General features: G+C 42.9%; 1 protein-coding gene across 1 annotated transcript; it reads right to left on the minus strand.

Moving 5' to 3' along the window:
- Positions 1-26,578: 26,578 nt before the first annotated feature.
- Positions 26,579-57,088, minus strand: LOC124616621 (putative ankyrin repeat protein RF_0381). Its single transcript, XM_047144945.1, has 2 exons — positions 56,535-57,088; positions 26,579-27,533 (listed from the first exon to the last, which is right to left on the minus strand). The coding sequence occupies exons 1-2, from the start codon at positions 57,086-57,088 to the stop codon at positions 26,579-26,581; spliced, it is 1,509 nt and encodes a 502-aa protein (XP_047000901.1).
- Between the last annotated feature and the right edge of the window lie 15,001 nt (positions 57,089-72,089).

The raw sequence follows: 72,089 nt of genomic DNA on the forward strand, positions 1-72,089 counted from the left end.
TAGTGTAGCAATTTTAATGGCTGTTAACACCTAGACTCTCCGTGCACGTAGCAGACGTAGAACAAAGGGTACTGGAGGTGTTTCTTTTTCTTTGTTTAAGGGACATGGATGTTGTGAAAATGTAACTAGTTGGTGGTTGTACTGTGGATTATCATCAGTAGATGAAAAAAAAAAGCAGAGAAGCGATTCTTGGTGTTGTAGCGCTCATGGACATTTATCTACGTACGGAATGCAACGAAATAATCAGCAAAGCTTTTTCTATCGCATGAAACAAAAGTTCTCCATTTATCTAGCACTTTTATTAATTATTTTAAAGAAAAGTGCCTTAAATTCGTGGTGAATGTTGGGAACGATAGATAGTCCCGAAACTTGGAAATCTTTCAGCCAATGAGAAAGCTCATATTGATGTCACACGTTGCTGGAAACATAAATGAAAGAAAACCATTCACTCTGGGTTTCACAATTTACCTTATAGATTAGGAATCACGTTCTCACATTGGAAGTAGACCACTGCGTCTATCATGAAACGGAGAACCTGTGAGAAGTGCAATTATACAATGAGTCTGGTATCTACAAAGAATATAGTTATGGCTGCAATGGAGGTAATAAGAATATCGGAACAGAACAAATAGTAAACAATAATTTTCGACAGACAGTGAGGTATGGTATAAGGGGCACATTATTTCATGTGACTTATTTTGGAAACGCTTGCTGTCGATTGGAATGAACCTAGAGAGGAGTACATTGAAATTTGTTTTAGACATAATGAAATGGTTGGCGGGAATTGCGTAATAGGAAAACTCGAATCTATATTTGGTAAAGTGAGATTGGTAAAGAGGGAATGGGTACTCTAGTAAGTGCCGCGCGGGATTAGCCGAGCGGTCTTAGGCGCTGCAGTCGTGTACTGTGCGGCTGGTCCCGGCGGAGGCTCGAGTCCTCCCTCGCGCATGGGTGTGTGTTTGTCCTTAGGATAATTTAGGTTAAGTAGTGTGTTAGCTTAGGGACTGATGACCTTAGCAGTTAAGCCCCATAAGATTTCACACACATTTGAACTCTAGTAAGTGAAAAAGATACTGTCTACACTTTCCGTGTTGCGGCATATTTGAGCAAAGCAATAGTGATAGAATCAGCAATAGAATCATGGGATGATTTCAGAGCGTGATCGTTTCAATTCATATAGGTACTAGGATCCAATAACCTTACCATACATCACATATAACGTTTAAGTAAAGGAACACTGGAGCAACTACAAATGCAATATAAGAAAAAGAGGCCAGCTATTAGAACGTACCTCTGTGTATTGTATTGTATTGTATGTTAACCGGGGACCTAGAAACGACGGAGAGGCTCCATCCCGGCCGCAGCTACAGTGGTCCGCAACCCCACGACGACTACCGCAGTCCACTTCACCCCTCCGCCGCCCCACACCGAACCCACGGTTACTGTGCGGTTCGGCCCCCGGTGGACCCCCCAGGGAACGTCTCACACCATACGAATGTAACCTCTATGTTTGCGTGGTACAGTAATGGTGGTGTACGCGTACGTGGAGAACTTGTTTGCACAGCAATCGCCGACTTGTGTAACTGAGGCGGAATAAGGGGAACCAGCCCGCATTCGCCGAGGCAGATGGAAAACCGCCTAAAAACCATCCACAGACTGGCCGGTTCACCGGACCTCGACACAAATCCGCCGGGCGGATTCGTGCCGGGGACCGGCGCTCCTTCCCGCCCAGAAAGCCGTGCTTCAGACCGCACGGCCAACCGGGCGGGCTTACCTCTGTGACACGAATGCAAGTGAAAATTGTCGACAAGACTTTTTGAATGTGTATGAAGCAAACTAGAGACTACCAAATACTTAATGATGCAGTTCGTTAACGGTACACCAGCAAATGTAATCATGAGTTGTCATCGTACAGACGAGCTGCACAATTCACTAAGTACACAAAAAGGTTCATTTCGTCTTTACTTTGTTGTATTCACTTCTATTCAAATAAATGTCAAACAGCTCTTTGCACTGCCTCGTTCCTTGTAATGATCTTTCAATTGCAGGCCACGTTCCTCAGTGGTGTTTGTACGTGCTTCAGTTTTTGTATCCTTGAAATAAAACCTGTGATTTACGGATAGGTGTTTGAAGCCTTCAGGTTTTAGGCGTTCATAATAACTGAAACATTTGGACATGTGGTTGTCCCAGGTAAAATATTTTCTTTAATTATTTCCAAAAATACCTATTTAGATTTCTCTTGAAAAACAACAACAAGCACTTACTAGCGCCTCTTTCGATAGCTACGAATACCCATCGCCCCATCGCGTTATTCCTTTCTCTAGACTTTTGCCAAACAGACAGTCACCAGTTTTCACAGTTACATCTTTTCCACCAAGTTTTCCATTTCTTTCTGAACACGCGGCAATACAGTTTGTCCTATAGTATTCTTTACAATCAACAACACAAGGAGTGGCAAGTTGTAGCTCGTAATAAATGCACTTGCTGCTACATTTATACAAACAAAAATATAAGAGACAGTCAAATGAAAACCGATCACCCGCACAATGAGACCATGAAATGGTTCCATTTCAAGTAACCCCCACAAGCATTAGGATATTCGTATCACTGGGAGACGAGACTTTGTCCTGCAAAACGCAGTCGCCCACTGAAAGATCCACAACCGTAGCCATTCTTGCACTTCATCATCCGACTGAAACCGACGTCCGTGCTTGTCGTTCTTGAGGTAGCCACGATCAAACATCCGGTCTAATCGGATGGGGTTGCAGTGTTCCCCAACCAAATCGCTGACCCGTAGTCTTCGTCAGGTTGGCAGCGTGGGGGCGGGCGATGTCGTGCAGACAGGACGCTTCCGTCCGACGCATTTAGACTTCATGGCGCGCCGCAGTTTCTGCAAAGTGTCTTCATAGGGCTCCGCATTGACTGTGGTCCCAAGTCGAGGAAATCGACGAACAGTCGAAAAGAACATCAACATCACCTTCCTGAAACTTGAGTGAACAGCTTTGGATTTCTTTGGCGGGAGAGATGGATGCTTCCACTGTTGGCTTTGCCGGTTGTCCCCGGGCTGTCGGAATGCTATTGGTCGGAATCTTCCTGTTACACGATAACGCCGTCCCCCACACAGCCAATCGGACGAAGGCTACGCTTCAGTGATTTGGTTGGGAAACACCAAAACGTCCTCTGTACAGATCGGATCTTTCACCGTGTAATTTTCACATCTTTGGCGAACTAAAGAAAGACACGCTTGGCCGTCGGTTTCAGTCGGACGAGGAAGTGCAAGAATGAGTGCGGTTGTGGATCCGTAAGCGGCCGACCGCGTTTTGCAGCACAGGAGCTGATTGTCTCGTCTCCCAGTGAGATGAATGTCTTAACGCGTGTGATGATTACTTTTGCATGGAGTCATTGGTCCAGTTGTTGCAGATGCTGGGTTTCCATTTGACTGTCCCTCGTATGTCAGTAGCAAAATGGTACTTGTCGGTAGTTTGGTATCTTGCATAAATTGTTTCTCGTGCCCATTGGCCCATTTTACCCAACACTTCCGTATGGATCCGTCACTCAAACCCTTCTTCGGTACAAGCTTCATTTCTGACTGGCACACCACACACCTTCTCTCTTTCGCGAAGAATCCACACGCCGTACAGCAGTCTAGAAACTGCTTATCGTCTTTCACACTATACATAAACTCCAGATCAACGCGCTGGTTCGTTTTTTAAAAGAAGTATTTGAAAAGATGCAAAACCTATCCACTTCTCGAAATAAGCCAAAGACAATGCAACTGGCATCACAAAAAGAAACCAAACATCAAATGTTTAATGATGACAGCTCCAACTAATCACAAACCATAGTCCGCCCCCGGTAGCTGAGTGGCAGCTAGCTGTTGTGTAGGGGTAGCGTATACGGTTCGTAATTACGCGTGAGGAGAAGGTCCAGGGTTCGATTCCCAGCCTTTCTTAACCGGCACGGTAGCTCAGCGTGTTCGGTCAGAGGGCTGCTTGACCTCTGTAATAAAAAAAAACTGAGTAAAGGAATCAACGATCAACTTGAACGGATGTCCTGTGGCGTCCTCCTTGACCAAACGCAACGAACTATATCGAACAAAATGAAAAAAAGAAAAGAAAAAAAGAGAAAAATGTGGTCAGCGCGACAGAATGTCAATCCTAAGGGCCCGGGTTAGGTTCCTGGCTGGGTCGGAGATTTTTCGCCGCTCAGGGACTGGGTGTTGTGTTGTCCTATTCATTTCATCCCCATCAACGCGCAAATCGCCGAAGTGGCGTCAAATCGAAAGACTTGCTCCCGGCGAACGGTCAACCCGACGGGAGGCCCCAATCACACGACATCACAAACCATATAAAGACTATGTTACACTCCTGGAAATGGAAAAAAGAACACATTGACACCGGTGTGTGAGACCCACCATACTTGCTCCGGACACTGCGAGAGGGCTGTACAAGCAATGATCACACGCACGGCACAGCGGACACACCAGGAACCGCGGTGTTGGCCGTCGAATGGCGCTAGCTGCGCGGCATTTGTGCACCGCCACCGTCAGTGTCAGCCAGTTTGCCGTGGCATACGGAGCTCCATCGCAGTCTTTAACACTGGTAGCATGCCGCGACAGCGTGGACGTGAACCGTATGTGCAGTTGACGGACTTTGAGCGAGGGCGTATAGTGGGCATGCGGGAGGCCGGGTGGACGTACCGCCGAATTGCTCAACACGTGGGGCGTGAGGTCTCCACAGTACATCGATGTTGTCGCCAGTGGTCGGCGGAAGGTGCACGTGCCCGTCGACCTGGGACCGGACCGCAGCGACGCACGGATGCACGCCAAGACCGTAGGATCCTACGCAGTGCCCTAGGGGACCGCACCGCCACTTCCCAGCAAATTAGGGACACTTTTGCTCCTGGGGTATCGGCGAGGACCATTCGCAACCGTCTCCATGAAGCTGGGCTACGGTCCCGCACACCGTTAGGCCGTCTTCCGCTCACGCCCCAACATCGTGCAGCCCGCCTCCAGTGGTGTCGCGACAGGCGTGAATGAAGGGACGAATGGAGACGTGTCGTCTTCAGCGATGAGAGTCGCTTCTGCCTTGGTGCCAGTGATGGTCGTATGCGTGTTTGGCGCCGTGCAGGTGAGCGCCACAATCAGGACTGCATACGACCGAGGCACACAGGGCCAACACCCGGCATCATGGTGTGGGGAGCGATCTCCTACACTGGCCGTACACCACTGGTGATCGTCGAGGGGACACTGAATAGTGCACGGTACATCCAAACCGTCATCGATCCCATCGTTCTACCATTCCTAGACCGGCAAGGGAACTTGCTGTTCCAACAGGACAATGCACGTCCGCATGTATCCCGTGCCACCCAACGTGCTCTAGAAGGTGTAAGTCAACTACCCTGGCCAGCAAGATCTCCGGATCTGTCCCCCATTGAGCATGTTTGGGACTGGATGAAGCGTCGTCTCACGCGGTCTGCACGTCCAGCACGAACGCTGGTCCAACTGAGGCGCCAGGTGGAAATGGCATGGCAAGCCGTTCCACAGGACTACATCCAGCATCTCTACGATCGTCTCCATGGGAGAATAGCAGCCTGCATTGCTGCGAAAGGGGGATATACACTGTACTAGTGCCGACATTGTGCATGCTCTGTTGCTTGTGTCTATGTGCCTGTGGTTCTGTCAGTGTGATCATGTGATGTATCTGACGCCAGGAATGTGTCAATAAAGTTTCCCCTTCCTGGGACAATGAATTCACGGTGTTCTTATTTCAATTTCCAGGAGTGTATACATCGATAACACACTACTGCAAGACACAGGGTACTTTTGCAGACCGAAATTACAGGGCGAAAGCAACAGAAGTCCAACACCTCATTATATACACGTAGGAATTCTATACTGTGGTATAGACATGACAGACTAGCTATATAATTCGATATTTAAGGACAATCACGGCTAACATGTTTCAAATGACATAATTATTGCTCAGCATCTGACAGCTGAAATTTCGCCTTCCAACCTAGCCTAGACAAACTAAGGTACAGAAGAGTCAGCCACCACAGACAGGTTTTTCGCTATCATATTCGTTGGCTTCGTCGAATCACAACCAGACTGTTGCATTACAACCTGACCTTGACCTCGGGCTACGCTAAAGATCAGTCTTTCACGTGCGGTCTACCGACAGCGTTTTACTTTTTATCCGTCGCAGAAATATGGCGAAGGCTATTTAATTTTTCCTTCTGGACTTCCGTTTCAAGATGGCGTATTTAATAGACCTTTTCCACGACCCTGTTTTTAACTGGCGTATCTTCCGTCGATTGGGATTGACGTGCAGTTGTTTTTAACTCTTCTCTCTCTTCGTGTTTTGCGGTGGGTGGGTGCGTATGACACTAATTGTTTTTGCGCCCTAAAACAAAACAAACAAAACAAAACAAAACAGTCCTTCATCACGGACAGGTTTTTTACAGTCACACGTATGTTAACAATCTCATGATATTTTACCGGTCAGTGGGGTAACCATAGGGTCGTAAATCTGCATTTACATCTATACTTTACAAATCACTTTGAACTGCTTTGCAAAGGGCACTTTCCATTGCACCAATTGTTAGGGCTTCTTTCAGTTCCACTCACGTTCTGATAGTCCAAAGAGTGATTTTGAAATCCCTCTGTGGGCTGTGATCAATCTCTTCCTCACTGTTCCTATGGAAGCAATATGTAGAGAGTTGTAGCACATTCCTAGATATTTCTAGATCAGAACTGACTGCGTCTATTTGTCGCGATATTTTTGATAACCTTAAAATGGTTCTGAGCACTATGGGACTTAACATCTGAGGTCATCAGTCCCCTAGAACTTAGAACCACTTAAACCTAACTAACCTAAGAAACTTCACACACATCCATGCCCAAGGCAGGATTCGAACCTGCGACCGCAGGAGCAGCGCGGTTCCGGACTGAAGCGCCTAGAACCGCTATGCCACAGCGTGATAAGCATAATCCAGTAGCGTTTTACAGTTAAGCCTACCGGTATTTTTTAAGATTAATATTCAGTACCGTCTCATATTTTGCAGCATCTGAAAGGTAACCAATAAATAATATATAATACCACCGATAACCTTATTTTCCCTAACACAGTTTTTATTGCTAATTAGCACCATAAGATACATGTAACAAAGATACTATTAGAATTATGACGAAAGTGCTTTCTAATTTTATTAATTCTGCATAATATAAAAGCCTTTCCGTTTGGAATATAATTAGTCCATACATCTGATGAGGATCTGTTTAAAACCAAAATATTATACTGGAGGGAAAACGTAAATCTTTTGTTTCGTAAGTGTGCATCTTTCTTCACCAGCGTTGCTGGAACTGCCACAACCTAATAAAGTTTACTCTTATTTCGGAAGGGGCACCATATGCGTTTGTTTCTTATAAGGTTTGGAATTTCCGCACCAGAGCCGTCCCAAACGTCTTATAATTTCTGATTGGCTACATTACATTAATAATCTGTTCCACAGATCATGAATACGCCATTTCGTAGTGATGTGGGACTTGTCAGTTTAACAGTTTCCAATACACTATAATTTTTTCAGATAATATTTAATATCTAAAAATCTGTCTATTGAGTAGAAGGAGTTGTCATTCAGGAGTTCTTTTAATTTTTTTAAAATGTTGATTGACTGTCACACACTTGATGCTATTTGGCAAATTACTGAAGATTTTTGTGGCAGCATAATTCACCCCTTTCTGCGCCGAAGTCTGATTTAACCCAGAATAGTGAAGATCATCCTTTCTTCTAGTGTAGTGGCTATGGACTTCGCTAGTATTTTTAAATTGGAATGAGTTATTAATAACAAATTTCATAAGTGAATATATGTATTGTGAAGATACTGTGAATATCCTGAGTTCCTCGTCTGCAAGGTTACCTCGGGTGAGCTCCAACTATTATTCTGATTAAACGCTTTTGTGCAATAAATACTTCTTCTCTTAATGAAACAGTGAAAGAAAATAGGCATAGCAGGCTAATTTACTGATGTTACTCGGCAGGGTTGAGAGTCCAATACGTAACTTTAGCTGATTCGTGCAGCTGTAACACTACCTTTAAGTAATTGTCAACCGAACATGGTGCAAAGCATATTTGCTTAAGGTGTCTCAATTATTTTTCCTTGGCTAAGTTATTAGCAAAGTATCTACTTGATTGCGCTACCAGGGACCTGGTACATATTGTTATGTTTACTGAGGGAAAGAAATTGATAAAGTTTAAAAATGTTCATCAGGAGCGATGCCCATTTGTCGTGTACGTCGACTTTAAATGCTCTTCGCTCCTGTGACCTGCTGTGAAGGTGACTCTGTAGGATTACGTACTATCTTTACACACACACACACACACACACACACACACACACACACACACACACACACAAAAAAAAAAAAAAAAAAAAAAAAAACGCACTACGTGAGGCAGCGTGCCAGACTGTATCATACTGTGATTCAATTCTTAACTGCTAAAAATCTAATGTCAGGGATAATCCTGCAGTTTGGCTGCTGTAACCCCTCGTTACATATCTTGTTTTTTTTGTAACTAAAATTTATTCGAACTGGCTGTGAACAACTCCCATGTTTCATATAAAATCACGGATTCTCGTTTTAAAGCATAAAAATTAAATAAAAGAATAGTAAGAGCCAATGGAATACATAATTACAACATGCAAACCAGCAAATAGGCTTTATTCAAAGAATTTCTAACGAATGTCCCTTTCGTTTCATATTACTCAAACCCAACGCACGTACTGTTAACGTCTTTTGCGTCTGTTAGTCTCTAGCACCTGTTAATCTTTAGCGTCTGGGAGTCTTTGTGTTCGAAAGTTTAATATCCGAGCTTTAAGCATTGTAGTTAAGCATTATGGATCGCCTCGAAAGTCGAAAGTGCATCAGAGCCCCAGTATGGTGAATGTTACTGTGATTCCCGTGTACGACTGTGATGGTGTTATCCTAACGCATTAGTTCCTCCACGGCAGACCGTCAATGCACAGCATTGGAGCATCACCTGCGACCAGCTTTGCGAAAGAAGCGGCGGCACTTTCTGCGCAACCCAACCATCATTTTGCACGACAATGCGCGGGCGCATACAGCGCAAGTTGTGGCTGCTCTGTTCGGTCGATGGGACTGGGAAGTACTGTACCATCCACCATAGTCCTGGGCTTAAGTCCTTTGATTTGATTCCGAAAGTGAAGGAACCGCTTCGTGGCATTCGCTTCAGAACTGTTCCAGCAATTCGACAGGCAGTAGACCGCTGCATTCGCACCATCAACAGAACAGGCTCTGCTAACGGTATACTACGCTTTCCACAACGCTGGCAACGGGTGCTACGCAATGCTGGTGACTACTTTGAAGGACAGTATCGGTTGTGAATAAATAGTTGCCACTATTCAAGTCCCAGCCCTCGTAATTTGAATTTAAACTAATTGATCAACAAATACTGACTGCAATGACAGATAGTGTTGTGTCGCCTCACTTTCACACAGCTCGACGAGGTGAAGAATACGGGCTGAGCATAGAAAAAGGACATTATACTTCCGCTGATTATGGAAGTGAGAGAAGCAGCATCTAACTGCTCACTGAGCTCGAAAAACTTCCACGGGAGTTGATAAGCTTTACAGCGACAACGTTCCCATGACGAAATCGAGAGAGAATGAAGATTTGTGCAACAATGCGATTGACTCATATTTGTGGGCTCCCGCTTCCAGAAAAGCGGAAACTCCTGGTAGGGACAAGGTCATCTTACGGGAAAGTTCTGTGGCGCAGCTCACAATACATGCAATTTCAAGTACCAGCTACCCGTTTTCTTTCATAATTTAAATGGGTTTGACGCTCACTTTCTATTTGAGCACTTCGCTGATCTCGGCATGGAGAAACGTCAGCTCAATGTCCTACCTGAGAGAAGTACATTTCACTCTTCAAACAAATGACCCCAAATATTACGCTCCGCTTCCTTGACAAGTTACGTTTTAAGCAGGCGCCACTGCAGAAATTCGTTGAAACTCCACCTTGGGGAGATACGCGTACCACTCGAGCTGCATCTCCCGACGAGGAAAAGTTTCAACTTGTGACTAGGAAGGAGATTTTCCCATACGAATATGTGGATAGTATAGCAAAACTCAACGAAAGCAGGCTACCTGACGTAACTGCATTCTCCAGAAACCTTACAGGCGATGCCATAACGGATGCAGAGTATGACCATGCCATGAATGTCTGGCGGGAATTCAACATCTGCAATTCAGGAGAGTATGCATGTCTTCACATGGACACAGACGTTTGCCTGCTTGCAGACGTTTTCGAGAAATTCTGGAATCTATGCATGGCCACATATTCTCTGGATCCCGCTCTTTATTACACTGCACCTGCGTTGCCTTGGCACGAAATGCTCAAGTAAACGAAGTGCAGTGAATTATTGACCGATACTGACATGCTTCTTATCTTTGAGGGATGGATCGGTGGGGGACTTTGCCGATGTGTCCATAGGCATCCCAGGACAAATACCTCATGGATAGGTGATACGTGCCCTTGGTTCGAATTACATTATGCACTTAGAGGTGAGTAACTTATACGGGCACGCCATGCGACAACAACTGACGATTGGTGAGTCTCGATTGGTGATGGGTGCCCGAAGACGGATTCGAGGGATTAGGTAGAAAAATCTAGGGTGATATGGGGGCTGATTCTGATATAGGGTACGTGATGGAGGTAGGACTCACATACCCTATTAGTTTGCATGATGCACACACCGATTTACCGCTGTGTCCAGAGTAACTAGTTCCACGAGGAGGCTCCACCCTGAAACTGGTGACAACGCTTGGCAATAGGTGGAGATATGTTACTCATTATCGTAATCTCCAGCAGTGTCTCAACTTGGGGATGGAGTTGGCTGGAATCAGCCAGGCTGTCTCCTTCAAGGAGTTCCCCTGGCTGAAGGAGTATAGTGATTTGAATACGAGACAGAGAGCTTCTGTGACGTGTGACTTTGAGAAAGATATTTATAAATTAATGAATAATTTAGTTTTCGGAAAAACAATGGAGAATTTGACGGAATGACGTGAAATTTTGATTGTAACCGAATGGGATGGGTGATCGCATAAGAAAATACAACGCCAGACCAAATTTTATGTGGGTCACCATGTCCAATAAGAATTTGGCATCGAGAGCCCTCTCTAGCGAAGATTATTTGCGGTGCCTGTACAATGGTTTTCGTGGTGCTGCACTGCAGCCACCCCTTATGGTATGGCAAACTGGTATTCGATCGAGAGAACGTGAGGTGTACGCTGTGCTGCAGTCTAAAGTCCGCCCATCGCCTCGTGACGATAAAAGGGTCATTTTTGATGATGGGACTGACACTCTCCTGTACTCACACTACTCACTTCTAGCGAGAGATTGGGTGGGGCATTCTGATTAAGTGAGAGGGAGAGAATGAAAGAGAGAGAGAGAGAGAGAGAGAGTCTGTAGGGTAGTATGACACTTTTATCATAGTGTATGTAATTGTGTGTGTGTGTTGTGTAATGTACTATATACACATGGATATATATGCACACCATGTGCAGGAAAAAGCATAAAACAACGAAAAATATGTATACTGACATGTAAATATATATGCACACCACGTGTGTGGAAAAAAGTAAAAAAAAAGTTTAAAAATCTAAAGAAAAGCGTAAACAAAGAAAAAAATTTGCGTAATTATTTATTTGTACACAGTGTATATTTACTGTGTAAATATATATCTACACACCATGTGCAACATGTAAACAGAGTGTTTTTTAAGTTTCACTTGCCGCTAGCTATGCAAAACGTCTAAGTGTACACAGTCCATCAGAATTACTGTTCAGTCTATGCTATTGGCACTACAGAATTTAGTTGCAGTTAAGAAAAGGTATCTCTGCATTAATCTTTAGCCTAGATTTATAAAAAAAGTTGTAAATATTCTCATCGAATGCTACTGTAAAAAAATTGTAAATAATATTCTCAAGCAATGTTACTGTTCTAGTGTGTAAGTTAAAAGTATCTTGCACTGAAATATCTAAGTCAAATTGTACCTCAAGAACTGAATTGCATCTCAACAACTGAACTGTATTTCAAAAATCAAACTGTATTTGAATGAGTTGAATAAATGAAAAAAATTCGTTACCATACATCTTTGTTGTTTCTATTTCAGAAATACGTGTAAAGGATGTGCATGACACATATGACATTAATTTTTCTGAAGAGGAGTGCTATTAAGGGGGTGAAGTTTAAGATGGAAGATAACAAAATATTTAGAATGGTTGCTTATTGTACAATACGAATTGGCTTATGGGAGCAGGAGGCACGTGACCACGTCTGCTTCTAAAGACATATAGTAAACATGTCTAAAATTATATAACCTGTGCTTGAAGGAAACTACATAGTATCTGGGCACCACTGCGTACTATCAAAGGGAGGACAGGGTGAAATCAGTAAAAAAAAGTACACACATATTATGAGGTGAAAATTCATTTATTTCTCATCCAACAGAAAAGTAATTTTACATTTACATAATCAGACATGGCAACACTATTTTCACACATCTTCTTCTTGAGTTGATGGAGAACAGGGCACCCGTAAAATTCCAGGTCTTGAACAGCAACAAACTTGAAGATTCGCCGCATCCATGCGGTCTTCTCCTTCCCCTTCACGTAGATGATGCTCTCCATGACGTCGAATAATTGAAGCGACGTCACCATATCTTTATGGGATATTCCAGAACCATCCCAGTGCATTACATGGTAGAAATGCTTTAAGCATTTTGCTTTCTCCCATGTTTTAGCACACTTCACATCCTTAAAGGACCTCAGTCATGCAATGTTAGCTGAGAATGTCTCTGTTCTTGCAGCATATTCTTTGCACATTACAAATGCAACATCTTTAAATATGATTTATGCTCATCGTCACTGAAACCCTGAGCATCTGCAGCGATGTTCACACCTTGAGATACCATTGTGGAATGTTCTGGGTATGGTGCAGCACCTATTCTTTTATACAGCACGTTGCCCGACGCCGGTGAGTGGGAAGTAGTTAATCGCATGGTCAAGTAGAACTAGAGCATATGCTGCAGCATCTGGGAAATTTACCAATGATTCCAATTCAATTCGTACATCTACAGGTCCAGATCAGTCTGTTTTGAGCAGTCTATTACGATGACAGCTGTCAGCTCCTTGAATTTCCTAGGTCTGAGTAGGCATCCCTTCTCTTCATAGTATGAAGCATGGAACCTCACATACACATCATACGCCAGATTGTATACATTTTCATCCCACTGCAGATGTAAATTGTCTTATGGGTATAATTCGGAGTTCAGGTAGACTCTGGCATTAGTTAACATGCAATTCTCAAATTTGGTGGAATCCTTTGCTATATTCCCTCTCCTATTAGCCTGAAACACAAGTATGGAAAGGTAACTGTAGAAATACACTGGCATTCAGAACTTTTAAAAGCTTCAAATACTGTTCATCTGAGATTATTTTATTGATGGTGATCTCGTTCTGCTCTTGAGCTCCTTGTATGTACGAGGTGTTGTCCACTGCACTCTGTACCAGAATAATTACCTATTTAACATTCAGAACAATTCACCACATGTTCTCAAAGTATCCCATGAGATATTTTAAAGGTATATACGTGGCAAATCTCTTGTAATCCTCCATTGTTCTAACCACTGGCCTGTCAGTGAACCATCCAGAATTTTATAAACTGTCCAAATCCGAGGTAGACTCAGAGACATACGTTAAGAGCTGATACTATGCCTACGTTGCGTGTACAGTGAATCTCGACCCTATTAAGTTTATATCGTATCTCATGAAACAGTAACACTGAAGAATTACGTGTAAGGTTCGATATCACTGTACCAGTACCACACCTTTCGTAGATGATCCATCAAAATACGTGAAACTCTTGTATGGGAGGCTTAAAGCATCTTGGTGTTGGATGACAATCCTAGTTTCATCGTTCTTGTTACATGTAGTTGATGGATAAGGTTTATGCAAGAAGTATTCCTAGCGTATAATACATTCGACATATTCCTCCAGGCTAGTTACATCGAACGACGTCATTGCACAGCTTCAGGCCCACTGGTTTACGAAACTCGTAGTTTTTACGGGTTACCACCTTGCTGTTGTGTTGTGAAGTGCTGCGCTGTGGATTTTGGTTTTACACCTTACGCCCACGCTCTTTTTGTTGACATTACATGGCTGCTGTAATCCCTGACTTGTTGAAGCTCGCTGCCAACGCTTCCAGTCTGGCAAGTTGATGGTCGCCGATTCTGCATCCAACAGGTCTCGGCTGGTTGAAGGCCGCCACCGCTTCTACACCTCTGCACGTTCAAGGTCACAGCTTGTTCTGCTTTAGACGTAGCCATACATTCATTTCCTCGCCTCGTAAATCGACAAGCAGAGTGTCCTGGTCCACAGTACGCAGTTCCAGATGCTCCAAAGCCTGAACTGTTACTAGGAGCTAAATAGTGTTGGTAGGGGTCTCAACGATCTTATACCCTGTTCCCACTGATGAGAATAACCCGTAAATTATATGAATCAATCTGTCGTTGAGGTAAGAGTTTGTTGCAATTTTTCACTCGATACAGATTGTACTGGCAGGGAGTGTGTCCACTGACTAGTCGGATCTGTAGAATTTATTACTATCCTTCTTCAAAACCTGTCCTTTTGTGAAACCCAATAACCACCCTCTTCATCTTTTCGGGTTAAATTCAATCGTTGGACTAATCGTCTTTATTTCAGATTGAAGTGTATCGATGTTTGGATGCAGAGCAATCCCTTTTCCAGACTGTTGTAAAACGTCGTTTAAATCGTCAATATCGTATGCACCAGGTTCTATTTCCACCATTAATTTCCAAATGAAGTTAATTGTTACCTTCTGTGATATTCGGAATGCTGTTATAAGTCTCCAGTCCAATACTTCTGTTGCTTAAATCAGTCGGAGAAAGCAATTTGTGCGTGATACTGTAGTGTCGCGGAATAGTAAAGAGTTGGAAACGTGGAATATTGTGAAAGTTTCGTTTCTATGCCAAGAGCCAGAGGCAGTAGGTTAGCCAAGAGGTAAGAGGATTGCACATGTATCGGAATGTGTCGTCACTCAGGGGCAGTGGCCTGGTTACACAACAGGCGAGAGAGAATTGCTTAGCACGCGGGTTTGTGTTAGACAGAGACTTTCGTAGAGTGTATGACAGAGGTATAGCGTCAGTTGTACTGCATTTCATAACTTCGGGTAAGTCTGCCGTAACAACACGTAACTCTGTCACAAGAACACCTAAGGGACGAGTACGACAGATAAATCAGCAGTATAAGTGGAACAAATGCGTTCATTACAAACGACCATGGCGTCAGGACGTCGCTCGTGCTTCCTTTAAATACGCCAGCTTTGATAGCAACAAGGCACTCGCAGTTAGATGTGTACTGGGACGCTGCGTAGCGCTCAGCTCGGTGATCAACATGTTAATCTTTATTAAGGAGATGTACAGTAAGGGCGGCCCATCCAGCAGCAGACGTGAGGGGACAGTACCAGCTCTGGTCCTCTCTGCTGCCACTGTCAATCATCAACCCAGGCTTAGCAGACATCGCGGCAGACTCGCTCGCCACCAATGCTGACCACATCAGTGAGCCGTCGTCGAGATCGTGTGGGGCCTGTGCATCCGCCATCACAACTGGGTGAGCCAATGACGCTGGGGGACTGCAGCCCGTTCCGCCCGTCCACCGCGGACGAGCCACCAGGAGGAACAGGGAAGAAGACGGGGTGGGATAGAGTACACCCCGCACTACGAGGACACTTCTCGCGCCGACAGTGCCGGGCCTCCAACCTGGAGCCTCCTACGCGCAGTGGCCTACTGTCTGGCGCAGAGCCGGCCGGCCAGCCTGGCGTGGAAGAAGTAAGGGCATTCCACTGCTACATCACATCATGCGGCGCTGCGCTAGCAAGACTGGTGCGGCCCGGAACTGGTGTCATCGCTCCGAGTCAGCGAGGAAGGTTGTTGATATCATCAATCTCAGCCAGCCTGTGTTACACGAGCCACATTGAACTCGGCAGGAATAATGGTGTCATGAATTAATGTTTCTTTGCCGTTTCTGACGCGTCCACAGTCATTTCCTAGCATCCTGACAACTGGAGAGGTCACCGCTCGGCTTCCAGTCCACCGTAGGCGACCGGGACCTCCGGGGCGCCTACAATACTAACGATCATTCTTTTGAAGTCAGTGTGTATGCATAAGGAGGTGCATTAAGGATCCACCTGTCATATATATATATATATATATATATATATATATATATAAGGAGGTGCATTAAGGATCCACCTGTCATATATATAAGGAGGTGCATTAAGGATCCACCTGTCAGCCAAGGTCCACATGCGATGTCATATATATATATATATATATATATATATATATATATATATATATATATATATATATATATATGCTTCTTCATAAACGTTAGGAGAAACATGATGCACAGATGCCCACATAAGTAGGTACTGAAGTCTTGATGGCGACGAAAATTGTAGAACACACGTCTTCTGTCAGTGAAGTATCGTTGTAACTCTTTCGGCGACTGCAGGTCTCCAAATGAGTTAACATAGTGACTTTATTTGTATTTCTTTTCTTTAACATACGCCACCCAGTGGATTCCTGGTCCCCCTGCAACATCTATAGTCACAATTCCACATTCCCCAATTTCCATGTAGTCTTCAGTATTGTATCCCGCATAAACACGCCACAGAATCTTGGAAAGCAGAATTTTTTCGTGACAAACTTGAGCAGATCTGTATTTGTAAGCGATCGATCCAGTAGGGTAGCTAACGTGCTTTTTCTTCTTTTATTAATGAAGAGACCTATGCTTGGTTCGATTATAATGCGCAATTACTTCTGGGAGTATATATGCCCATTCGTATGAGATGCAAAGATTAAAATGCGTCCACATATGACTTTTTATTGTTCTGTTCAGATATTCCACGATACTCATCTTCAGGTGCGTGAATTTTGAGCAGTTATGTATGACATACCGTCCCATCATGGTCTTGAAATACCTTTGTAAAACTCTTCACTGCGGTCGGTTTGGAGGTTGTCAGGGCATTGATTCGTCCCTGTCTGCAACAAACACTCAAACACATCTACGACATTCTCCATATTTTTGATCTAACAGGTAATGTGCAGGCAAATTTGGAGTAAGTAATCAATAACCATTAAAATATACCTGAATTCACTATTCTTATCTGAATACTCACTGATATCTACTAGATCAGCCTGCCGTAAACCATTCAAACCTTTATAATCGTAGCATGCCTAGGAGGATATGTTTTGTTTTCTGGTTTAAGCAGTTCTCAAACTATTGTCTACATAATTATTTGATTATACCTCTCCCTCTCTAAGCTCTGAAATATTTGAGACAATTTCATTAGAATGAGTGATATTGCCCGCAGCAGCTGATACCATGAACAGTCATAGTTGATCTAATAGCTCACTGGGGTCGTCGTAGTATATTTACTGAGGAGGCTGATCGGCTGACTCATTCATGCTGAATATCAATAGCATCACCACTGCTATACGAACTGTCTAATAATAATGGTTTTACAATGTCTGTATTTCGTACTGCGTTGATTTCCTGTGCATACTGCTCAACTGTAGTATTTCACCATACATTCCCAGATACTTCGGTGAAAATCCCAGTTTTTGAGGGTTTTAGGAAAACGAGGTTCAGTAGACGTGTTCTTTGAAATTCCCTATCCCCTATATGTATTGTTTTTTCATTTAAAGTTGTAGATTGTGTGTCCAAAATGTTCATAGTTGCTTGTGAGAGATTTTTTGGCCACAAACAACACGACAACCATGCCTCAGCCACCATATTCACCAAATTTCTGCTTCTGTGACTTTTTCCTCATCCCAAAACTGAAGAGACCTATGAAAGGACGAAGATTTTCAACGATCGAGGACATAAAAACTTCATCGCTGGAAGTTCTCAACGCTGTACCAAAAAGTGCTTATGAGAAATGTTTTGAGGATTGGAAGAAGCGTTGGCAAAAGTGTATTGTATCTGAGGGAGATTACTTAGAAGGGGACAACATGAATATTGATGAATAAATAAATATTTTTTCATAAAAATATATAGTCATCTTACTTTTTGAACAGATCTCGTATATATCTGCGTTCAAATCTACTGTTAGCAATTGACGCTGCAAATGCAGCACTGTTAGCAACTGACGCTGCAAATGCAGCAACTAAGTTAGGTGTTACTCTTACTACTTGATACTAGATGTAGAATAATTATATTTCGGAATTCTGTGTTCGTGAATGGCATCTCTTTCTCGCTCCTCTATCTGCTGAAGAACTACACAACGTGCAAAGGAAGACATAACAGAATGACGCTGTGATTTTCTAGAGTAAGCACTTCGAAGCTGTGAAATCAGTGATGGAGAACATTTTCTCCCGACCCTGCAATGTCTGTGAGTGAATCCTTGTCAGTATTCGCCAGTTCTAAAGTGCTCAGTCCCTTCAGCCGACTTCCTGGCGGTATCAATAAACTGCAGAGTTCAAAAAAGCCTCTCCAAGAGGCTGTGGCAATAATGGAAGCTGCAGTTCGAAAGTTCAGTGTTTTACCAGGTGAAGTTGGTGGTGTAGTTTCCAGTAAACTGCAGTCTGTGCTACATAAGAACACTGAATATTCAAATCTAGTTATTTTGTCCCGCTTATTTAATGGTGAAATTGTAGAATCCCTGAAAATATTATTGCTAACACATTACCTCTGTATAAATATCCTCCATAGACATCTTGCCAAGTTGAGCGATCTCTCTCCATTCATAACTGTCAGAAGACTGTACATGGCAACACTCTCTCCATTCATAACTGTCAGAAGACTGTACATGGCAACAGAACACTTGAAAATGTACAAAGATATTTATGTGTTCAATAATTTGGTTTCATATTTATGTACAAATCTCTTAATTTCATGTTACATAAAATCTGGGCTCTGGCTGTCACATAGTGTTCCCCCCCCATGTGCCTTACAGTTCTTTGGTGAGTTCATGCACGGCGCCAACGGGACATGTTACGGCATTTCTTCCTTCCTGGGCTGCATTTCCTTCCTCATGCCCCTCCCTCCCTGACCTCACACCTTTCCTTCTGCCTCCTCCTCCGATGGTTCAGGTGGCTCTAAGCACTATGGGACTTTACATCTGAGGTCATCAGTCCCCTCGACTTAGAACTACTTAAACCTAACCAACCCAAGGACATCGCACACATCCATGCCTGAGGCAGGATTCGAACCTGCGACTGTAGCAGCAGCGGCTGCCCCCCCCCCCCTCCGCCCTCTCTAGGTGTTCTTATTTATATAGACCTTGCTGTCCACCTGGTTTCTTGAATTCCTTTTGGTTTTGTTTCCCTTCCCATTTCATTTCATCTTTCATTTTTGGTCCCCCTTTGGGGTTTGGCTCCACTTCTAAAGTTCCTCTCCATAATGTGTGCCATTTCTTGAAGAACTCTCTTACTAGCATCTACAGCATCGATTCCTCTCCCTCCTCCTACTACTCCTCTTCCTACCTCACCATAGCACCCCCACCCCACTAGGTCACCAGCACATGTAGCCACTCTGTGTGGTGAGGCTGTTATGTATCCATGACAGCACAGTGATCACACTCTGGTACTTGAGCTGTTACCTCCCCATGTATACGTAGGAGTGGTTGCTTGTCATTTTGGAGCATCAGAACTCTCAGCATTGGCCACTGTGCCAGAGGGGCCTTGCTGCAGCTGGGTGGGGCCCATAGGGAGAGCGTGTGCGTGTTGAACTCCAGAAAACTGGTTGCTCTTCTATGACTGTCTCTTCGGTTGGTAATGGATCATTTATTGCTGCTTAATAAGACCCTGTTTCCTTCCCTTCCCTAACTACACTATAGGAGGAGGCCCAGGCTTGCTGGTTTGGGGTGAAAAATTCTGACCTGCACTGGGATTGATGGGAATGCGTTCACTGCCATCAAGTCATTATTTTTTGTGGCAAATATAGAAGACACATTTGGCGAAGTAGAGTCTGTCAGTAAGATGCAGTCGCATTTGCTGTTGATCAGAACTTCTGACACCCAATCTGCAGCCCTTCATGCTTGTAACCATCTTGGCAACAACCTGGTGGCCATTACTCCAACATTTCAATATGGTTCAAGCAATCATTTTTCGTAGTCTTTCAAACTGATGAGGAACTCTGGGCCAGTCTAGAACTACAGGGCATTCATTTTCTTCAGTGTGTTCAGAAAGGACAATTGCACTGATACCGGCATTTTTATTCTGACATTTTAGGAAGATACCGAACCAGAGGTCAAGGGTGTGGGGTGAAGCTGAATGTCCTTGCACTGTATGGTGGACCTTCTGTGCAATGAATGTTACATCCACCCCATCAGGAGAGCCCCTGTGATCTGCTCCCCGTATATGTTGTCATGACTGTCATTATCCATGCTTGCCAGGTTGCCCAATTTACAAGAAAGAAGATACAGAAGTATAAGTCCCTTGATCATTTATCCCACAATGAGGCTCGTCAGAATATGGCTGACTTGGGCCTGTCAATGAATCTAACTGTGCCTCTGTTCCGCCCTTACCCCTTCCTTCCTACCCTAGTCCTATCAACCTCTTCACCTCCTCTGCAATTCCCAGGCCCTCCCCTCTGCATGCCGCTCCACCTCGCCCTGCTGGGTAAGTGTCCCCTTCTTTGTCACCCACCATTGAAGGGTCTCACTCCTGGGACTCCTCCCCTGGTGCTTGCAGGTCAGAGGCCTGTTGCCACAAATTGGTCACAGAACATACTGTCCATGAGCCCTGAGGTCACACACTGATATCCAGATGTTGCATAATCCTACTCTCCCTCCATGCCCTGCCCTCCTTGACCTATGAAAGAGAAGAAGAAATGTCTGATATTTATGGATGTCACCCAATCTTCGTTGATGATGCATGGTGACCCGGTGGCTCCAGCCTGTTTGCCTTGCATAATCAATGACACTGTAATGGATACTATCGTCACGCCGGCCGCGGTGGTCTCGCGGTTCTAGGCGCGCAGTCCGGAACCGTGCGACTGCTACGGTCGCAGGTTCGAATCCTGCCTCGGGCATGGATGTGTGTGATGTCCTTAGGTTAGTTAGGTTTAAGTAGTTCTAAGTTCTAGGGGACTGATGACCACAGCAGTTGAGTCCCATAGTGTTCAGAGCCATTTGAACCATTTTTTACTATCGTCCTCGGCAGCTTGTGCCATTCTCCAGGAATCTCTTTTAACTGATGCTTACCCTTCGTGGGTTCTGTCGGAACCTGGTTGGCCATATGAGGGCTTCCGGTGGGCTTGGGAATGCTTTGTCTCCTCCCAAGGTTCTTCTGCCCCTTTGTCATGGATGTGGACGACACTCCTCACCCTCCAAGATTGTCTGCAGCAGTCTTCTATTCTGGATCTTGCCCTTCCAGGTAGCCTTTGTATGGATTCATCAGCTGTTCCAGAATACTTCGTGAATACCTCGTTCCGAAGCGTTTTCCCCCTCTCAGTGGAGAGACAGTATTGTAGTTCCTATCCTTAAGCCCAGCAAGGATCTGTTGTCTCTCGATAGTTACCGGCCCAACAGTCTGACCAATGTCCATTGCAAGAAGATTGAACAGATGGCAGCTTGTTGGCTCAGTTGGGTCCTCAAATCTCAAGACCTTTCATCTCCTTCCAGTGCAGCTTTTGGGAGGGATGGTTTCCGATCGGTCATATGCAACCAAGTAAGATTGTTGTCAAAATGAAAACCCAAGAAATGGCACTGGGGAACCAAGGTCAGGACTGTAGTATGGCAACAGAAATCTATCGACCTAGATTTAGGGATAGAATTGAAAATTGTGCGAGTGTGCCCACATGCAAGCGCTCCAGATGACATCCTGTAGCTATCATTCTGCAGAGCCCTCCAAGTGGGATCTAGCGCAAATACAGAAATCATCCACATAATACAGCAGGGGTGACCAATGTCTGGTGGAGGCTGCAAGTCCATTAATAGTGATGAGAAAAAGGGCGCTTAATGTGGAGCGCCATTCTGGGTCTGTGGAGAGCTGAGAATGGTGTCAGATTTAAATCTGAAGTTTGGCAGGCCTTTCCTCAGTGCTGCCATCTTGTTGCAGTATTCTTCGATCTTTGTAAGGCCTATGGGAGTCCTCACATGCTCACTTATCCTCCATGACTGGGGTCTTTGGGGCCACCTCCCGATTTTATTTGCAAGTTCCTGCCACACCGGTTGTTAAGCCACATGTGGGGTGGTTACTGCAGAATTGATGGCCATCTGCCGTATTAAACAGTCCTCCCTCATCCGAGTTTTGTTATGTACAGACTCAAAGAGTGGCCTTCAGGTTGACGCTTGGGGTTTCTCCAGCCACCCCTTTGTCCCTGCTAGCTGTGGCCTCGCCGACCTCGGTAGTGCTGCTTGTTTGGTTGATTTACTTTCGGTTCCTGGCCACATGGGTAAGTTTGGGGGTCACGGAATGGTGTAGAGATCGGGAAGGGTTCGTAGTAGTGCTGGTGCCGCAACATACATAACGTTTCTCATGCGCCCACGCTCTCGCCATTGCCCCCACCAATTATTTCCTCTTCCTGCTAGCACAATGTTTCACCATTTTCCCCACCCCCTCCAATTATTTCCTCTTCCTGTTAGCACAATGTTTCTTTCACCTGTTTGCTTGTGCCGGCCGGGGTGGCCCAGCGGTTCTAGGCGCTAGTCTGGAACCGCGCGACCGCTACGATCGCAGGTTCGAATCCTGCCTCGGGCATGGATGTGTGTGATGTCGTTAGGTTAGTTAGGTTTAAGTAGCTCTGAGATCTAGGGGACTGATGACCTCAGAAGATAAGTCCCATAGTGCTCAGAGCCATTTGTTTGCCTGTTTTCCTTTCCTCCTCTTGAATGGACTGCGCAGTTTCTATCTTGGTTTCTGCCACCTTAGATCATGGGACCGATAAACTCGCTATATGGTCCCTTCCCTCAAATCATCTAACCAACCAACCAGCCATCACATTCCTATAATAAATTAAGCAATACTTACATCTGAACAGCTGGTCATACCTCTTTGCTAGGCAGAAGGCGTCAAAAGTGCACACCACAGCACAACAGAGTAAGCATTACCAGGCTTCAGTGACATCCATGCAACTCATAGTTGAAATTCAATCACAAGCCTCCACACAGCTCAGCTCAGCACAGCACAGCCAGCTGCAAGCAGGCCAGGATGGCTGGCCATTGTATTGGATTGTGCGAGAGAATGGAGTCTGCAATGCTAAAATTTGACTACAGGCGGTCACACAGCACCGTACTGAGGGTGAACAGCAAGTGAGGCGCTACACCAGCCAAGTGTAACGTAAGTACATGCCTCTGCTAAAAAAAAAAGTACCGAGCCTTTTACACAGCTTTTAGGAGTACACAAATTTTCAATTTACCAGAACAAAAAAATCCTTGAGCTTACCTGGTTTTCCGAGACACCGGACACACTGAATTAATATCCATTAAACTGATCCCAGAATTCTGAGGAAATGCTCTTTCATTTACCTTCAGACTTTCTACTAACAGATGTGTCATTAGAAGGAATAAGTCCCTCTCACTTTCGCCTGATATCCAACAGAAAGATACAAACCGTTTGCCTACCAAGTCTCTGATATAAACAGTGAGGTATATCAATGTCCACTAAATTGAGGACCAAAGTAGGTTTTAGGTCAAACCTTCCATATTCACGAGAGTACAAGCATAATGCCTTTGGGATACAAGCTATGCAGAAAATTTTCTCCTTGTCCAGGTAACAATAGTACATGGCAATTTTGGCATGGCGTGTTCTCTTCAGTATAAAGAACTGAAAATTAATATAGCAATTTGTTATAAATGACTGTAGCTATTCACTGCCTAGGAATACATTGAAAAGAATAAGAGAATGTTAAAAATTTCGATTGTTGAGGAAGTACAGTGAGTCAGACACTGGTGCATGCTAAAGCAATGCCAGAAGCCATGTGAGAACTCATTTGCTGCATGTCTCACTGTAAGTTGTCGGCATCCTTCCACAGAAGTGGTTAGGTAAACTGGCACAAATTCGAATATGGGGTACAGAAAAGACTGACACACAAAAGTTAATTTGTGCTGGGCGATGACAGTAGAAAAGTTGTATTGTCCATTTGGGCTAAGTGTTTCGACGAACATATACCTGGACGTGCTTGAGCAACAGCCAATGCTAAAGCCTGATACACATAACGTTACATAATGTCACTCAGAGGGCACCCCCACATCGGGGTACATGGGTCTTCACATTTTCAAATCAATGTCATCCAAACCGATGGACGTGATGACATTGTGTTCTCTCTTGGTCATCTATAGATTTCTTTTTATGGGGCTATGTGCAAAACTCTTTGTAAGTGACTCCTTTACGAAAAAGAACCCCAAAACTCAATGTTCATTTCTAGTTTGGTCGTATTGACGACTCCACTCACACTTAAGAATTTACATCGTGAAACTGATTAGTGCTTTGATGTTGTCAATGCAATCAAGGGGAGACATTCATGACAACTACGAAGTATGAAAAAAAAATCGAACTTTCTTTTACAATCTCTGTAAGTCTTAATTATGTCGCTAAGTATTAAATAATTATGATCACCTGTAATCATTATGCTAATTTTGAATTGCTCTGTATAGTGTTTTGCAGAGTACAAATGCCTGAAATACAAAGCTGTAAAGCCTTGCACTCTTCAAATGTTTCACACGAGTCATACTTAGCTGAAGCATTTGTGAACAATCAATGGTCCTTTCTTACGGACATACCAACTATTCACTGCACATACGTCTGAGCTACTTACACTGAAAACACTTTTAATAACTTGAAACTGATATTCAGACTTAACGTTTTATGTCTTTATGTCAGAAAGAACGTCGTTTCATGTCTTTAAGAACATTAGTATACATAATAAATGTTACAGTACTAACATTTTAGATACTTAATGTCTAGAACTGCTGGTTAGTGTTGTGGAACAGCTTCCGTTTTCCGCGATTGTAGTAGTATTGTTAAGCTTAAACACTGGATCAAACTGTAAAACACACAGTGACAAAATCTTCAATTCATTTAATCAGCTTAACGATCACTGACTCATCACACACTACACTATTCATTACAAATATTTATTTAATCTGCAAGCAAAAGTTGGGAATATTTTACTGCCTTCATCTTCCTATCTTCACTACTGTCACAAGGGTAATATTCTGTCATATGTGTATCAGATTCAAATTGTATTTTAGTGATATCTGTTCGCTATTTCAAGTGTGTTATTCTTTATTTCCTGTTAAGCATTTTGAGTGCGTGTTTTATTCTAAATTGGTCATGGATTCGCTATTTCACAATTCTGGAGCTAAATTTCATAATTTATGTTGCTCTGCTGTGAGATAATGCTGACTGTTTGTCTGTAGTAATCCCATTTGAAGATTTTGAGTGTCAGTCAAAAACTTCTAATATTAATTTTGGTAAGTTAAAAAGTTTATCACATGAGTAGACAATTTCTGAATTCTACAAGCTCCCTTACCCTTTATGAACTTTTTTGTGTAGATTGAAATATTTCAGATGAAGTGTTAACAAAGTGACCTGAATACCTAATCAAATTCCTAATACTCAATTACCAATTGTATAGCTCATCTGGCGATAGTCCAGGAGACATAAGGCCAAACAAGGAGAGCTATCTGGAGCAACACCTGTCGAGTTCGTGCATACCATTTGTGGAAGTTCTGCTGGTATGGCGCCTAGCTGAACTGCAGGCACTCATCAGCATCAGAAAGAACATGCGACAAAAGAGAAAGAAAAATGATGGCTGAATGTCTTTTGCACAGTTATGATGGGGCGCATTCAGACAGTCGTTTGTGAGCAAATTAACATTACTGATGGTTGATAGCCCCGCATATTGCTGGGTCTTTCCATTTGCTGCTCTGGCATTTTGCACTCCTCGAGCTGTGCCTGGTTGCCAATATGCATTACACAATACCTATCTTTTTACTTACAATGTTATTGGATTTGAAGTAAACAGAGTGTATGATAACATATTATGAAACACTTTCTGCCATTAATTCTGTTTCTAATCAAGCTAAAGGTAGGTTCCTATCACAGAATGAACATGAGAAAGAAGAGGGTAAGGTGCAACGTAAGTTTCGGACGGCACCAAATAAGCTGGTACAAACTGTTTTTCAGCAATCACATATTATAGGGATACGATGTTTATTAGCAACAAGGTGCGAGTGCTGGTTGATTCATATGGACTACTGAAAAATTAGTGGTAGAAATAGTTTCAGAATACTACTAAAGAAGGTGCCCCTTGAGGCTTACATTATAATCTAGGTTCTTGCTTCTTTCACTACAGTGTTTTTAGACTAATTATATGAGGCAAGTATGAATAAATACAAAAGAGTGACTAATGAATAAATACAAAACCGAGTGACTATAATATTATTTTCTTTGAACGTGTTTTATTTAAAAATGCAAAAAAAGAAGTAGAGAAGTTCACAAATGTTGTTGGGCTGGAAGATTTATTTCAGGATCTGCACCTGCAGCCGGAAGTTTCGCTGTGTGGCAGCTTCTAGAGGTGTCCTCCCCTTGTCATCACTGATCCCCTCACTCGCACCAGCCTCCAACAGCATCGCTGCCATCTCTTTATTGGTACGGTATACTGCATGGTGCAGCGGCGTTCGCCCCATCCGACCTTTGGCATTAGGGTTAGCAAAGAATGCCAGCAACAGCCGCATTACAGCCAAATGACTCCTCTCTGCCGCCAAGTGCAGAGGCGTATTGCGCAGATTATTTTTCGCGCCAACGTCTGCCCCCCTCTCCAACAGACATCTCACCATCTCCAGGTTCCCTGCGAGTGCAGCATAGTGCAATGCTGTGCACTTCCTCTTATCTGCCACCTTCACATTTGCCCCCGCCTCTACAAGCACCAACCCCAAATCAGTGTGGCCCTGCAGTACTGCTTTGTGCAGCGCCGTTCTCCCTTCTATACACTTAGTATTGAGGTCGGCAGAAGATTGCGCCAACAGCTGCACCACTGCCATGTGGCCTCTCTCTGTAGCCAAATGCAGCGGTGTGAGATGCCAACTGTTCCTGGGTCCCACCTGTGCCCCACTGTCCAGCAAACACTTCACTGCCTCCAGGTCTCCATTTTGTGCTGCCCAGTGCAAAGGTGTCCGCTGGTTGCGATCCCTAGCGCCCACCTTCGCCCCATTGGCCAGCAGACACCTCATTATATCCAAGCGTCCATCGTACGCTGCCATGCGCAGAGGCGACACGTGTGTGTCGTCATTAGCGCCTGCATTTGCCGCACTGTCCAGCAAACACCTCACTGCCTCCAGGTATTCACTTTGTACTGCCAAGTGCAGAGGCGTCCTCCGATCGGCGTCCTTGGCATCCACCTCTGCCCCATTGGCTAGCAAGAACCTTACTGCCTCTAGGTGTCCACTGAGCACTGCCCAGTGCAGCGCGGTCATCCTGTAACATTTATACTTCATTCAGTAAATGGTAAAAAGAGTTTATGAACTTTTTTCGATGGTGAATTGTTGCTCAGTGTGGTGGCGCACAAGCCAAGCAGTAGTTTGTAGGATGACCAAATAACGACATGTTTCAGAGAACCTGCTGACTGTTGAAAACAGTGTGGTGTCCGTTCTGAATATCTGAAACTAATAGGTCTTAGATATTAAAACGGAACAAGAGCAAGTAAATTAGACAGAAACAGTAAGTATACGTAAATCATATGTATATAAGGAAAGATACAAGTCCTTAGAAAAATGCCAGCTTTTCAGCTGTTTGGAGGTCAGTTACATAAGGTGAAGAAAATTGCCAATAGCTGGCCTCTATCGTAGGAAGGCAGGCAAAGGGCCCAAGGAGACATCAGAAGTGGGGGAACTGTAGTGGTTGGCAGATACGTTAGACTATGAGTGTGAATGTATTGGTGTCATAGTATAAACTTTTACAAATTTAACACTTTTGTGCTTTGGGTGTGAGTGTGACAGCATAGTTGTGTAAACTTTCAAAAACTGATTAAAAACACGGATAATGAAGAATGTTGAACAGAAGGTAAGTCGAATGTGAACATGATAACATTTGAGGGTGAATGTCGTAACATTAAAGTATAACAACATCTAGTCAGGACTACGGGAGCAATACCTAAAAGTCTTGTCTTTTCATGTGCTGAAAGCTGATTCCAAGTTTAAATGTGGAACATTCACACTAAGAACAGCGTTAATGTGCTTCTTACGAAATACTGTGAACTGAATATTTGAGATAGCCTGGACCCTATAATGTGCGAAGCACCTCTGACATCTCATTCAATATCAATTTTTTATTGTATCCTTGGTGAATCATCCAAACAAGATACCACAGCGGTTGACTGGACATCGAATGCATTTCTGAGTAATTACAAGCAGTACTACCGATCCACTCATGGGTATACAAATTAGTTTGCTGCCTCCAAACTGATCCTAAAGCGTCTTCTCGTCATGCAGAACAAATGGTTATCGAAAGGTAGGGAACCCGTCAACGCCTCTGCTGCCGAGTGGATTGGGTCACCAACATTACTAAGAAGTGAGTAATATCCATCACAATGGAAAGAAACATGCTAGTGCCCAGTGAGAGAATCCTTAGCGCATAAGTTTATCCAGGTAGTACACAGTAACTGACTTAAAATTTGAAGAATTGAAGGATATACAAATAGTTTTGCCTAAAGAAAACCCTCGGCTATTCTTTTGTGGGTCTAAATAACTAGAATAACTACTTCTTTTTGTAGTTTAATAGTCAGATTATTATATATTCATATGCATCTGTGTTGTTCCAGACTTTTTCATCTCTGCAGATTTTCTTTCGGTTTTGCTACTGCCCCAATGAATTCGAGCAGTTAGGAGTACATGATGAAAGCACCGTTCTCAGAATTATGAATGTAATTACTTTCGATGTTGAAACAAATACTGGGTAATTGCTCTTGCCAACTATGTGAGGGGCAGAGTTTTAACAGGAAACATGGAGTGAAAGTAGAGGCCATTTTCTGTACAAACTAAAAAAGCAGTGGTGTGAGGAAGGAGCCAAGAAGTCATAAAATTCCAGAAACTCAAGCAGCATGCAGTTGTCAGGCAGAAAGGGAATCTATAAACACTGGTGGCCTTGTTGTAGCTAAAGCTGTGGGTGTATATGGCACAAACTATGTCATACATAAATGCTAATATGAATAATCATTTGAATCCAAATCGATTACAGAATCGAGTGTTCGTACCATTCGCCACTAGGATCTCTACATGCCTATAACTACATATGTGATCTGTTGTGCACCAAGCAAGATGTACACAACAAATACAGGGTGATTCAAAAAGAATACCACAACTTTAGGAATTTAAAACTCTGCAAGTACATTTGTTCGCCATTTCAGCCAATAAAGTTTTTGGTCCCTTTTTCTTCGAAGGTGCTACTGTAACTGGACTACAGTATCTGGAGATGTTAGAGAATTGGCTGTTCCCTCAGCTCGAACAAGAAGCACAACAATTCATATTTCAGCAGGATGTAGCGGCACCACATTGGCACTTATCTGTCCGTAACTACCTGAACGTCAACTACCCGAGGCGATGGATCGGCCGCCAGGCAGCCCGTGACAGAGCACTTCATCACTGGCCTCCAAGAAGCCCTGATCTTACCCCCTGCGATTTTTTCTTATGGCAAATTGCCATTCATCAAATTGTGCCCAAGTCATGTACCAACTCGTATCATACTTAATAAATGTTATTCGTTATTTCTTATTGTCTTGCCACATCGTTACGGCGCCACCCTATCAAACAAGTGTTTATTTGCAAGCGTGCAAATCAGCCACCACCAAGGAACCATAGCCGGGAAACAGCTTTATGCTACAGTGAATTTTTGAGCTGAATTAATAGTAGCATTCAGTTACTATATTCGCAACACGATCTAAGTGGGAAAAGTGATGGGCATCTTGGATGAAAAACAATGAAATTAATCAACACTGAAACCCGATGTTCCCTGGAAGAGCACCTGGAATCGCTGTTACAATCCTGCTCCTGCCCGTCCACCCCACTGCCCGAAGCGTCTGCAGCTCCTGCACTTGACATTCCTTAGCACTGGCCGCCTGGAGTACCCTCCTATCCTACTCCTCTCTAAACACTGAAGGCCCTGTACTTCCCGCCAAATGTGCACTTCATCAGTTTGTGCCTTCCTACAATGAATAACATGCATCACCTCGTCAGCAGATGCACCGGTAACTGGCACAGTCTACAGTCATATTGAGCTGGAAGTGGAGCACGCTATGGGTGTTCGATATTCATCGATGTTAGGTAAACATCTATGTTTTTACAACGACTCTAAGTCCTCTAAAACATCGACACATCGGTGGATTGAGAATAATATCGGAACATCGATATTTCCATACTCAAGTCGTTGATCTTTTGTATTGCATTCTATTTCTTTCTTCGGTAAACTCATTCTTTTGAGCCTGTCAAACATTTTACCATAAATTTACAAACTTCGTCCTTTCTTTTTTAGGTTATTTTGTGAAGAAACTGCCTGAATTGCCTGAGAATAAGTAATTGCTTGTTTTGCATTAAAGAAAAGGCATCTTTTTTCGGTGTCGGCAGCTCTGGTTGAAGATAAATTGAATGCTAAACGTCTTTTGCATCGAATGGTGATGAAATATTGTCTAAAACAGGTTCTTATTTGTTTTATGAGATGGTGTAAAATTACAGCTAATGATTTATTTTTAATATACATGCTTTTAAGATACCGCCATGGAGTAAAAACTGGAAATATTTCAAAGAAGTAAATAATGCTACCGCCAAATGTTGTTCTTATAGAAAAATATTAATTACTTCTGGTAAAATTGCTAATTAGAAATGTCATATGGATGAAACATACCCAAATTTATTATCTAATAACATCCAAAGTGCTCTCACGTTCAGGGAAAAAAAATCGAACACCTAGAATGACTAGAGGTAGGACGTTCATATTCACAGGACGTGTACACTGTTATGTTCTGCAGAAAGGCCGGCCGGCATGTTCAAGGTCAACATTATACCACGGCGGCGAAACACCCCTACAGGTGAAGTGTGTCTTGTGGCTCTCGTTACTATAATCAGAAGGCAATGGATCAGCGTGACTTGAGCAGACGTACTGGATGCCTCTCAGACATATGCACGAAACGTACCGTCACATCAGTGAGTTTCGAAGAGGGCGCATCATTGACATGAGAGAATGTGATGCATCCGTTTAAGAAATTACTTCTCATGTGGGATGAAGTCTTTCAGCTGTGCAACAGTTGCGTAGGCTGTAGAACATGATGAGCTATGTCAGGTTGCACCATCCGGACCATCCCCGAGAAAACCGACACTTAATCCAAAAACCATTGCAGGAGAGATCTATATCCCCTCAGCTCTGGCGCAACAGTGGAACACGTAGTACACTATGAGGCTGATAGTCTGTATCCGGTTATTACGGCATGGGTTATGTGCACTTCGCCCACCTACCTTTGACGAATGTGCAGAAACGTGATAGACGGCAATGATTTAAGGAGTGACGTCACTGGGGACAGGAATGACATCAGATAGTGTTTACAGACGGATCCTGGTTCTAGTAGTTTGAAAATGATGGCCGCATTTCAGTTAGCTGCATGGAGAGCGGCATCAAAGTGACTGCATTCATACACAAGACATACAGCAGCAACTGAAGGCCTTATGGTATGGGGTGTTACTGGGTAAGCCACAAATCACAGTTGGTGTGATGTCCTGTGACCCATAGGCATAACCATTCTGCACAACACCCAGACGCCATATTTCAGCAAGGCAATGTAGAACCACGTGCTAATGCACGGACACTTGCCTTCTTTATGTCACTTGATGTCAGCCTTTTGCCCTTGCCCATCAGATCACCTGACTTGCCGCCAATCGAAAATGTGTGGAATACGATGAAATGGCGGGTGCAGCCCTCTGACCCAATATCAACTACCACTGACGAACTTTAGAACCAGGTGAATGCAGCATTCATTCCTATACCACAGGACACAATGTGCTCCATATACACATCGAAGCCATCACGTATGAAACAAGTTATCAGGACATATGGCGGATCCTGTGCCTATGCGGCAACAGGACACATGCTGAAATGCTAATCGTTTCTGCAGAACATACTAATGTATGTGACCCATGAATGTGAAGTCCTATAGGTGAACATGAGCATACCAGCCCTACTCCACCATCAACACCTACTATTCGAGAACTTAGTGCTGTGCCTTCAACATGTGCTGCTAATGTAATATCACAAATAACTGAATCAGGGAGAGTTGGGATTCAGGAAGAAGTGACAACCCTACGCTGTAGTTTTCGAACCATATCTGCGTGTGCTTGTATGGGACCAAAAGGAGTTTCGTTGACAACTAGTATTTTATATAAGATTTATATGGATTCCCAACCGTTTCAAATTATAAGACAACGAAGGTTATCTGAATTTGATGGAAGTCGCTAGCCCATTATACAAGGTGCCTTCATAATTTACTATGAAAGGAATGTTAGAAACCAAGTACTGCGTTATTAGAGAGCACTGTGAAGAGAAACTTCAGAAAGTGAGTACTTTTGAGTTTACAATAGGCATTTAGACAGACATGATGCAAACAAGAAGTTTGTTGTGACTAGGCTGGGTTTTTTATGAGAAACGTTACGAGTTTACAATTTAACTCAATCCGATATTGCAGAATACACAGCAAATACGTTATTGAACATCTGTGAGGAGTGGGATACTGGAATCAATAAAATTCAGGCAGCTGTCACTGATGCTGGCACCAACATCCTAAAGGCCGTAGATACTGCTTTTGGTAGAAATCGTCATATACACTGGTCAGGCAACATGTTGGATTTGGTGACACAAAACTCAGTTGAAAAATCACGTTATCTGCCTGACTTAATAGCAGCAGTTAAAAGAATAGTAACATGATTCAAACAATGTGTTACTGCTAGTGATGAATTAAGTAAGAATCCGATCTGAAGTCGATTCACGATGTTTCCACAAGTTGGAATTCAGTATTTCTTTTGATTAAAGATCTTTAAAGCTGCACCCTGGAATCAATAAAATTATTAACTGCCACACTAGTGCACCAGAAATGTTCAATGCAAAACAAGTAATTGATTTAATTGAAGTCTGCAATATATTACGAGCAATTGAGATGACGAGTTGGACAGTCTGTGGTGGAAAATTTTTAACTTGTCGTAAAACAATACCGCTTACCAGATTACTTACTACAAAAGTAACTAGCTTCCAACCAGAACAATAAGAATTTAAAAAGTATCATAATTGCAGAAATTAAAAAAAAAGATTACCACATATTGAAAATGTTAATAACCTTGCTGTCACCACTCTCTTTGATCCTCGATTCAGGAATATGCATTTTCAAGACTCGCTAGCCTGTTCAAGAGCCTTGAAGAGTCTCGAGTGACAAGGAGATTATTTCATAAATTGAGGTGCATGAACAAAGTGAAAATGAACGAAGAGGATGCCACAGATACATGGAGTAATCGCTACAAACTTGTTATTGAGAAGAATAATGCTTTGGTTGAACAACGTGACACCAATATGCCAATGGACCTAAGGTATTTCCATAACACATCTTTACATAAGAATCCTGAAGCTGACTTAAAACAAGATCCATTAATTTTATGGCAAGTCCGAGGATCCATCTATCCAAAGCTGAAGGAAGTACCTATTAAACATATATGCTCCGCATTGACTTCGACAACTTTGGAAAGCCTTTTTTCAAAAACTGGACAACAGACTTAAAGGAGAACTTCTCTCCAAAAGTTACTTTTTTTGAAGTGTGTACCCATAAAATACTGGGAACGTTAGTTTTTATCTAGTTTTTATAATGAAAACATTTAATAAATAAAATAATGGATTGCTTATTTTGGCACCCACAACATCCACGTTCATGGGCATCGATGTTTTCCTTACGTATGTCATACATCAATATTTATTAACTGATGTTAACATCAATGTTTTCCTAATATGGATCGCACCTAGGGCACACCTCAACGCTGCAGTGCGTGCTAAGTCACAAGACTATTAAACCTGGTTTGAATTTCGTCAGGAGGGGCTGAGTTGAAATCAAATGACAAGCTTGACTTATAGTCATTAGGGTCGGGGACGATCGCTGGGCTTGTCATGGCTGAGTTAGGTGTATACCACACTACTAGCAAATCTGTTTTCATTTCTATGCCAAACTCCTAGTGTAGTTGAACCCAAAGTTCTAGGAAACCATGGTTTTCATGGAGTTTTGTTACGAAACCATGGTTTTCATGGAGTTTCGTTGAAGACGCCACACATACACATCGCGTAGGCGAATTTTTCTTACATTTATGTTGGTAACAGCTTCTAGTAGCACTCACAATACAAAGTTTAGAGAAGGAGCACACTGAAAGGCCAAGCAGAAAAAAATGTAAACACAAATTAATGGTCAGGAGAAGTAATCAATAGAGTGCCAATGTGTTCAATAACCGTCCGTGCCATGGCAGTCAAGAACATTTACAAATGAAAAGGAGATTGTAAATTCATTTGGAAACTCTGTTGTTGTGAACTCTGGAGAAAAAAATTGAGACCAACCCGTGTGACAAATAATTACAGTTTTGATGGAAGAGCAATAAGGCTGCGCGCGTTCTATTGTGAATGGTTGAAGACTTCAAACCGATATTAGCAGACAGACGGGCATGTGATTTTGTTATATTAGTAATCCTGTGAAACCCTTCATCAACCGAGATACTGAAGCAAGTACGATTTTGTGTTCACCTCGAACGAGCGATAGGCAAGCCTGACGGAGCATGGGCGTAGTAACTGATCAGTGATAGGTAAGCCTGAGCGAGCGTGGGTGTAGTGACTGGTCAACGAAGTGACAGCAAAACATTAGTGTCCTGGACAGGGACCGTGAGCAGGCGTGCCAGCATTGACCAAGTATTTGCTGGGTCAGTGCATCGGGTGGCATTCCAAGAAGTTTGGCCTCAAAGCCTAGCTGGTAGTTAGTTGGCACTGGATGCTGCCTCAAACTGCCACCATTCGAGTATCCCATCACTAAGTGTCGATACGTCTACCATTATAGATAACATATAACAGCCGGAAACACTATTCGACTCTGAAAAGGAAAATAGATAAATTGTTGAAAACAAGAGCGCTACTGATTGAATAATAAGTAACTGTATCATAACAAAAGTGAAGAGTGTATTCTAACATTTATTTAGAAAATAAGTAATGCTTATAGAAAAAAATCCATAGCTTTTTTCAGTATGTAATTTGATGACAAAGAGATGCAACTCTTGGAGAGAGGAGCAATGATTTCCTCTTCCCACAGGCGTGGCGCTCCAGATTCAGTCGGGAGGTAAATCATACCCATAACCTTTGCCGACCACCAGCCGCAAGCAGGGATTAACTTGCCTGCCAGCAGAGCCGCTTTTATCTGGCGTAACCATCCTCTCGGCTCACAATGACTTGGACACTTTTCAACTCTCTGTGAAATGTCGTGGTTTTCTGCGGAGCAAGCATCGTCTCCAGTGTGAATTCGAAGGGCTAAACTTCAACATTCACCCAGTGGATTTTGTCTGCAACTTCATGGAGATGTTCGATTCTTTCCCATTCCCCACTCTTAGAAAGAGAGAGACCAAATTAACCTGTTCGGCCGTCATCTGGTCTGATGGGTTGATACTGTCGCTGTTATCTCCAACTAAGGCAGAGTCCTGCTCAGCAGCAGAGGATGAGGAGAGTTCTCATGACGGGTCCCACTTACAACCTCAGTGTAGGCACATAGTGTGAGTTTTCCTTGTAGCTAGTTCTTCATGCTTGCCACATAGATCCACCAGTATAACTGGATGAATTTGTACCCTCTGAAAAATCACAGAATGCCCAAATGGGCAGCTTTAGCCTCCGACTGCAAAAATATTTTGTAAGAGCTCACACAGAAAGATTTAAGCGTTGCTGTTTGACAGTGGAACTGTAGAGAAATAGATTTAAGGTGGTTCCATAAATAACTATGTCAGACACTTAATTGTGAATTTCAGAGTAGTCATGTAGATGTAGGGGATTTCTCTGCTCTGGACGAGTTCCAAGCAGACAGGAAGAGAAGACATTTGCCGACAGTTGGCTCACGAGTACTGCAGGGACAGGTTCCCAGCAACAGGTGGCCGAATGCTAGCCACACTTCCCGTCCTATCAGCTGACCTGCCCAGAACGATCTGCAACCTGTTAGTCATCAGAAGAGCCGGCATGGGAACCAGGTAATGATAACGCAGCTACCAAAGAATAACTGGTAGCAGGTGTGGCCTCAGGATGGTAACAACAATGTCAATTAGCCCCCTACAATAATATAACTAACTGCTCCAGAAGAGCAAAATGCTGCTGGCAGCGCAGGAAATCTCTAGGCCTATCCTTTAGCAGCTAGGAACTTGTAAATTCTGCTGCCCATAGCTCATTTGTCTTATTTTTGTACCTCTATTTTGTGAAGAGCTAAGTTATTTCATTGTTCTTTCCTTATAACAGTTTCCTGTTATTATCATTCGTTTGATTAGGCATAATTTTAGTGCTAGATAAAATTTTTCTTGTTTTATTCTTCTAACTCCAGTATTGTCATTATTTCACCCTTACTTTACTACTCTCATAGGTCTCTGATTATAACGATTACATTACTGTATATATACTACTTTATTCATTAGCAAGGCAATCCTAGATATATTGTTTTCTCCATCCTCCTTTTACATTATTACTCTACTTCACAATCACTTTTTGTGGTTGTTTCCTTTTACATTATTATTTTCTTTCATTACCTATTTTCTTGTGGCTTAACAGCTCAGTGTGTCTCCATGTATTGTCGATCTCTATAAGATTCACGCACTCAGTACTGCCACGCTGTCTCTGGGCCCACGTGCCCGTCCTTTAACATCACCCCCCCCCCCCCCTGCTTCCACTCGCTGCGTCCCCATCCCCTCCTCGCTGCATTCCACAAAGCACTTGACTATGAATGGCCCTGGTGCCCCAGTTCCTTCTATCTGCCAGCTTATAGCCAGAAAAAGTACTGCATTGCAGATCCCCCTTACTAAAGTTCAGTCTTTACCAGCCCACATAACTGAGTTCCACTGCATATTCCAGGATCTCAGGTTCCACATTATACTCCTGTCAGAGATGTGGCCGAAGCCGTGTATCCCTTCTGGCTCTGTAAATCTTGATGGTTGATGGTTACGTCTTTCTGAGGCATGACAGATGCAAGAGACGGAGGGGGGGGGGGGGGCAGCATATATAAGACCAGATTTATTCCCTAAGATTGTGCTCCCATTTCAGAATGAAGACAAACAGCCTGAATACATGTTCATTGACATTAAAACCTTAAATAGAAAATGTCTCGTCTCTGTTATACACTTCTGGAAATTGAAATAAGAACACCGTGAATTCATTGTCCCAGGAAGGGGAAACTTTATTGACACATTCCTGGGGTCAGATACATCACATGATCACACTGACAGAACCACAGGCACATAGACACAGGCAACAGAGCATGCACAATGTCGGCACTAGTACAGTGTATATCCACCTTTCGCAGCAATGCAGGCTGCTATTCTCCCATGGAGACGATCGTAGAGATGCTGGATGTAGTCCTGTGGAACGGCTTGCCATGCCATTTCCACCTGGCGCCTCAGTTGGACCAGCGTTCGTGCTGGACGTGCAGACCGCGTGAGACGACGCTTCATCCAGTCCCAAACATGCTCAATGGGGGACAGATCCGGAGATCTTGCTGGCGAGGATAGTTGACTTACACCTTCTAGAGCACGTTGGGTGGCACGGGATACATGCCGACGTGCATTGTCCTGTTGGAATAGCAAGTTCCCTTGCCGGTCTAGGAATGGTAGAACGATGGGTTCGATGACGGTTTGGATGTACCGTGCACTATTCAGTGTTCCCTCGACGATCACCAGTGGTGTACGGCCAGTGTAGGAGATCGCTCCCCACACCATGATGCCGGGTGTTGGCCCTGTGTGCCTCGGTCGTATGCAGTCCTGATTGTGGCGCTCACCTGCACGGCGCCACACACGCATACGACCATCATTGGCACCAAGGCAGAAGCGACTCTCATCGCTGAAGACGACACGTCTCCATTCGTCCCTCCATTCACGCCTGTCGCGACACCACTGGAGGCGGGCTGCACGATGGGGCGTGAGCGGAAGACGGCCTAACGGTGTGCGGGACCGTAGCCCAGCTTCAAGGAGACGGTTGCGAATGGTCCTCGCCGAAACCTCAGGAGCAACAGTGTCCCTAATTTACTGGGAAGTGGCGGTGCGGTCCCCTACGGCACTGCGTAGGATCCTACGGTCTTGGCGTGCATCCGTGCGTCGCTGCGGTCCGGTCTCAGGTCGACGGGCACGTGCACCTTCCGCCGACCACTGGCGACAACATCGATGTACTGTGGAGACCTCACGCCCCACGTGTTGAGCAATTCGGCGGTACGTCCACCCGGCCTCCCGCATGCCCACTATACGCCCTCGCTCAAAGTCCGTCAACTGCACATACGGTCCACGTCCACGCTGTCGCGGCATGCTACCAGTGTTAAAGACTGCGATGGAGCTCCGTATGCCACGGCAAACTGGCTGACACTGACGGCGGCGGTGCACAAATGCTGCGCAGCTAGCGCCATTCGACGGCCAACACCGCGGTTCCTGGTGTGTCCGCTGTGCCGTGCGTGTGATCATTGCTTGTACAGCCCTCTCGCAGTGTCCGGAGCAAGTATGGTGGGTCTGACACACCGGTGTCAATGTGTTCTTTTTTCCATTTCCAGGAGTGTATATAATCTCCATAAAGTTGGAGAGCTCTATAGTTTTGAATCTGCACTCTCAAATCTAGATTGCCTGTACGAACATGTAATAATAGTTGGAGATGTGAACATAACAACAGTACTTCAGTGTCAAAATTCACGCGCATTCTTTCCTGTTCGAATCTTACACTTATTCCTCTCGTGTCTACTCTCCATACAGTAGACACTCACGTTTTTTGATATTTTCCTTACTAAAATTCCGAATAGAGTTATTCATACGGACCAGATCTCGGCACCTGGCCTGTCTGCGCATGATATAATATTCAATGCCCGAAGACCAAACTGCAAGTGGCTACTTTTAGGGATTTTAAGTGTACAAATATGTCTGAGATTATAACTGACACCTACGATATCTCTTGACAGGCAACGTCTGGTAATAGTTCTGACATAAATAACGATATGTCTTATTTCACTGAGAGCAACAATAAATTATATGATAAACATGCTCCCTTAAAAACAGTGAGAGTAGGGAGAAAACCTTCTCCATGGCTCACAGATAACCTCAAACATCTAATGTCAGTGACGCAGCACATAGGACATACAAACGGCACTCGACCCCTCATAACTATTCCACCTACAAGCAACTACGCAATCGAGGCAGTCAGTCTGTGAGAAATGTTAAACTCAGATATGCCCTCGCATTACCTGAGCGCATCCACAGGCCTGCTGTCTTGTGGAAAAATCTTCAAGGCCTAGGTATATGCAAACCTAAATCTGGTGATGAACCTCTCACTACAGCTGAGGATCTAAATGATTACTTTGCCACCACATCTCGACTCCACCAAGGCATAATGGCTCGAACCATAGATGCTGGGCCTTAACGTTTCAGTGTGTGGTACAAAATTTTTTCTGCAGCCAGTAAGCCCTAACAGTCAGGAAAGCCATAGCGCGAATTCATTCGGCAGCCGCAGGACATGATAATATAACAGCGCAAATGATCAATTTTCTTGTCGACCCATTACTGCCCAAAATAACTGACATCTTTAACCGCTCTCTGACGTCCAGCATTCTTCCTACTGCGTGGAAGAAGGGTCTCATAAAACCATTACCAAAGAAGGAATCTGCCACACGACCTTCTGATTACAGGCCAATTTGATTCTACCAGCACCAGCACCGTCCAAGGTGTTACAATACATAGTCCACGAACATGTTACCAATTACTTAACACTGAATAACCCTTAGATGAATACCAAGTCTGGTTTCCGTAGGGGGACCATACGTCCCGATTAATCGGGATTGTCCCGTTTTTTGAGGCTCAAAAATTTGTCCCGACTTTTTTTTTTTTTAAACAAGCAATTTGTTCCGATTTTCAAGGATTATTTTCAGACATTTACAAAGTGGTTAAAATATTTTCTGAGTGTCGATTTTATAAACTATCAACTGAAACTGACATTCCGTACATTGGTACCCCCTGATAATGTACAGCTTAAGCACTATAATTGTTGCATACTCTTATTTTCTTTGCTTTTTCTTACCATTGTTGTCAGCACTTATATCAGTTTCGTGAAGTGCTAGCACGTCGTGGCGATGCCGAAACGAAAATCAAAGTTTTCGGAAGAGCTTCAGAGGAAATTTCCTTGCTTCACTGCTACAGACAATGACTGTTCAGCAAAATGTAACATATGAAACTTTGCTGTATCCGTGTCTCATGGTGGTGCTGCAGATCTCAAGCATCATATGGATTCAGAGAAACACAGAAAGAATCTTCGATCGGCAGGTTCCCCGCAAAAAATGACGAGATATTTTGAAACTTCAAATACACAGGAACAGAAAAATGTATATGCAGCAGAAGGAACCCTGTCATTCCATGTTGTTAAACACCACCAAAGCTATCGTTCTAATGACTGCACTGTTCAACTAAACACAAAAATTTTTCCTGGTTCTAAGATTGCAGAAAATGTTTCGTGTGGAACAACAAAGTGTGAAGCAATTATCAACAATGCTATAGTTCCGCATTCCCAGAAACAGGTAATAGCTGCTGTAAAAAGTGTGAAAAATACTTATCAATATCTACTGATGCTAGCAACCATGGGCATCAGAAAAATTTTCCTGTGATAGTTGAGGATGAACTGCAGGCGAAATTGCTTGATCTTGATGAATTGCAGAACTAAAAGTCCGAAACAATTTCCAATTATCTTTCTTATGTTATACAGTCATTCAGTATCATTTCAAAGTGTGTTGCATTTGGTGCAGACAATACTAACTGTGATTTTGGGGGGTTAATGAAGAAAGAGAGTAATAATGTTTTCACACATCTGAAAGAAAAATTAAAAAAACTCCAACACTGTTGGCATAGGTTGTCCAGCACATGTTGTTCATAACACACTTCAAAGTGCTTGTGATGTTTTACCTATTGACATTGACTGCATTTTCATGAAGTTGTACAACCATTTTCATATTTTTTCTATTCGTGTTGCAGAACTCACTGAATTCTGTGAATTTGTTGGTGTAACTTACAAAAATTTACTTTTCGTTTCCAAAACAAGGTGGCTTTCATTGTTGCCAGCCCTAGAAAGGATCTTGAAAATGTATGAACCTTTGAAATCTTACTTTTTGTCTTAGTCTAGCTCAAAGTGCCCTGCAATCTTAAAGAGATTTTTTCGGTGATCCTATAAATGAATGTTATTTACTTTTTGTACATTCAGAAATGAGTGTTTTCCAACAATCCATTCTGAGCATTGAGAAACAGAATAATTCCATATGTGAAGTATTAGCAGTCTTAAATAAAGCCTTGACAAGTCTAAATTCTATGAAACATTAACATTTTGTACCACTAAGTGTAAAAAAACTTTTGAAGGATTGTGATGACCAGTCTGTTAAAAAATTTGACATAGCAGTATCAACGTTTTATGATGCTTGAGTAGACTATTTAATCTTAAGGTTACAGGGAATAGCTGAGTATTCTCATGGATGATGCTCACAGAACCACCACAATGGTCAGTACTTGAAAGCACTTTAATGTGGCTAAATGAAAAGAGCATTCTAGTAAATGACAGCCTCTTATTTGATGAAATAGTTCATATACAGTCATTTGTAAAACAAGTGGAAACAGACAGTGAACAATGGAATCAGTTGATGGCACATGAAAAATGGTGTAGGTTTTTCATATCTTGCCAGTGTAATGAACAGTTCAGAGAATCGCTTAATATAAGCGCAGTACTTCTTTTCACTCCCTGCCCACAATGCAAATGTTGAAAGAGTTTTCAGCTTACTATCGTCACAGTGGGCAGATGAGAGGAATAGATTTACGATGAGGAGCGTGAAGTGTATTTTATTGACCGTTTAAACTTCAGTAAATACAGTTGCACTGACCGCTATTCATACTTATTAGGCAAACCTGAGTTGCTGAATGAAATTTCATCTTCGAAGAAATATGATTGCAGTCTGGAATCAACAAAACCATAAATTCCTTGTGTTCACTAAGAACTTTTTTTGTAGCGATTGTTACTGTATGTGCCGGCCGAAGTGGCCGTGTGGTTAAAGGCGCTGCAGTCTGGAACCGCAAGACCGCTACGGTCGCAGGTTCGAATCCTGCCTCGGGCATGGATGTTTCTGTTGTCCTTAGGTTAGTTAGGTTTAACTAGTTTTAAGTTCTAGGGGACTAATGACCTCAGCAGTTGAGTCCCACAGTGCTCAGAGCCATTTGAACCATTTTTTTGTTACTGTATGTCTTTCTACATTCTGTGTAATAAATGTTACATTTCTTAATAAGTAAATTTCTGAAAACTTGAAATGTACTTTTTTCCAGTTTTTCCATTCTTTGGTTTTGTGTACACACACACACACACACACACACACACACACACACACACACACACACACAAACACACAAATATCAGTGGAGGCTATATTTGCAGGGGAAGAAGAAATGTTAGCATTAAAAGTGATATTTAACGAGAAATAAAAATTGTCCCATTTTTTGGCCAAGAAAATGTATGTAAGTCCCACTTTTGTCCGAAGAAAATATGGTCACCCTAGGTTTCTGGCAAAATCGCAGCACGACGACTGCTCTTATAAAAGTGACTGACGAATTAAAATGTGCCATGGCTACTACTATATGCTTCCCGGACTTCAGAAAAGCTTTCGACACTGTTAACTTTGATATTCCGCTTGCTAAAATGACACATAAAATTTTTTTTTTCAAGCGCTGTACAGTGGTTCCACTCGTACCTTCATCCTGCCAGCAGTGTGAAATGGTTGGTACTGAAAGGTCGCAGTGGAAGGATGTTGTATCAGGGGTCCCACAAGGATCAGTATTGGGTCCATTACCTTTCTCATTATATGTTAATGATGTGTCAACTATTCTCTCCCATTGCAGATACCACCAATATGCTGATGACCTTCAGTTATCTCAGTGCAAGTCAAGCAAACCTGCACACAGCCATCGATCATGTAAATGCTGACTTACTTGCTTTATCAGAATGGTCGCAGAACTTAGGTCTGAAACTAAACCCTTCCAAAACGCAAGCAATCTTAGTCGCCCACAAAGACTTATTACAACACAGCACAGAGAATCTCTTCCATGCTTAATTTTAAATGGCACCGAAATAACTTTTCCTCCTTCTGCAAAGAACTTGGTGATAATCCAGAACCACCACTTAGACTGGACTGAACACATTACTGCAGTCTGCAAGAACGTTTCTGCATCCCTTCATTGTCTACAGAAATATAGAAAAGTATTTCCATTCGAGCTGAAGAAGAAGCTCGTAGAATCTCTAACACTCCCTATTCTCGTCTATGGCGATGCTATTCTTCAAGGACTTTCGTACGAAAACTCTCGCAGGCTTGAACTGGCGATGAATGCGATGAATGCTTGCGCACGATATGTTTGTGACGTTAGTTATTACGATCATGTCACTCCAGCCTGTGAACAATTATCGTGGCCATGTGCTGATAAACGTAGGGACTACCATACTTTATATTTACTCCATCGTCTTCTCAATCACCAGACTCCTTCTTACTTATCTTCAGCCATTACATTACAATCTGAACAGCACCGGAGAAATACTCGTCCTCAATTAAGTAAGATCCTCTCAGTACCACCACACAATACCGTCATGTTTACTAAATAACTTTCTATATCCGGAAACCGACTTTGGAACAATCTTCCTCAAAATTTCAGAGAAATTAAATCACTTCCGGCTTCAAAAAGCAGCTAATGGCTCACCTTCTCTCGCAATAGCTATCTCTCCCACATACTGGTCTGCAGCCCACACTCTTCAATCCCCCCTCCACCTCCAACTTTTCCCTTCTCGCTTACAGAGTTATTTACTTAAATCAAGTCCTGTCCTAACAGCCCCTATTACTGTCATTCTAATTTTCTTGTTCTTCATCCTTTCTTTTTCTGACAATACTATACATGATTTAAGTTGTTCTAAACTAGTCTATATTATTTTTAATGCAGTTTGTTTTATTATTACTGTTATTATTGCCATTTATCCTTACTTTCATTATTGTCAACTATTATTTTTATTGTTGTTATTATTACTATGCTTATTATCATCTCTAAGATTATCATTTTCATGAATGTTTTGGTGATATATCTGTATGTGTTGTTCCTGATCAGATGTAAGAGAGGGCCTTAAGGCCTTAACCTGGTCAGGCTAAATAAGCAAATAAATAAAATAAAAATAAAATAGTTCCGGTACTCCTGCTCCTGGACTGGCCAGATAAGACAACGAAACATCACAGTATACAGGACTAGCAGAGATTCTTAACCTTTCTGAGACGATTATCCTTGAACGAGATCATATATGCTCACCAGACAAAAAAATTATTCACTCCGCTGCACAGGCACACATGATCTTTAAACTTTTACGAATGGCGCAGCGAGTTACTTTCTCAACTGCGAGTGCACTGCCTCTTCTACGTTAGCATAAGGAAGTAGTGACAATTACGTTTCAAGCGGACATTGTACGTAAGCAGCGGTAAATATAAGGGCGTTACCGAGTGGCAAAAACGGGCGATCGTGTTAGCCATACCCATGACCACACAGTGTGCGAAGTTGCTGGATTTGTTGGTGTTTCACGATGGACTGTTCAGCATGTCTACAAACAGTGGTACAACACATGTGGCCACGAAACACGGCGTCAGAATTATGATCATAAAAAGATCCTGAGTGAGAGGGGACGGGGACACGTTTCACAGCTTGTGAATGAAAATCGCTTCCAAACTCGATAGAAATTCCTACAGGCAGGGAATAAATGTCCATCCTCACCTGTTGAGAGAACACTCCGACGGAAGCTGTCTACAATGAACATTATGAGTCAGTAAACTGGCAAGAGGCCATTGTTTACACAGACACATGAAGCTGCGAGCCTTCAAAGAGCTAGAAATCATCGAACGTGGGAAGTATCTCACTGGAGGAACGTAAAGTGCTCCTACTAATAACGTCTTTGCCTTATGTCAAAATGACATACGTCGTCGACTGCACCGGGCACCAAATGAAAGATCCCATCCTGAATGTATGTAAGGGCAAATTCAGGCATGAAGTTGCTCTATTGTGTTTTTGGGGTGTTTTTCTTGTCATGAATTGGGTCCACTCACTAAGGTGACCACTAACATTAATCGGAATGTTGATTTAAACATTATGAATGATCAGGTGTTGCCTTTCGGTTCGCATCTGCATGGTGAGAATGCTATTGATACCCCTACTTATCAAGACGACAACAGAAGCATCGATTGGCCTGCAAAAGCACCTCATCTGAGTCCCACAGAAAATCAACGAGAATACTCTGTGATACCAATCCGTACAGGGAAAAATGAACAGTCATAATCGTAAATTCTGCACTATGATCTGTGTGTTGGAAATATGTAGGTGAACTAACTACGTTGGTATAAGGCACTGTATGGTATTCTTTGGTGTATATGATGAATAGACGTACTACGCAGTCGTCTATTTGCATTCGTTAATCTAGTGTATGGTACTTGCAACGTGGTGTAGAGGTGATTTAGTGATGATACAGAAATTGGAAAGCACTCTGCTGTCATCAGCTTGAGTCGAAATTACGGGAACAACTGATAAAATTGCTAAAATCGTTCATGCTATCAACCGCAGTGCATATTATACTATATTGTCCCATTTCAACAGTATCTTTCCCATCCCATCTGTCCACTAGTATGCTGTTGATTACGACATAATGATTGTCTGATATCACTTGGGTGAGATGGAGAAAGCCTTGGTGGAACACTGGATATCTGCTACTTGTCACTGTGGGGCATGGGATTAACAGGTCACCACATTCAGATAGTTGTCTGGAATAGTTTCTCAATGCTGCAGACTCGTCCTATTTTCATGTGCTGCTGCCACGCTCTCCAAATTTTTTCACCAATAAAATAATAGTACCTCTTTTTATTTCTACTTCCCCATGCATGCTATGAACAGCACCTTTTGTTGATAGTCAACACTGGAACAGTAATCATGTATGTGACTGCAAAACGAGAAATAATTCTCTTTGAAATGGAACACCGAGACATCTGGTTCCCCATCACTGTGAAGATGAGGTTAATTTAAGGGAAAAGGAAAAAAAAATCCCGGATTTCCCGCTTAAAAATACATTTTCTTCCGGGTGAAAACGTACTTTTTCCCTGTTAACTGACAGCATATTTTCTCTCTGAACTGTGTAACTTATCAGTCCTTTGAATGGTTATGGTTTTCTACACGGGCGTAGAATTTCCCAGCCCTTTCGAAAACTAAACACAGGGGGAAAAAAAACACGTTTTGGAAAGATCTTTGATGTGCAGCAACATGTACGCTGCTTATTTTCGTATTACGAAAGTATAAATTCGAATTCCACCAAACACCGCATGTTACTTTCCGAAGCACTGAAATCAAGATTGCGATGCGCTTTTGTAAGCCAGTCATAGCTCATGTCACGTGATCTCGCCAGCTGATGACAGCGGGTATTCAGCGCTTAGGACACGTGATGTAGTCAGCCCACAGCAACATCACATAGGTAGCGCGAACACACAAACAGAAAAAGTTAATGGTTTAAATTAATACACATAGTGTTGCTACACGAAAAGCAAAGCTTTCACATATAAGATTGGTCTGTAATATTAATATGCTGCAAGAGAAGCTAAGCTTTCACATATAATGTTGATCTTTTGCGCGTTTTACACTTTAATATATCTCACACAAATGAGCCAGTAAAATTTTTAATAATGACACAAATGTCCGATCTTCAGGGTTCGAAATTCTTCTAAATGGCTTGTCATCAAACAGTTGATTCTTGAATGAGAGTCAAACGCTCTGTGATTTAAGAAATTCATCATACATTCTCGCACATGGTTCAACTTACGTAAAAGGATATTTACTTTGAAAGTAACGCTTTTCAAACCACCATTCGCAATATTTTCCAGCGACCTGTTAGTAATCGGTTCGTTTCAGTAGTTGCCAGAGAGCGCCAGATGACAGGCGTCACCACGCTTGCGCTGCTGCTACGATGACATAGGGAGACCGTATGTTCGTACGTGTAAAACATTAAAAGATCTTACATTATGTCATAAAAGAAAGAAGACATCAGAGGATACTCCAAGAGCATCGGAATTTCGTGACCCATACGAACATGTGCACATTTAAAGTGCATGTTTAAAGTGCACATTCGTATTTCCAGATTCCCAGTGAAGTAGGCCACGACCTGATGTTAAGCTTTTCATTGTGGTTATCGGGATGTAAACTTTTTTGGAGTACCAGTACTATGTTATCTCATGTTTGGTTCTTTATCATGGCATAATGCCACACGTGCTAGAAGTTGAAAACGTGCACTTGAAATGCAGCGAACAGTGTGTGGCATTAAACATTTCGTTTAGAATATATTGTCTGCCTTAGCGGAAAAGATTAATAAAAGAAAATTTCTTTAGGAAACCGACAAAAATAACTTCATTGTTCTGCCATGTAATTATTGCTTGACTTTCATAAAGGTGGAAATAAAATAAAATCTCCAACTAATAACACATATTAGCCTTCCGTAATTATGTGAATGTATTTTAATTCTCTTGATAGCTCCCGGCCATAGAAGATCTGTTTTATTTTCATTTGACATGAGAGCAGTAAACGAAAAGGAAAACAGCAAAATCACTAAATGTAAACACGAGTCACGTGGAGACTACCCACTTCCCCACTATAACTCAGACTGCTCTGCGCATCAGCCCCGGATCTACCATATTTTCGAACCAGGGCAATACCCCGCCACTCCCTCGGGCGTTTGAGATAGGACGTCAAAAATTTTTAAAAAATCGAATTTTCAAAAATATGTTCATTTTGTAGCGCACATATTTCTGAAGGGTCTAATGCATAAAATATACGTGTTCGAGGAAATGTAACACATGTTATTTGGTCGTAAGTGTGCCAAAGTGCAGTGCCACATCTCGTAACACAGCATTCCCCTATCGCACGTCACTGTATTTCGCTCTGTGGAATTGAAACGTGTACATTTTGTAACGGATGCCATCAAACCATATTCAGACAGTGGAAATTAAAATGTCCTGTGGTGCCTCTCCCGCCGGTTAAAAATATTCTTCAGAAAATTTGCACTCTTTGTTCCCTATCAGCTAACAACTTGCTGCTTTGTGTGACATAAAATTAAATATAGGATACATAAAACCAGTAAAGACATGAGACCAGGAAGAGAATGCACATTTCTTCAATCCTTAGCTCCTAGAATTTTTTCCTCTCTAATCTTGCAACAGCTTTACACGGTGTGCTTTCCTTCTATTACCTCAAGTTCGTCAAACGTTTTGCTACATGAAAAATCGAAATGTCGTTGTTTTATACTGAAAAGGCTGTTAATACAAATAGGACCCAGGACTGGTGTGTTTTCCCGATCTGATTACGTCTATTTTGTCACTGTCTCCTAAATAAAACAAAATAGGCCTTTCTAATACCGCTACCAAATAAACGAGACTGTTTTGGCGCAAACGGTCTTTTTTGTAACAACAGAATGTATTTCACAAATTACCAATATCAAATGCCTATTAGGCCTACTACAAGCAAAATTCAGTATGATAGGAAATAGTTTCACATTTCATTCATACGCTCCAGTTTCTCAAGCATGAGATAGATAAGTAGTAGCACGAAATTTTTATACAAACTTGGAATCGTCATATTGTTTCATAATTTGTGTGATGTCCCCGTTTCTTCTCCTTCCTCGTTCTAACAAACAATCTTGTCATCACCAGTTCTGTAGCTATTCCTGCCATTGTCAAAATTTGTTCGCCGATTAACTTCACTAACCCTGCCAGAATCACAGGTTTAGTTATCCCGCCATAATTCTCCGGTTAGGCGTTGTCACATGTTCGTACAACGCGTTTTTTGCGCTTCTTCCAGAACAGAACTTAAAGCGGCTACTAGTTGGAGACTGTGCAACTGGCCCTTACTAGTATTTTCTGTCAAAATTTCATTTTCTTGGATACACCGAGAAGGTCATAGATAATGTTTCTTACCTGTTATTCGTTTATTTCCACTCCTGTAGTCTGAATCTATGGATTTCGCTAGTAATTAATACAACGCTCATCATTCGCAAACCCAATCAGCCACACAATCAGACAGCGGTTGGCATTCATCCATTCGGCCTTACTCCGCTCAGCTCGTATAGCCCCTTTTGTCTGTAGGAACCTTGTTTTCTACATGCGACGAGGATTTCTCGTGCACACTATGCACGCATTCACAAATCAACTTACGATTCATTCAGAAATCAACTTTGTTCAAAAACCAACAGGGATGCGTTTCAAAGCCAATAATCGATAACTTACGTACGCTGGATGCTGGGCGCTTTGTGAAACAAGGTTTTTTCCCTCGATAATATGAATTTGCCCCCCCCCCCCCCCCCCCCCCCCCCCCCCCGACCGGCGCATGCATGAATCTGGAAGCTTGGGCGCTCCAGTTAAATTTTTCCCGGTAGCATCTAGCTGCTTGCTACGACTGCTTACACAACCAACAGCCACGTTTCTGCAGCCACAAGCGGGAGAAGGTACTACTCAACTGCGCATGCGCATGATCCCGCTCGTAACTGCTAAAACGAATCTAATGTAAACAGTTGTGACGTCACGCTCATGGGAGGCAATTTGTTGTTACGACACACTGTATAATCTTCCGAAAGCCTTTGACACATTTTGCTATTGGCAGACACTTGTATGAGCAATGTGTTTTGTTGCTGTATATAGCGCATTTCCTTTGCAATTTAAGTTTTATTTTCGTTTTTTCTCGCGTTCATGTTTTATTGCTGCAGTATTATTCTGCAGTAGTGGGATACAGTAATATCCTTTGTTGGAGTATCGGTTCTTACCAGTCAAAATTACAAAATTTTAACTGAAAACAAAAACAATGAAAAATTCCCGGAATTCTAAAAAAATCCCGGGTTTTTCCCGGATCTCCTGGGTCGTATACACCCTGTAATTTTTTAGGTCAACCCCTTCAGACAGCGCCATTAGGCAATGTTCCACAATGCTGTAAACTCTTCCAGTTTCCATATGTTGCGATGTTTTCCGTATTTTTATCAATAAGAAACATCGCTTCTCTGTTTTATTTCTACCATCCTATGTGTTGTAGGAGCAGTGCAGTTTACGTCACATGCTGTCCAGATTTCTGTGAGAGCCAATGGATCAAGAAGTGTCAATTTCGGTTTAGAACCTGACAGAGACCTCAAAGTCATGGTAGAAAAACAAAGTGTATGGCAGTGTACAAAGCTAGTCATACAATGCGTGGATGTGTTACAGCTGAAAAACAATATATTAAACTGTTTATGAAAGAATAACACAGGAAACCTCTTTGTGACTGGTAATCTGTTATATATGGTCCTCTTCCAGTACAGGTGACAAAACTTTACACACACCGAGCGAGGTGGCGCAGTGGTTAGCACACTGGACTCGCATTCGGGAGGACGACGGTTCAATCCCGTCTCCGGCCATCCTGATTTAGGTTTTCCGTGATTTCCCTAAATCGTTTCAGGCAAATGCCGGGATGGTTCATTTGAAAGGGCACGGCCGATTTCCTTCCCAATCCTTCCCTAACCCGAGCTTGCGCTCCGTCTCTAATGACCTCGTTGTCGACGGGACGTTAAACACTAACCACCACGACCAAAACTTTACACAGGTCTGTGCAAATGACTTCGACCATTGGTCACCTGCTCCATTAGAGGGTACATGTATATGTAATATGCTCAGTGTCAACACACAGACAGTACTTGTTTTTCGATATACCAGAAGAGATATACGCTGTAATATCTTATGGAATGTTCTATTAAAAGAGTGGTATGACTGGTTCAAGTTTGGATGCAAATAGTTTGTAGTTTTTTACCTACTCTAGATGTTACAAAATAACAATGAGGAGTCCTCTTGAACGTTTTAAACGACTGTATAGATGGTGATCACTATTTGTAATTTGAACAAGCAAAATGCTCTCAAACTATACCGATTTTGCTCAGAAAACTAATGGAAGCGGACTGTATTCCTGTGGAATCATGACTGTTTTTATTAGTGTCACAACAGTGTGTTTAAAAATAGATGTTACCGCAAGTCCTGTGTTATTTAATACTTCATAACTTCTAATTAAGACGTAGACATCACTTGATGTATACTTCGTTGTGGAACCCGGTAATGATAAGTGTTTTCCTGACATGAAATATGCTATTCTGTTACTATCAAATTACTTACGAAACTAGAACGCGTGAATCTGCTGCTATTGCGAATGATTGTCTGTTGGATGACAGACACTTTACACAAAGGTCGCTAGAGGCGAGTTTGGAGCAAAAAATATCGGATGTTATCATGCACATGATATTTGTTCTCAAGTGTATTAGAGGAATCTTATAGGGCTCTCTACTAGGCGACGTTAGGAGGGTCTGTTACAGGACAAGCTCTCACGATTTGTTTCGTAAACGCCAGTGCGATACAGAATTGCACTGACAAAACAGGACCTGCTATAGTGTACGAAACAGCAACATGCTCTTGAATGACAGCTTGTTGTCGTTGAAGATAAAATGTTTCTGGAAGAAGCGCAAAAAACAAGTTGTACGAACATGTAACAACGTCTAACCGGAGAATAATCGCGAGATAACTAAACCTGTGGTTCTGGCAGGGTTAGTGAAGTTAATCGGCGAACAAATTTTGACAATGGAAGGAATAGCTACAGAATTGCTGATGACAAGATTGTTAGAACGAGGAGGGAGAAGAAACGGGGAGATCACACAAATTATGGAACAATATGACGATTTCAAGTTTGTATAAAAAAAAAATTTCCGACATGTGGCATTTGCAACAGACTGCTGAATGATCATATTGCTACCAAAATACTTCTCACGTTAAGGACTGCAAAGGCAACATAACTGAAACCAGAGCTTTTACCGAAGCACATAGACAGCCAGTCTCCCCTCGATCCATTTCCAAGTGGTACAGGAACAGGAATGATAAGGAGTGGGAATGACTAGGAGTGTACAAGGTACCCTCCAGAACACACTGTATGATGGCTTCCAGAGTCTGTACACTGAGGCGACAAGTCATGGGATACCGATATGCACAAGCACAGGTGGTTGTAATACCGCATACACAAAGTGAATGCCGTGGCAGAACTCTCATTTGTAGTCAGGTGATTCACGTAAAAAGGTTTCCGACGCGATTATGACTGCACAAAGGGAAATAAAAGACTGAACGCTTATTGGTAGCTGGAGTTATACGCTTCGGGCAAAAAAATGGCTCTGAGCACTATGGGACTTAACTTCTGAGATTATCAGTCCCCTAAACTTAGAAATACTTAAACCTAACGACCCTAAGGACATCACACACATCCATGCCCGAGGCAGGATTCGAACCTGCGACCGTAGCGGTCGCGCGGTTCCAGACTGTAGCGCCTAGAACCGCTAGGCCACCCCGGCCGGCCGCTTGGGGCAATCCATATTGGAAATCGTCTGGTAAGTCAATATTCCGAGATCCCCATTGTCGAGAGTGTGCCGAGAATCCCAAATTTCAGGCCATTACCTCTCACCTCTGACAACGCAGTGGCCGACAGCCTTCACTTAACGACCGAGAGCAGCGGCGTTTGCGAAGAGTAAGTGGTAACAGACAAGCAACTTTTGAAATAAACGTATAAATCAATGTAGGACATACGATGAACGTAGTCGTTAGAACAGTGCGGTGAAATGTGGCGTAATGGGCTACTGCAGCACACGACTGATGCGAGTGGCTTTGCTAACAGCATGGCGTCGCCCACAGTGCCTCTCCTGGGCTCATGACATAATAGGTCGAAATTACGACAACTGAAATCCGTGGCCTCGTGAGGTTAGCGACTATTTCAGTTGGTAAGAACTCATAGTAGGTTCCGAGTGTGGCGTAAACCCCATGAAACTCTGTCAACACAGCAATGTGCAAGCTGGTGGTCGCTCCATAATGTAGGCTGTATTAACATGGAATGGACTGGTACCTCTGGTCCAACTGAAACGACCATTGGCTGGACTACTTGGAAACCATTTGCAGCCATTAATGAACTTCACGACAATCGAATTGTCACTGAGCCCCAACTGTTCGTGGATGGTTTGAAGAACATTCAGGACAAATTGAACAAAAGATTTGGCCACCCAGATTGCCCAACATGGAACCCATCAACCATTTATGGGACATAATAGGTGTTGTGTACATAGTTCCACGTATTCAGCGAGTACACAACTTTCCCACTAGAGCGCGCCCCGCTAAGCACAACAGCGCAGGCGCAGCGCTCGTCCGTCTCCGCACTATGAGACGGCGCTGCCTATGAGACGGACCAATCTCTGCTTCCGCCGATGCGCGTATTAATATGTAACGCAGCCAATGAGATTGCTGCTAACGTAGAACCTTTTCTCCTCGAGGATCACACTCGCGCAGTGATACCTGAATGCGCGAGGTATTATAACGAGTGTACAGACCTCCGATTAGTCAGTCTGCATTTATCTGCACCAATCTGCATTTGTCTGCACCAGTCTATAGTCAAGTTTCAGTCTGTGCCTAATAAGTTTACCATATTCCTGTACATAGCCATGAAGATGAATGAATAGACACTTTGTCAAGTATCAGAGATATGTGAGAATAAGATTAACATACCAAGACCAAAGGAACTTCAGACTGTCAATTATAAACAGCATCCAGAATCAAGTTAAGTAATGTCTATGTTTTTTATTAGTTTAATAAATATGTGTGAAAATTAACCAAGTTCTGTTTAAAGTTGGTCACCGTCAATCTGCTACTTTAAGCGTGCAAGTGGCATTTCTATCGTCTGACCTAACGGCAGAAGATAAACACGCCACGATAAGACCACGAGACATATTGCTGACACTCGCCTACTTCGTTAGGGCGACAAGTCAAATAATCTGATGGTGTGTGTACCGAAGGTCTTATAGTACGCACACCACTAAAGGTAAAGTCAGTTCCTGCACAAAATCCTGTACTACCGACACTTCCGCTGTTACGGACGGCTACGGAGGAAGCATGGCTCAATATTTCTGCAGGGGGCTTCCAAAGATTTGTTGAGTCCATGCCACGTGGAGTTGCTGCGCTATGCTGGGCAAAAGGAGGTCTGACACGATATTAGGAGGTGTCCCATGACTTTTGTCACCTCAGTGGATGCAGATGTAAGAGTAGGTAGAGGGGAAGTACTGACGAAAGTAATGCGGAGAGGACGCATCGAGAGTCGTGCCTGCACAGCTCAGTCAGTAGAACAATTGCCCCCTAAAGGCAAAGGTCTGGGACCCGAGTCCCAGTCCAAGAGTTGGTTTTCATCTGCCAGGAGGTTCCACAACAGTGCAGAGCGAGCATGCATTTCGGAAACCAGGATCATAAGCCACTATAGTTCAATTCTTTTATCTTGGCGGCTCGCGCACGCCCGCCCAGACGCGGGAGATTGATGCGTTGCCAGTTGCAAACGACGCACGCGCCAAGAGAAACAGCGCCATAGTATAGCATAGTTCACAAACTCACGCGCTGTTTATGAAGTAAAGCCACCACGGCCGCTTTAACCCTTTCGCTGCTACAGAGACGGGCTCCCCGCATTCCGCGCGATTTTGTCATCACTGCACTGCTCGCCTGTGCAGACACATGGTGTTCTGACGGCTTTGACACACTTATCATTCGATTTCACAGAAACTATTTGGCCCAAAAATTTGATTTTTACACATCTTCTTAACTGATACCTTCCCCCCATAAATGACTTAATTTTGTTTCGATGTTCAACCCAGTTATCGTGCAGCATTAAATGTAAACCATTGCACGAAATTTTGAAGAGTTTGCAGAGGTAAAAGTCCATAGCGTATACTTTCCGTATGGTCGATTTTAGTTGCGACAGTGTTGAGAATGAAATGTGGAGAAGATACCTAAGTTTCATATAAAATTTACTGTATAACAATATCTCATTTAATTTAAGTACCAGATAGGTGTCGTATGTAATATTGAGAAATATTCCGTCTTTCGCGACTGTAATAAAACTTTTATTTATACCAGAGTCATTTCGCTTTTTTCTAAAACGTTTTGATTAAAACAAAGTTGGCGAAGTACACAAAACGGAATTGTGGACGTAATACAACATAGAAACTAAAATATATTGTCAGTGAGGCGCAGTGCGCAAACAATTTGTGTTTGTCACAACGGACAGCAAACACTTGCCAAACCATGGGTAGACAAAAACATTGAATATGATGTTGCCAAAGCAGCGAAGCAAAGAATTGCGTCAGACAATCAAGTAGCTCAGCAACGTACGAGCCGAAATTCTGCTCTAAATAATACTTTTAATACTGTCGCAAGAGAATATATCTCAATATGAATAGTAAAACAGCGACTGCGGAAGAGAAGATACACAAACAAAACAGATAACATGAATATTGTATGTGTGCCTTTTCATTGTTTTTAGTTTTTGTGAAAAGAAATATTGGAGGATAAAATTGGAAAACCCGAAAACTTATTATGATTATAATGAAGAGACAAAGCACTAGAAATTTCTAAAAATTACATTCAAACAAATAAAATTCATGACGTAAGACAAGACACTTCGATATTGTTTCTAAATAAATATTAAGCACCGAACAACTCTGAACCTTGGACTTAGCAGCCAAACACCTTAACCATTACGCTAACGCAGCTCGTCGTTCAACCGAACTCCTGGAGCCCTATAAAACATCACGAAAAATACCGACAAACACTGTTGGTAGGACTATGAATTACTGACGTTTCGTCGAAGTACAATAGGAAATAAACAATTATCGCTATTCTTTATTGCAAAAGGGCAGTTCGTGAGAATGATACAAATACCTTTCCTTGCTATCGCCTGAATTAGGAGGCTTATTGCTTGTTTGGTTTAATTAATTAATGGAATAAGAAGCAACTGGTATAAAGAATGCTTTTTAAAGTCTGCTATCAAGACATTGCTTTTGTTCAATTACTTTATTTATGACTGAACGTTTCTAAAACTGAAGACACTCGTCCGTGCTCTGCACTGCAATCTAGCTCTGGCAACGTCGTTCTCTGTTCATTGGCTGACTGTGTTTTGTGACGTCAGATGCGCAGAACAAACCTAAACTCGGTCGCCGTCGTAAATGACGCGCACTATAGAATGGAGGAAAAAGATACGGAGCTGAAAGGAATAGGCAAGTATCTTGTGTTCTTACCTGTCATCTGCAAGCAGGTTAATCAACTCCAGTACGGCGTCAGGATGATGGTGCACAGCTTTCATCCAGTCCTCAGTGGCCATCACCTGGTCGCTGTAAGACTTTATGAATGTGACGGTGGCCTCTGTGAGAGTGGGGCAAGAATGCCTCAAGGCTAGGACGGCTGTGGCCGCCGCGTTGTCCACGGTCACCTGTGCAGCCACCCGCTGCTCGCACGCAGCCTTCAATCCTGAAATGCCATACTTGTCCGCAGCTGCGAGCAACTCAGGGGCCGTGCTGGCAGACTGGGGGACCTGGAGGGTGTAGAGGTACACCACCAGCTGACGCAGCACCGGGCCCTCGACATCCGGGATCACCACCCGGCCTCTGCTGGTCTCCAGTGTTTCGTGGCGGAACATGGCCTCAAACACGGGACTCCTTGCCACCAGGACGGCCCTGTGCACCACCAGTTGAGTTTCTCCAGCCACCAGCGTGATTACGGCGCCCTCTACTGCGTCCAGTAGGGCGCCTAGGCCGACATTCACGAACTTCTGACGTTTGTGGGTCGAAGACATATCGAAAGAACCTGAAACAGCGTCATTGAGAAGTCTTTTATCCTCTTTTATACATACAGGATTACTGTAACCACAATCTGTACGTAAATTTACATTTCTTGAAAGCTGGCGAACAAATGACACTACTTGATTACTTCCGGTATACAGGGAGTTCAAGAATTCCCGTTACAAACTTCTAGGACTAGTAGAGATGTGTGAGTACACAATATTTTGAATCGGAACTCATGTCCAGAAACGTACCGTTTCCGATCTACGACGGTTTCATTTCAAATGTATCTATTTTTACTTGAGTAATTGCGTTAGGAGTGACGCAGTACAATTATTAGGGAACAATTCGAAAGGAAACATAACGAAACATCTATTTATCACTTAATCACAGTTGTTTGTATTAACACTTAAAACATTACATGTTTACATTATTCCAAAACATTATTCTGCACCTACAGAACAGTACCAATGCATTACAACTGCGGCTCCATGTGGCGACCACCAAAGTTGTTACAGACATTTTACCTATGAAGCACACACTCTGTCCCACCTGGTGTCTCTTCAATTTCTAGTGCAGCAGCCAGAACTCGTGCTAGCAGATTTTCTTCTGTCTCTACAGGAGTCTCGTAAATTAAGCTTTGTTTATGACCCCACAAGAAGTAGTCCACAACAGTTAAATCTGGTGTTAGCGGCGGCAACACGGCCTATCCATCTTCCACCGTATCAACTGTTGAGATGTTTCCGGTACCGCACGTGAGAAGATGGTACACCATCATGCTGAAACCATACTTCCTGACGGACACTCAGTGGGCCAGCTTATAAGAATGTGTCCAATGCATTGTGTAAGAAGATCGAATATGTAGGACAAGGTAGCTTGAGTGGAAGCAGACGTAGAAGCGATACACAACTGTTCTCAAACTATATGAGAATGCATGCTTTCTCGGCGAATCTCGATCATTAAATTTTCTCAGGTTGACAGCTGAGTCAATGAGTCGTTCTCCAGCTATGTTTCAGCAAGTTTCTTACTTGCCATCTTCAGACTAAGTGCCGGGTTCACGTCTCGTCCCGGGCGATATGTGAACTCGATACTTCGCCTGAACATGGCAAATAAGAAACTTACTGAAACGTTGCAAGAGAACGACACATTGATTCAGCTGTCAACCCGAGAAGATTTTGTCATTGAACTGAAACTGTCGTAAAATGGTAACGGTTTCCGGACATGGGTTCCTATTCAAAATAGTAGAAGTCCTAGATGTTTTAAATGGCAATTTACGAACATCCTGCATCCACTGATGGGCCAAGATACAACCATACTTTAAATGCCACTGTGCACACTATAATTAGTCTAATATTGTCTTTGTGATATCGATGAGAGCGATACGCAGGGGATTGTAGCATATTCCTGGATTCATCACTTAAAAATTATGGTATGTGGCAAAATGATGGATCAAGCCCCAAAAAACAGGCTGACCGACAATCAAGACTATGTGTATTGCACTTACACAAAAGCAGTATACAAATTTGAGATCACTCCACAAACACAAAAGCTACAGTTTTGTTGTAGTGTATGTGTTTATTCAACGTTAGTTGGTTTAAGAAGAAAACTATGCAAAATTTGTAGAAAATGAAACGTTCTGTGAGCAATGGCTTACACATAAATACTGATAAGTCACACCCATTTTGACTCATTTCACAAGGTCCTTAGAAAACCACTTCTACTCTTTCGCTTCTCTTTTCTTCAGACAAGCTAGGTAATCAGTATTAGCTGCACCTATTAAAAATCACGTCCCTCTTCAAGATTTAATGTTCCTTAAATTCTGCAGTTGCACTAAGAGTTAACGTCGTAAAAGTCTGTTTCTTGCGTTAAGAGTCTCTGTGTTGTGTGCATAGCTTCAGTGGTGAGGCGAACTAGATCTTTTGGAAATTCACATACAGTTAGCCATTTCGTTTCGCAATGTAAGCAAAATCACGATCGCAAGACATAATTTGCTATTAGGTAAACCGACAGAAACATCATCGTCTTATTTTTGTTCTCCCCACAGCAGGCGTCATTCCACATTACGAGTTTCTTTTAACTAGTAAGTTTGAATGTAAAGACTCTGTGTACACGGGAAGCAATTTCATACCCACCCCTGCCACATACGGTCTCTTGTGACTGGTTTTTGATTGGCACCAACGCGAATGCAAAATCTGTTATTTGAGAGTTGCCTCAGATATTACATTTCACTGTGCCTTAATTAAGTAAGTCACATTTTGTAAATGCATTGTAGCTGTACATATTTCCGAATTACGGCCTTGACTCTTGATTGTGTCACCTTCCATGGAATCCATAGCTTCTTTGCTTTTCGGTGGTGGGGTTCTAGCTGCACTTTACTATCTATTATTGGGATCACACCTCAAATTGTTTTTAAGAATATCACATTTACAACATGTCGCTTGACAAACGGTGATATTTTAGTTTGTATAATTTATCTGTAAAGGCTTTTGCACAGAAGTGGTGTGTGATTTTAGTGTCTTCATGTTGCTTTTGAAATTCCTCAAATAAACGAAAAACCGTTAAGTCTTCACTTAAGTATTCGTTGTCAGCTACTTTTTCCCTCGAATAATGGCTTTCTTGCCATGGTATGGGCTTAATATGATCAACAAACAGTTTTTCATCGTCTTCTGTATATTTCCAGCATTTTGCCTAATGTCCTTACTTCTCTTCATAGACAATCTCACCACTCTGCTTCTACAATGTTAATGTCTGAACTTTTCTTTTGGTCAAACCGAGATCTCACTAAATGACTCCTTACATACTCTTATTGCATTTCCCTCGTCATCAGGTAATGTGTAGCATTAAGTTACCTCTTCCTTCTTTGGTGTTACCAGCTGTTCAGCACCTTCCTCCGTACACAGCTGAGCAGTTTCATTACTATCATTATTTACTTTTGACCTTGGCTTCTTTACTTTGAAAACACGTATGTGGGATACTGCATAAGTATTTTGCGTCATTGTATCTTTCAGTGAGTAGAAAACATTAAGCAACTCAAGTTTCTAGTCATATGAAAGCTGTCTGCATTTAAAGCAAGATTTACAGAGAACTTGTAAGTGTTAAGCAGTATATATAACAACATATTTAAATCAACGTACCTGAACCTTTGCAAATAAATAAATGATTCCGTGCAAGTAGTAAGCTATAACGACAGTCAAGGTCTACCTGGCGCTTGGGAATCTCTTTAGATACAACCACAATGTTGTTTTTTTCCCCTAGTTTTGGTGCAGTTTTACTTCCCATCTTACAATATTGTGTATTATGTATCTGTAATAGTTACTTCATGTACGTGCGTTACTTCATGAATTGTTGCAAACAACAACGCAGCTATTTTAGTTGCCAGCAGTTCCCACAAGTACATCCCAAGACACTAACAGGGACCAGAAAGTTCGCGCATGACTCATTATTTGAACATCGACGTTAGTGTTAGACTCGAGTCTTGTGACAGCTGTAAAAACTGTTTCCCGCTGTTCTGGCGCGTGGATCTGAATATATGTTGTTGGGCTTGGCTTTTACGTAGTAATGTCATCAGTAACTCAAATTTACATTTTTTGGCGCTTCATCTGTTATTTACCTTCATGGCTCAATTGTTCAAGAAACTTCGAAAGCAGGCTTTCCCTTGGTAGTTTTAAACAATTGGCGGTTCAGTTTCTTCAACATCTCCGTGACATTAACCTTTGGGTGAAAGAAATCTGTGACCATTGCTGTCCTTCTCTGCGCACGTTCAATATCCCCTTTTAGTCCTATTTGGTAGGGCCACTTACTCTCGAACAACATTCTAGGAAGGGTCACACAAATGCTTTTCGTAAGCAATCCACTTTGTAGACCGAATTTTCCTGGTCTTCCACCAGCGAACCTATGCCACCTGCTTTACTTGCGACTGAGCCTATGCGGATACTACTGATCTGCGTTTTATGAAGTTCATCATTTTACATTTTTTAATTTATAAAGGAAGTTGAAAATCTTTACATCCGTTTGAAATCATACCAACATGCGAGCGAATATTATATCAGTACTGTCTCGCACGTCACTAATACAACCTAAGACAAAACAAAAGACGCACCACAAAGGAATTATCCGAATGGGCGGATATCGATAGGTGTGCTGCACATGTACAGACAGGCAAATGATTATAATTTCTGAAAAATTCGATAATTTATTTACGAGAAAGAGCTTCACGAATTGGGCAAGTCAACAACGCGTCGGTCCACCTCTGGCACATATGCAAACAGTTATTTGGCTTGGCATCGATTAATAGAGAGTTGTTGGCTGTCCTGAGGGATAGCGTATCAAATTCTATCCAGTCGCGTTAGATCGTCAAAATCCCGAGATGGTTGTGGGGCCCTGAACATTAATGATCCAAACGTTCTAAATTCGTGAGAGATCCAGCGACATTGCTGGCGAAGTTAGAATTTAGCGAGCAAGCAGGAAAGCTGTAAAAACTCGCGTCGTGTGCGGAGAAGCATTATCTTGCTCAAATGTAACCCCACGTGACGGGCAACAAAATGGAGCGCAGAATATCGTCGACGTACGACTGTGCTGTAAGTGTGGCGCGGATGACAACCAACGCTCCGGGAGCTTCTGCTGCTCTTCGTGCTTGCCAAATCCTACCTTGGCCGGCCAGGTCGACGGATCTGTTCCCAACTGAGAACGTTTGGAGCATTATTGGAAGGACCCTCCAACTAGCTCGATATTTTGACTATTTAACGCGCCAATTGGACAGAATTTGACACGATATCCCTCATGAGGACATCCAACAACTCTATCAATCAATGCTAAGCCGAATAACCGCTCACTTAAGGGCCAAACGTAAACCAAAATGTTACGGACTTACTCAATTTGTGACGCTCTTTCTCGCGAACTCGCGAATATAGCCCCATTTTTCTGAAATTGTAACCAACAAACTTCCCTGGGGCGCGCTTGAAGTTACTTCTACACCTACCGATGATTCTCCATCCAGGACAATATGCCACGTCCGTCTTACCAAGTAAATCCTCAATCTACCTCAAAAATTCTGCTTGGTGCTCCACTTACTTGACACTTGTACATCTGATCATAAACGTATGTACGGTACTAAGTCAAGATTTTCAGAAATGAAGAAAAACTGCATCTGAAGGACTGCCTTGGCCCATAGTTTTCAGCATGTCATGGAATTTTTGCATGCTGGTTGGCAGGACAGTGTGTGAGGGATTCCTGGGAATCTGCATTACCACACATCACACCAGCCCTGTCCGAGCAGCAGTTCGCGACTGCAAGCTCACATAGAGGAAAACAGACCATCCTTTTCCTCTTCACTTGCCGCTGTCTTTAAGTTCGTTAAGTGGCTCACGTCGGGTTGCGTAACACTTCCAGACATAATTGGCCCTTTCATGTTTAGCATCGGTCGTATTGTTTTTTCGCACGTTTCCACTGAAATTATATGCCAGTGTTGTGCTTTCAGCTGCACGTTGGGTGGCGAGAAGGGGTGGGGGGGGGGGATTTTATAGGTTTCCTGTTCAAGGGAAATGCAGCAAGAATTTCTATGCATTAACGTAAATCATCTTAAGATGTAATTGCGTTTAGTGTATAGTTACAGTAAATAAAAAAATAAAATGCGGTAAGGTAAGTACCCAGATCAGCCAGAACATTATGACCACCTACAAAACAGGCGGTATGCCGCGCGGGATTAGCCGAGCGGTCTTAGACGCTGCAGTCATGGACTGTGCGGCTGGTCCCGGTGGAGGTTCGAGTCCTCCCTCGGGCATGGATGTGTGTGTTTGTCCTTAAGATAATTTAGGTTAAGTAGTGTGTAAGATTCGGGACTGATGACCTTAGCAGTTAAGTCCCATAAGATTTCACACACGTTTGAATCACCTCTCGCACGGATAACGTCGGCGACGCGTCGTGGTATCGAAGCAATGAGGCCCTGGCAGGTCACTGGTGGGAGCTGGCACCACATCTCCACACACAAGTCACCTAGTTCCCACAAATTCCGAGCAGGGGGGAGGTGATCTCAGACGCTACGTTCAATCTCATCCATATGTGTTCGATCGGGTTCAAACCTGGCGTGATGCGGGGCCAACACATGAACTGGAACTTGCCACTATGTTCCTCGAACCGCTACATCACACTCCTAGCTTGTGACATGGCGCATTATCTTGTTGAAAAATGCCACTGCCGGCGGGAAACACGATGGTCACTTAGTGGTGTAAGTGGTCTGCAACCAGTGTACGATACTCCTTGGCCGTCATGGTGCCTTGCACGATATGCGCTGGAACCATGGATGCCCACGTGAATGTTCCCCGAAACACAGTGGAGCCGCCGCCAACTTGCAGAACAGGTATCAAGGATATGTGGTCTGTGATCGGAGGCTTTCCCGGAGTATGTGTTGTTTCCAGGGCTCTCGGGTGGCCAGCCGGATGCGATCGTTGAAGTCCCACGATATTTCGGCGAATAACCTTTCCGCCATCATCAGGTGGTTCTGATGGAATGGTTTGTCTGCTCATTGTCGGTGTTATTTATGTCCCTCAGTCGGGCTTCGAATCCCTGGGCCGTGCCCATTTCAGTAGTATAGTTGCTGATGTCGTGGCGGTAACATTGACACATGCATGGGTCTTCATATGCGGAGGCCCATCGTTAGGAGTGTTCGGCGCACTGTGTGTTCAGACACACTTGCAGTCTGCCCAGCATTAGGTTCGCCACAGTTCGCCTCCTGACCTGTTTTCCCTGTCTGCCCAGCGTATGACGTCCAACATCTGTAAAGAGGGATATACTCCCAACCCCACGACGTCCGGACATGGTTTCAGCTCGGTTTCGCCACGTGTTGACGACCCTCACCACAGCACTCCTCGAACACCCGACAAGTCGTGCAGTTTCCGAAACGCGCGTGCTGATCTTCCGATCCATTACAATCTGCCCTCGGTCAAACTTAAGTAGACCGTGCGCCTTCCCCATTCTACGCACAAACAGCACGCTCGCTAATACTACATGCACCGCGCGTGTGTCCGACTAGCAGTCACTCCTCCCCAGGTGATGATGCTACTGCCTGAACTGGTTTATGCCGGCCGGTTCTAGGCGCTTCAGTCTGGAACCGCGTGACCGCTACGGTCGCAGGTTCGAATTCTGCCTCGGGCATCTATGTGTGTGATGTCCTTAGGTTACTTAGGTGTAAGTAGTTCTAAGTTCTAGGGGACTGATGACCACCGATGTTAAGTCCCATAGTGCTCAGAGCCATTTGAACCATTTGAACTGGTTTATATCGATGTAGGTCGGTGGTCAATATGTTCTGGTTGATCAGTGTATAAGAGAGACAGAAATGTAAATGCAACAGTAGTGTCTTTTTAAAAATTATTCGGTATTTTATTAACTGTTTCTATGCTAGACTAGGCGTTATCAGACGATAGTAACAGGTACAGTAGGTGCGCGAAATAATGTACAAGATTCATGTATCAGTTATTACGTAATCGAGTTACGCACGAGTGCGCTGTTATTATGCAAGATTACTGCGACTGCTTCATGAATGGTGGCTGCATCTGTAGGGAGGACATTTTTCACTGCATAGTCATTATCGTATTTTGCAAGGTACTTTGCTTCAGTAAAGTCAAAAACACAATATTACTGCACACAAGGAAAGTAAAACGCAGTCGTTCTGTCTCGGTAATGAACGAGAGTTAAGTGAAAGCACTGTAATAAGGAAACCTTGTAGGATGACGTCTTAAACAAAACTTGCCATTGAGAGAATGGTTTCTGTACCAGTAAATGGTATTTTAAGCTAGTTTCTTTAAAAACCAGTAAATCCGCGATACTTTAAAGCAGTAAGCATGTGTGCACAAAACAGGCGCCTGCTGTGGAGGCCCATAAGCAGCAACGTTCACTGAACAGTAGTTTAGGAGACACTGTATGTAGCCCCCTGTTTCACCTGGGCACTTAGTTGCTCAACAGCTGCACTTCTACTCGCCCATGCGCACACACACATCCCCGCAGTCGTCGTTTATCCCCGTCATCTATGGTCCGTGGTGCACCACAGTTGCACAGCGCCGGTTTCGGATAGCGCCATTTTGCCACGTGCGGTATACTTAAAACATAGCGACACGCGAACAGTTTACACACTAAGAGATTTGGAAATACTACCACTCTTGGCCCGGCAGCTAATGATCGTACCCTTTTGGACCTCCTATTCTGCATTCCGTCAACGACTGCATTGTCCCCCGCGTCCTCCGAACGCGCCTTATATACCCTCCACTGCTAGTGCCGACACCTGACGTCTGTGAGTGGCTACTGCACGTTGACGTTGAATAGAGGCGCTGGTCACTGGACCGTGTATATCGCTGTCGCAATTACACCTTCACATTGGCATCATGAAACGGTGATTGCATGGATTAATAACTGTCACGTATCCACTGTTACGACTTCAGATGCTTATCACAACGCCAACGGAAATCTAAACCAATCCAAAATACAACTTAACATGAAGCGTTGAGGCGCTTCCTAGCGCATATACTTGCGCAGTAAATTGCAAATCGAACATCCGGTAACGTAAAATACTCTCGCCAACTGGAATCACAAAAACGCGAAACTTTTGAGCGTCCACGAAACATTTTTGAAGAAATCTGGACTTTCCTGGAAAAAAGGCGAATGGGCACCCCAGACTCGTTGCTCGACTAGCATCAAGCCCGCAACATCAACTGTTTAGCGCTCATCACGGACTTGGTTTCCGGTACAGTGCAGTGGGAGTGCACTCAAATGCGAAGTTGGCAGATGCCCATTTGATGTACGGATTAGTAGGTGGGGCTCAACGTATGCTATCTCCAGCATGACTGCTATTTCCCCGCATGAAGAACGTTTGAAGCAACTGATCATCATCTTAGGGAGCAGAGGACGTTTAAGCCTACTCGGGAAGGCCTAGAAGGACGAAAACTTGTCAACTGCAAGAGGGAGCTTATTCGTGCAGTTAACGACAACCCTAGTGTCAGCGTCAGGCAAATAGGTGCAACAAATAATGTTAACCACATGACTGGAGAATGCTACATGGGAGCCTGCTATATCCATACCATGTGCAGCGTGTGCGGAGGCACTACCAGCAACTGATTGTACTCAACACGTACAATTCTGCAAAAAATTCATTCGACAATGTGTCAACCCTTACTTCCATGCAAATGTGTTGTTCAGGATATGAGGCTTCGTTACAACGTGGTCAGAGTGTAAACTTTCACCATCAGCACGTATGGGCTGTCGAGAACCCCAAAAGAAATTGTGTAATCACTATATCAACACAGATTTTCTGTCAGCGTTTGAGCTAGCATTGTCGTTGATTATTTGTTGGAGCTCATATTCTTTCACTCAGGCTAATGCAGAAATTCGGGTGTGCATTCTTAGAGAATACTCTAACAGTTCAGCTACATGTCCCTCATGCACAATGGAACTCCTCATTTCAGTGTTAATGTTCACAGGCTTCCAAATAACAGATTCCTTGATAGATGGATAGATAGCGGTGGACCAATTTCTTGGCATCCACGCTCTCCGGACCTGTATGCACTAGACATTTATATCTGCGGGCACCTGAAAGCTCTTGTGTATTGAACTCCGGGATAAAATGTGTGCAGTCCTAAAGCATCGACTGCACACTATAGCTTCGAATGTCATTTAATTTTTAAAAAGAATGAAATAATATTCGACAAAACTCCAGCACTACTGCGCTCTTCTTAGGTGACCAGACGGAAAGCATAAAATGCTCTCGTTCTCACCTTACATACTCTTCTAATTACAAACAAGAGTGATTAAAAATCCTGTCTTAAACACAAGGTAACTTTTTTGAACGAGGATATGTGGGATGCAAGAGCGTACTGCAGGGATTTCACCGTATTGTTGAATACTGAAAGCCGGCCGAAGTGGCCGTGCGGTTAAAGGCGCTGCAGTCTGGAACCGCAAGACCGCTACGGTCGCAGGTTCGAATCCTGCCTCGGGCATGGATGTGTGTGATGTCCTTAGGTTAGTTAGGTTTAACTAGTTCTAAGTTCTAGGGGACTAATGACCTCAGCAGTTGAGTCCCATAGTGCTCAGAGCCATTTATTTTGAATACTGAAGCCAATGGAGGTATTGATTACAGTCAGTCGTCAGGTAATCCCTTAGCTCCTTCCTCATCAGAATCCGAGTAATACGTTTCAGTTCTGGAACCGTCATCTGCTACGTTGATAACGAGTCCATCAACAACAGAATCAACGAAGCCCCGCAGGCGTTGCATGTTCTTCTCTTCCCACCAGCCTATATCCCACCAGCTTTCGTCAGCGGCATGTGACAAAGCTGCGAGCGTTAGTTCAAGTACGTCTGGCAGCTTAACAGTCAGTTACTTTTCAGACCAAATCCCGCAACTTGGCTCCACATCAGTTCCGTTGGGTTCATATTCCAATGGTGCATATTGCAATGTAAAAATGTAGCATTTGTATGTTGTGCCCGATGCTGTGAAAATGAATGTTTTCCATGTTTCTACGACACTTATCTACAGCTGTGTATAAAACAATGAACATAGTCCCATTGAAGAATATTTAGTTTTTCATTCTTGCCTTAAAAATTCAATCGTCTTTCGTAATTAAGGAACCTTTACTAACAGTCCTTCATAAAATATCGATAATTAAGGTTTATATTTCAAATTAAATAGGAATTTCGCGTGTAATATGTAATTAGAAACAAGAAAAGTCCATTATTCATACAGACATGATGATGAATTTTACAATTACGAGATGTAGGTATTTGAAAATGAACGAAAAAAAATCACTAAGGCGAGACTTGAACTACCGATCTAAGAACTACACAAGGTTATCAATCTACCAAGCTACCGATTCCGCCATTACGTTCAATGAACGTTCGTTTATCAACTGTACGCAATACAATCCCTCGGAAAACTTCAAATCCGATTGTTTTTCTGTAAATTTATGAAAAACATTAAGAACAACCTATTTCTTCGCACTTTTTAGCCGTGTTGCACACACGTATTTCACCAAGGAACAGGAAGCAGCCTCAGCCATTTTCATGCTGCGTAGTAACAAATGGTTCAAATGGCTCTAAGCACTATGGGACTTAACATCTGAGGTCATCAGTCCCCTAGAACTTAGAAATACTTAAACCTAACTAACCTAAAGACATCACACACATCCATTCCCGAGGCAGGATTCGAACCAGCGACCGTAGCAACAGCGCGGTTCCGGACTGAAGCGCCTAGAACCGATTGGTCACAGCGGCCGGTGCGTAGTAACAGCGCGACAATCCAAGCACAACAGTAAAGAGACTGTGACTGTACACCAAGCAAATCTTCTGGTCCAAACTGTATACCTGGTCCAGACTGTATACCAATTAGGTTCCTTTCAGAGTATGCTGACGCATTAGCTCCATAACAATCATATCCAACCGTTCGCCCGACGAAAGGTCTGTAACCAAAGACTGGAAAATTGCACATGTCACACCAATATTCAAGAAAGGTAGTAGGAGTAATCCACTTAATTACAGGCCCATATCATTAACGTCGATATGCAACAGCATTCTGGAACATATATCTTGTTCGAACATTATTAATTACCTCGAAGGAAACGGTCTATTGACACACAGTCAACATGGGTTTAGAAAACATCGGTCTTGTGAAACACAATTAGCACTTTATTCGCATGAAGTGTTAATTGCTTTTGACAAGGGATTTCGGATCGATTCCGAAATTCTGGATTTCCGAAAGGCTTTTGACACTGTACCACACAAGCGGCTTGTAGTGAAATTGCGTGCTTATGGAATATCGTCTTAGTTATGTGAGTGGATTTGTGATTTCCTGTCAGAGATTTCACAGTTCGTAGTAACTGACGGAAAGTCATCGAGTAAAACAGAAGTGATTTCTGGCGTTCCCCAAGGTAGTGTTATAGGACCTTGGCTGTTCCTTATCTACATAAACGATTTGGGAGACAACCTGAGCAGCCGTCTTAGGTTGTTTGCAGATGACGCTGTCGTTTATCGACTAATAAAGTTATCAGAACATCAAAACAAATTGCAAAACTATTTAGAAAAGATATCTGAATTGAAAGTGTGAGGACATCCACATGAGTGCTAAATGGAATCCGTTAAACTTCGGTTACACGAAAATCAGTCAAATCTGCGAAACTGACAAGTTGACCCTAAATAACGAAAAGTGGGAGGGCATCCACATGAGTGCTAAAAGGAATCCGTTAAACTTCCATTACACGATAAATCAGTCAAATCTAAAGACTGTAAATTCAACTAAATACCTACGATTGACAATTACGAAAAACTTAAATTGGAAGGAGCACATAGAAAATGCTGTGGGGACGGCTAACCAAAGACTGCGTTTTACTGGCAGGACACTTAGAAAATGTAACAGATCTACTAAGGAGACTGCCTACCCTATTCTTGCCCGTCCTCTTTTAGAATACTGCTGCGCGGTGTGGGATCCTTACCAGATAGGACTGACGGAGTACATCGAAAATGTCCAAAGAAGAGCATCACTTTTGTATTATCGCGAAATATGGGACAGTCACGGAAATGATACATCATAAAAAGAAAGGCGTTTTTCGTTGCGACGAATCTAGTCACGAAATTCCAATCGCCAACTTTCTCCTCCGAATGCGAAAATATTTTGTTGACGCCGACCTACATAGAGAGAAACCATCACCATGAGAAAATAAGGGAAATCAGAGCTCGTACGGGAAGATATAGGTTGTTCGTTCTTTCCGCGCGCTATATGAGATTGGAATAATAGAGAATTCTTAAGGTGGTACGATGAACCCCTGCCAGGCACTTAAATGTGATTTGCAGAGTATCCATGTAGATATAGATAGTTGTGGAAACGTAACTAGCACCTACTTTCAAGAGCCCAACAACACCAGTGTACGTGTGCTACGGTTTCTGATGGATCATCGCGTTTGTGTTCGTTTATATCGGGTTTATTCTTACGATGAACTGAGTATAGGCAGTACATGGCGCGATCTGTGATCGTGGGGCATTTAAACAGTAACTCGTGAATCTCACCAGCCGTTATGGTCAGTAGGTGGATCTGGAGGTGCTGCTACTTCTTTTTCTAGCATTTGGCCTCGCGAGGCTTGGGTGGTCTCCATTCCTGATCACTCGGCATTAGGAAAAAAATCCTAAGAGATTCAAGGAATCGAACATGAGTCGTTCGGCGCTGAGGCTAACCAGTCGGCTAGATGTCTGTGAGCGCGTGTGCGTGCGTAATGGCGTCAGAACCCAGAAAAGCCGGATTCGGTGTTATATTTAACCGGACATTTTGCCCTGAAAGCCGGATGACCTACTTCGAAAGAAAAGAATGTCAGTTGGATATTGTGAATAATTTATTAATAATAAATAACAGTTTGGCGCGATATGAACCTTGAACGTGCTTAAACTAAAAAAATCAGCAAAGTCTCATAATTATTTCGCAAATATAATAGCAACAAGTTCTGTCTTCATACTGGATGAATACATTGTGGGTGAATTTCGCTGTTTCAAGACATGTATTAAACCTTGAACGAAATATTTACTTGTTAAATAACATATTAAAACAACATTTAAAATTTTTAAATTTGGTCAAAGCCATTTGATAGACACACTGCACTCGGGACCATGTGGTCATTTTTAGTCTTTACACTCTTGTCCACCATAAAAATAAATCTCGTGTAAACATTACATCACGTATTATACCGCGTTTGCTAAAACCTGATTGGATTTCGTTTCACTTGGAGCGGGAACCAAGAGACAGCCGGTTCACCTAACCTGCGGTGATGCGAACAGTTGGAGTTACGACGCAAAAAGACACGAGCAGAGAAATAATATAGTTTCGAATGTCATTTACTTTTTGAAGACAATGACATAATATTCGACAAAACTCCTGCAATATCACACGCTTCTCGCTGTACCAGCGTAGCTTGCTCTCGTTCTTAGCTAACATAGTATTGTAACTTATACACGGGATAACATTTCTGCACGAGGTGTGTCTGGCGCAAAAGCGTATTGCAGACTTCATCGCACATTCAAGGTATTACTTAAAGTTAGTCGTCCGATAATCTCTCAAATCCTTCCATATCCGAAACAGAGAAATATATTTCAGTACTAGGACTGTCATCTGCCACATTAATAACTAGTTGGTCAACGAAGCCATCCAAGCACCATCTTTTCTCCTATTCTTTTATAACGTTATACTGATTATATATGTGTTAATTAGAATATGCTTGGTGAATCGAATATTTAAGTCATGTAGGTATTCTAACTGAACGAAAAAAAAGGAACGATCAAAGCGGATTTGAATCTTCGAACCATTCTACAAAGCTACCGTTTCAGCTATGAATTCTGTGTTCAAAATCCCCTTAACTTTAGTAAATACAATTCCTCAAAAAGCTTAAACGCTGATTTTTTTTTCAGTGTACTTGCGAAAAAAATGGAGAATGACCACCTTCTCGCCATTTTTACGGGTGTACCACGCGCTTGTATCACTAAGAAGCAGGAACTAACGTCAGCCATTTTCACACTGCGTATTAACAGCGCAACAATCAGAGCACAACAGTACAGAAACTGTGATTCTACACGAACTTTAGAATAAAACCTACATAGCTAAAACATAATTAAGAAAAATATTGATGGCTGTAAATATAACAATATCTTAACGTTTAATTTACTACAACATAGTAGTTAGATATTTAATGCATAAGTAGGATCTACTTGCAAGAGCTTAAGAATACCAGTACACGTGTGTGGTGCTGACCAATCATCGCGTTTGTGTTTGTTTACGTCAGGTTTATTCTTATTTATTTATTTAATCGTATGGCTATAGAGCCCCCCCGTTGGGCAGGCCGTTCGCCAGGTGACGGTCTTTCAAATTGACGCCACTTCGGCGACGTGCAGTCGATGAAGATGATAGGATGAGGACAGCACAACGCCCAGTCCCTGGGCGAAGAAAATTCCCCGACCCAGCCGGAAATCGAACCCGGGCCCAGAGGGTTGACAATCCGTCACGCT

The sequence above is a fragment of the Schistocerca americana genome, chromosome 5, assembly GCF_021461395.2.
Source record: "Schistocerca americana isolate TAMUIC-IGC-003095 chromosome 5, iqSchAmer2.1, whole genome shotgun sequence".
NCBI classification, from domain to species: domain Eukaryota; kingdom Metazoa; phylum Arthropoda; class Insecta; order Orthoptera; family Acrididae; genus Schistocerca; species Schistocerca americana.

Coding starts and splice junctions, on each gene's coding strand:
- LOC124616621 (XM_047144945.1), bottom strand. CDS start 57,088: ATGTCTTCGACCCACAAACGTCAGAAGTTCGTGAATGTCGGCCTAGGC. Junction 27,534..56,534: donor AACCTGCTTGCAGATGACAG/GTAAGAACACAA, acceptor TAAATGTTACAG/GATGACCGCGCTGCACTGGG.